Raw genomic sequence first — 72,089 nt, forward strand, 5'->3', positions numbered from 1 at the left:
ACCTGGGATCCAGTGACCATCAAGCAGTATGGTTCAAAATAAAGACAGAGACTGACTCATCGCACACAAAAACAAAGGTGTTAGATTTTAGGAAGGCTGATTTTGTAGATATGGGAAACTCTGTAAGGGATTCTTTGGCAGAGTGGAGGAACTTGGAAGGAGTGCAGCATAAGTGGGAAAAATTAAAAAGTGCAATTCTAAAAACAACAGAACTTTGGGCCTTATTCTGATCGGTACGGATATTCCCGAATTCTTACGGTGCGGGCCGCACGCATCGCTGTGCGGCAGCGTGCGGGCATCGTCCGTAGAAACGCCCACGTGTCCTCCGCATTCGGACGGACTCACTCTGTAAGAACAGGGCGTGTGTACGGACGACATACAAACCGTGCGCGTGCGGGGGAAACGTACAGATTCTTGCACGGTCTTCCTGCACAAGCACGGTCTTACCGCGTGAGAACGTACGGAAAGCTGTCCGTACGCCCCGATGCGGAGTATTTACGCACAATCCAACACTTTTGTACTGAGTACACACAGCGATCACATGACCCACTTAGGCTATTAGGCAACCTCCTGAAAAAGGGATTGTTAGCAATTTCAATCAATTAAATGCTCATCTATACTGACCCACATTCCTACTACATTCATGACACACATTAACCCTTACAGCATGTGACCCTAACATACATCTATGTACACTATTTACATTTAGCTTATTTAAAAGATTTTAAACAAGTTACACATATACTTTTGCATGTTAGAAAAAAACACGGACAACTTTGAACTTTAAATAACTATTTATTAATACAAATATCAAAAAATAAATGTGAAAAAAATTAATTTGGCCCATCTATGAGCCGGTCCATTTCGGCCAAAATCAGCCGCATGTAGGATCTCATTCTTAGAAGGGCCCCACGGCGACCCTCCTCTGCTTGGGCAGGCTCATCTGTGGAGGAAATTCAAATTGAAAAATGAATAATGATATTCATGCATACATTTATCATAGTCAAACCAACATTTTAAACATGCATTGTGACAGGTGTGTGTATATATATATATAGATAGATATATATCTATATATATATATATATATATATATATATATATATATTTATAGATATATATATATAGATATATATCTATATATATATATATCTATATATATATACACACATATCTACCTACATATATGAGACATACACCTATACATACATGCATACATACTACATGGAAAGCCTGATTTTGGCCCTCTACCCTTTACTCTGTCAAACACCTCACAGTCATACTGCTACTTCTCAATCCAAACCCACCCATGACAAAGCTGTGAGAAGCATGTCACGCGCTGCACCAATCACAATTCGGCAAACAAAGTTCAGTGTCTGTTATATGATGGAGCCTGGCAGGGGAGTTACACAACTCTCAGGAATGCTCAGTACATTTGTGCAATCAAGCATGGCTTGGCTGCTGATGGTCTGCTCCAGAAATCATTGTCATAATGCCAGTTAGGGGAAGCTGTAGCAATAACCCACTCCCATGCTCAAAAGCATTACTAAGAACAAATCAACACAAAATTATGGTGCAAAACATACATGCAGACCGCAGGGTGTGGTTAGCTAGAGGAGGGCCCAGGGGCACTGACCACTTGTTACTCCAGTCTAAGCCACGCCTGTCCATACTCCATTTATGCCATACTGAATCTAGTTTACAAAGATCAATCACCAGTAAACTCTACTCACCTATGAGGCTTTCTTCCAGGATACAGATTAACTACACAGGTTCAGTGGCACTTAAAATCGACCTGACAGCCATCCGCACAACCTGTGTCATTAATATGTGTCCAGGATGAAAGGGATGGTTTGCCCACCCTATCTAACCCCTAAGTGTGTCTGTTGCTACCCAGTTTGTTTTATCACTTTATAGTATAGAAAAAAATAATTGAATCACCAGTGCTACCTAGCAAATAGAAGATGACAAAAGGAATAATGAAACTTTATCTATACATACCAATTTGGGGTGCCTGCACCACCTCACAGGCCTCCTCTTTTTCTGTGGCCTCGTCATGTGGCACCTCCGCCTCTTCAGCCACCTCGGCCTCCATTGCCACCACCTCCGCTGCCCACTCCTCCTCCTCCTCCACTTCCTCCCTTTCCTCTTCCTCTCTTTCCTCTTCCTCCACTTCCTCCCTTTCCTCTTCCTCCACTTCCTCCGCGACCCCTTCTTCAATGGCAACCTCCTCGGCCATTACTTCCTCCGCCTCCTCCTGGGCCTGGGAAGCCTCTGAGTTCTCTCGGGCCAGTCTTGCTCGTTCCCGTGCTGTGTTTGTGAAAAAACAAAAAAGTGCCAGTTAGGGGTCATTTGTATTAAGCCTTATGAAGCTACAAATGCAAAGGTTATAAGTACAGATAATTGTACAGGCAAACAGCTCCTTAGTGGCCTTTACAAAACACAGCCTGTAACATGCCAGGTATGCTGTGACATTTGGGCCATTGTAAGCATCACAAGCATTAATCCTCCCCAATAACATATTTTATGACCATTACAGGGTGTCAATCAGGAAGTAGCACTCATATATTGTATGGCATGTTGAACTCATGATCAGGCTGCTGACCTTAGTGGATTAAATAATGTCAGGTAAGCAATCATGTACAAATCCACATTTACTGTTGAAATACTCACATCTAGCAATGCTGGCCCTTATGCTTTGAAGCCTCTCTGGCTCCCTGCGCCGGAGGTCGGACCACCACCGCTCAAGCTGTGCGATGGTCCGCCGCACATGGGTGCGGGCGTATATCCGCCGGCGGGCCACCGCATAGGCAGAACGTTTCTGCATATTTGTAATAAACGGGCCAGCACGGCCCAGCCTGGTCTCCATAACGGAGACCAGTGTCCTCAGTTCGGCTGCAGAGAAGGGTGCTGCTCTGCCATAAGCCGCCATTTTAGGAGTGGCACAAATTTAACAATAATGTGCTGTCATTGGTTGATCAGAGTGATATTTGGTATTAACTTTATTGTTCATTTTTACACTAACAGCGTGTATGCGCCCGAACAGACGGCTAACCCATTGCATCGCACACCCATCCTAAACAGTGTAAAATAAGATGGAAACATATTATATCTAATCTATAACATTCACCAAACATGGGTATAAGCAACAGGTGAAATAGTGTGCATCTCTAGACACTTACACCTAACTCAACAAAACATGTGTACACTTACCTTCTACTGGGTCATACTACAGAGGTGGAATGAAAAGTAGCTAGCATCTAACCTGAATGTGGAGTGCTTTCACATGTGATTTGGATGCTAGCACTGATTACTTGTGGCTAAGTGGTGGACTGGATTGACATATGGAATGGGTAGTGTCAGTTGTACTACATAGCAAACAAGTGCACAGTACAGAAGTACATTCAAATATACATGTCATGTCTGACCTCAGTTGTATTTGGTCATTGGTGTTGGAATCTGCATTTAGCAAAGAAATCAGACTTACTGAGTTTGCCAGGTTTTTTGGAAATATTTTTCCACACCAAGGGGCGGGCCGTATGCACCGCACGGTTGACGCTGGCGTACGGAACGCGGCCGTACGGAACGCAGCTTGCAGCTGATCAACGCCAATTACAGAAATAGTATTTAAAGTGGTCCTAGAAAGGCAAACACTTGTTGCAAACATGCCAGGCTCAGACTCAGAGGAAGAGCAGGTGGTGCAGAATCTGTTGTCCCGCATGGAGGCCAACACCACCTATGTACCCCTCAACCCAGAGGACCAAGCTGGCCCATCAACATCAGGCCAATCAGCAGCTGGGCCATCCTCAGCAGAATCATTGGGAACCCAGCAGGTGGCTTCACAACAGAGTAGCCAGCCCAGCACTTCAGGTACAGCAACCGGTGGCCGTGGCAGTGCCCGTGCCAGTGCCCATGGCCGCAGTGGGGCAACACGGGAACCCACAACACGAAACATGGCATTTGAACCGCGGGAGCTTGACATCCTGGTGACCCGGGCATGTGATTTAATTTAGTGTCCAGCGGTGAAGTTGACACACACAAGGAGATGGAAGATCTGGGAGGAGATAACGGCGGAGATTAATGCAGTGGCTCCACAAGTTCGACAGGCAGAGCATGTTAAGAAGAGGCAAGTACATGTGTGTTACATTAGAGTAGTACAAGTCCAGTAATGTTTACATTCAATATTAGATCTAGTTGGGCAATGGGTGTTCACGTTGCTTGGAGGCACAGACATGTTGGCCATGACATTTAATTGATAGTTATTGGAGGGTGAATGTTTTTGTATCTGCTAAGGGTTGGTATGAAAAATGAATATAATGTAAGGTTGGTGTCAGTAGGCACATGTTGTATTATGTATCATATTGCAATGGATGATACAGCAAACATGAGGAGTTACATGTATTAATATGTACACTTTGATTGCAGGTGGCACGACTTCAAAGGCAACCTCAAGAAGAAATTGACCGACCGGTGGCAACACAGCCAGACCTCTGGGGCTGGCCCCATGCCATCCAAGCTGGAGCTCACCCCCCTGGAAGAGATGGCCCAGTGCTGTATTGCAGTGGAGGAGGTCCGGGGGGTGAGCACTATAGACAGCGAGTCCCCAGCGGAAGTGATGGCTTCTACTCTTGAAGGTAATTATTTGCCAGGCCATAAGTAGATGTTTTAAATGTTGCATGGAATGTGTGGTAATTGGAATTCTCTTGTTCAACAGCATCGCCACCGCTTGGTCAAGATTCTCTTGAGGAGGTTGTGGAGTCTGTGCCACCTGGCCCCAGTAGCAGGCCCGTGCAGCAGCAGCCGGTGGGATTGTCCGCGGCTGAATTGTCCATGTGGGGCCGTGTGCTGGATAGTATTGTGCAGCAGGGAGAGTCGGCATTCGAGCGGGTGCGTAGGGCCGAGGAGGTGCTGCAGGGTTTGACCACCAGCCAGCAGATTATTGCTGAGAGCCTGCAGGCTATGAGTGCCAGCCAGCAAGCTATGGCTGCCAGCCACCAAGCTATTGCTGGTAGCCTGCAGGTGCTGGCTGATCAAGCCCTGCGGCAAAACGACCTCCTCCTCCGCCATAATGAACTTATGGTGGAGCTAGTTACCAGCAATAGGGCCCTAATGTCACCCGCTTCGGGTGCATTACCAACCTCATCACTCCCTGCTGCCAGAGGGGGAAGAAGATCCACCCCCTCACCAGCATGTGCTCCACATGAGCCACCATCAGCCTCTGGCCGTGGACGAGGCACAAGAGCTGCTGCACGTGGCAAGGAGCCTGCCAGGGCCAAACGTGCTCGCAAATGAACTTGTGTCCCCATTAATCTCCACCGTTATGTCTTCCCAAATCTTCCATTGAGCTGTGTGTGTCAGCATCCTGTGTCCAAATCCGTGCCCAGGGTCACCACTTTTGCCCGCGGTTCAAATGTCATGTTTGGTTCCTCTGTTGCCCTGTTTCAGTGTGCTGTACTTGAAGTGTTGGTGCTGTACTTTTGTTGTGAAGCCACCTGATGTGTTCCCAATGATTCTGCTGTGGCTATTTATTCTTTATTATATAATTTTTGTCCTGGTATGGTACCATTTGTTTTGTTATGTATTTTAAATTTTTGCCAAAGTTTCTTTAATAAATGTTATTTTGGCCCCACAAATGTCTGTATTAATTTATACATGCAGAAGTGGCATGTGTATTAGTATTAATATTATTAAGTTGTGTGCATTATTTGCAGTGTAAAAGTGTGTGACAAGTGCAGCATGTAATGTTCCCTTTAAGCTGCAATGCTTCCAATTGTAGCAGTGAGAAGCGTGTAATTAACAAGTCATGGGTAAAGTATGTGATTGTATTGGGTTCAGGTGACATTGGTTGAGGTGCGTCCGTCCTGATTAGGCGTTCCGATTGCATAGCGCATGACCGAGTGGTGTCCGCAAAGCAAGAGTAACCTTTTGGACACCGCACATTTCTTCCCTTTTTGTTCGCGTGCATTCGGCGTGCTGTCCGAATGCACGCCTACCAAAATATGTGTACTCCCCCGTGTCCGCCCATGTTTCCGCCCAGTTTAGCCCACTTTGAAACTACGCCCCTGTGTCATTCCGCATGAAGCCCATAACACACCCCTATTGCCCGAATGTATGTGGTGCACACTTCTGTACGGGATTAGTGAGAACAAGTACGGAGACCATGCGTGGCACATGCGCGTAGCATTCTCCACGCATGTGCAGACGGCTAAAAAACGCCATCCGAAAGAATTCGGAAAAGTACGCACCGATCAGAATAAGGCCCTTTGTGTCAAAAGAGTTAGGAAAAACACAAGAAAAAGGAAGCCATTGTGGTTTGCGAAAGAAGTAGCAAGTACTGTGAAAGCAAAAAAGTTGGCCTTTAAGAAATGTAAGCAGACGCAAAAGAATGAGGACAAAGAGGTGTATCTTGTTAGACAGAAGGAGGCAAAGAAGGCAATCAGATGTGCAAAAGCACAGGCTGAAGAGAAAATGGCCCAGTCAGTGGGTCAAGGGGAGAAAACTCTTTTTAGGTATATAAGTGAAAGGAGAAAAACAAAAAGTGGAATAATAAGACTAAAGACAGAGAGTGGAAGTTTTCTTGAGGGGGACAATGTAATAGCAGTTAATATAAATAATTATTTCTGCTCAGTATTCACTGCTGAAAGAGAGGGGAAGGGGCCACAGTTAAGTTACAAGTATAGTCATAAAACTGAGGGAAAAACAGGTACATTTACAGTGGAGAAAGTCCTCACAGAACTCTCAAAACTGAAAGTGGATAAATCACTGGGGCCAGATGGGATACATCCAAGGATACTAAAAGAGCTTAAAGGGGAGCTGGTAAAACCAATAACATAATTATTCAACCAGTCACTAGCTACTGGAGTAATCCCAGAGGACTGGAAAACAGCAAATCTAGTCCCACTGCACAAAAGTTGAAGCAAGGAAGAAGTAAGCAACTATCGACCAGTGAGCCTTACATCAGTAGTAGGGAAATTGATGGAAACACTCTTAAAACAAAGAGTTGTAGAATATCTCAAAACCAGCAATTTACAGGATCCAAAACAGCATGGGTTTACTGGGGGAAGATCATGTCAAACAAATCTTATTGACTTTTTTGACTGGGAGACTAAAGTAATAGATCAAGGTGGGGCTGTAGATGTAGCTTATCTAGACTTTATTAAGGCTTTTGACACTGTCCCACATCGCAGACTGTTAAATAAACTTGAAAGCTTGGGATTGGATTCTAAGATAGTTGAATGGATAAGAGCAAACTGAGTACAGTCAAAGGAGGGAAAGGTTACAAGTAGAGTACCCCAGGGATCTGTACTTGGACCAGTGTTTTTTAATATCTTTATTGGTGATATTGCAAATGGAATTGAGGGTAAAATATGCCTTTTTGCAGATGACACAAAGGTATGCAACAGGGTAGACACACCAGGAGGGGTAAAACAAATGATTGATGATCTAGGTAGACTAGAGGAATGGTCAAGAGCAGGGAAACTACAGTTTAATGCCAAAAAATGCAAAATCATGCACTTGGGTTGAAAAAATCCAAAGACTCAATATAGTACAGATGGGGCAAGTCCCATATTGGCAGGGGATGGCGGCGGCGATGCCAGCCGCCATCCCCCGCCAGCGCCATATCGATTGCGAGAAGGGGACGCACGTCCCCTTCGGACTGCGCTTCCAGCTGCTCCCCCGGGTCCCCGCCGGCTTGTCGGCGGTAACCCGGGGTCCCCGCCGCCTGCCCGCACCCCCCCTAACCCCCCTAACCCTGTCCGTCACCCTGAGGCGGAGATGGACAGGGTTCCCGTCGCCCTGCCGACGGAGATTGAGACGCACGTGCGCGTGAGATGCACGTGCGTCTCAGTCTAATGGCTGGCGAGGCTGCTGGCGGATCGCCAGCGGGGACGTTCTGCCAATTCGCCAGCCAGGAAGAGGCCTGCCCCATCAGTATAAATGGCACTATGAAGGAAACTACTGAGGAAGAGAGGGATCTAGGTGTCACTATTTCAGGGGACTTAAAGGCAGGGAGGCAATGTAACAAAGCAATGAAGAAGGCAAGTCAGATGCTTGGTTGCATAGGGTATCAGCAGTAGAAAGAAAGAAGTAATAATGCCACTGTATAGGTCATTGGTACGACCTCACCTAGGGCGGGATGCTGGTATAATCGCGGCGAATGTGCATACTTACCGCAAGGTGACCGTCACTACTTCGCGGCGTTTCCGCTCTTCTCATCTCCATATGCTGTAAGAATTCAGTTACCGCAATCTGTTTGCGGTAACTGACCCCTGCGCGATCTCCGTTTTTAGTCTAGTGCGCATGCGCCCGCTGTGTGCATAGCGGACATGCGCACTGGGCACCTTCCTGGACGCTGCTCAGCTAGAAGTGCGCGTCTTGCATAATTGTGTCAGGGCAGCCATTTCACTCGGGGACAAGTAAGTTTCCTATGTATTATGGCGCCCAAATATTTGTGAAACGGGTCATCGTGTGGTATGGGTCACCATGGTTTAAATGTATGTATGTGTACATTTGTTCTATTACCGCTGGCTTCTCCGCCAGCCAAGGGAGGCGAGTTACCAAACAGCTTGTACTAGCGCGGCGGATGTAACAGCATAGGGTGCGCGCGCTTCTCCTGCACAACCCTATGGGGAGAGCAGCGCGCACCGATAACATCAAGAATGCGGAAGTGCTGAGAGAAGCACTGATCCGCCTGAGGATATAACATACAGCGGCGCAGAAAAACACCCGGGGCCGCGGCGGTGAGTCATATAGCATCCCGCCCCTAGAGTATTGTGTTCAGTTCTGGAGGCCATACCTCCATAAGGATATAAATACATTAGAGATTGTACAAAGAAGGGCAACTAAAATGGTGCATGACCTACATCACAAAACGTACCAGGAAAGACTAAAAGATCTTAATATGTATACATTAGAGCAGAGAAGGGAAAGTGGGGACATGATAGAAACTTTCAATTATATCAAGGGTTTTTAACAAGGTACAGGTGGGAGACATTCTTCACAGGAAGAGCAGCAGCAGAACACGAAGACATGCACTGAAACTAGAGGGAGGAAGATTCAGGGGAAATTTGAGGAAGAATTACTTTACAGAAAGAGTAGTAGATAAGTGGAATAGCCTCCCATCAGAGGTGGTAGAGGCAAATACAGTAGTACAATTTAAATATGCTTGGGATAGGCATATTGATATCCTTACAAAAAAAATAGGATCAAATATGGTTTGAGGTAACATGTTTAAAAAAGGGGCAGACTAGATGGACCAAGTGGTTCTTATCTGCCGTCAAATTCTATGATTCTATGTAGGTGTAGAATAATTGATGCATAATGAGGTTCAGTATTTGCATACGAATTGTAAATGGTGGCTGGGAAACTGTAAGTGGCTAGTGTTTACCTTGAATGAATTGCAATGACCACTAATAAAGCTAGCAACGCACACTTCTGTATAGCTACTGGTCGTGTGAATATTATTGGAAGCAGTACAGGATTTTGGACATCCCAAACAGGTACAGTAAATCCTGACTATACTAACAGTATATAGTAATAGTACTGTAACATCAGGTTCTATCTGTTGTAGACTAATTTTATTCTTAAAGGAATCAATCAAATAAATAATTGTATTACAATTTTAGAACATTCTAATATTTTTTTCTAGGATCTTTCTTAAATATGTATACGTGATACACTTATTACCAGGTGATGACGCCTCATATACTGAAACAAGGGCCTGATTCTGGTACACTCGCAAAAGCAAACTCCTTCTTTAATGGACAAAACCATGTGCACTGCAGGTGGGCCAGATGCAACATGTGCAGAGAGAGTTACATTTGGGCAGGGTTTGTACTTCAAAATGAAATCTATATTGCAGTATGAAAATAATGCAGCCAGTATTTACCCTGCACAGAAACAAAATAACTCACCCAAATCTAACTCTCTCTGCACATGTTACATCTGCCCCACCTGCAGTGCACATGCTTTTGTCCATTAAAGGAGATTTCTTTTGCAAACCAACCAGAATAGCTTCTTCTGGTTGAGGTAGTAGAGGTTTTACATTGCACATTACTCATGCTGGGTAAGTAAAACAAGACATTGGAGTAGTCTGGGGTTGCTCCAAGGTACTGTAGGTAGCTTTTAGTTTGGATATATCAAGTAAGGAGCCATTATCATGTGGCTCCTTGCTGGTTAATCGTAGACCCAATTTAGGGTAACGGTGGTGTAGGGTGCGGTGCTCCTGGACTGGATGGGCTGGGTGGCTTTATTGCGGCATGCCCTTACATTCTATTAACACTTTTCCCTCACTAACACTATCTCTATCCTATTTTAATTACATTCATTTATCTCTCTCTTTTTATATAGCTTCGGCTTCCTATCACTAATTATTAACACTTAGTATATCACTGGCATGCCGCACTGGGCTTCCCAGCTTATGATGTTTTTTGGGGTGCCGCACCCTGCACCTAGATATAGCGCTAGGGACCCCCAATATACAGAGAAGCCTTGACGCGGCTTGGGGGCATAGCATACACCTGCACAGGTATATGTAACCAATATCTCTGAATTCTATTATCATGTAGTGTTCTAGATTGGTTACTAGCATTGCTCAGTGTGCTGAGGGAAAAAATGTCTTGTTTTACTTACCCAGTATTTAACCCCTCCCTCATGCACCTGGGAAATGCTACTGAACTAATTGAGCATCTACCACTATCTGTATGGTTGTTGTTAGAGGCAGAAGGGAGCCAATATTAGGAGGAGATGTGGGTCCTGATATGCCACATGGAGTAGTCTGGGGTTGCTCCAAGGTAGGTAGCTCTTAGTTTGGATATATCAAGTAAGGAGCCATTATTATGTGGCTCCTTGCTGGTTAATCGTAGACCCAATTTAGGGTAACGGTGGTGTGGGGTGCGGTGCTCCTGGACTGGATGGGCTGGGTGGCTTTATTGCGGCATGCCCTTACATTCTATTAACACTTTTCCCTCACTAACACTATCTCTATCCTATTTTAATTACATTAATTTATCTCTCTCTTTTTATATAGCTTCGGCTTCCTATGACTAATTATTAACACTTAGTATATCACTGGCATGCCGCACTGGGCTTCCCAGCTTATGATGTTTTTTTGGGGTGCCGCACCCTGCACCTAGATATAGCACTAGGGACCCCCAATATACAGAGAAGCCTTGACGCGGCTTGGGGGCATAGCATACACCTGCGCAGGTATATGTAACCAATATCTCAGAATTCTATTATCATGTAGTGTTCTAGATTGGTTACTAGCATTGCTCAGTGTGCTGAGGGAAAAAATGTCTTGTTTTACTTACCCAGTATTTAACCCCTCCCTCATGCACCTGGGAAATGCTACTGAACTAATTGAGCATCTACCACTATCTGTATGTATGTTGTTAGAGGCAGAAGGGAGCCCATATTAGGAGGAGATGTGGGTCCTGATATGCCACATGGAGTAGTCTGGGGTTGCTCCAAGGTAGGTAGCTCTTAGTTTGGATATATCAAGTAAGGAGCCATTATCATGTGGCTCCTTGCTGGTTAATTGTAGACCCAATTTAGGGTAACGGTGGTGTGGGGTGCGGTGCTCCTGGACTGGATGGGCTGGGTGGCTTTACTGCGGCATGCCCTTACATTCTATTAACACTTTTCCCTCACTAACACTATCTCTATCCTATTTTAATTACATTCATTTATCTCTCTCTTTTTATATAGCTTCGGCTTCCTATCACTAATTATTAACACTTAGTATATCACTGGCATGCCGCACTGGGCTTCCCAGCTTATGATGGTTTTTTGGGGTGCCGCACCCTGCACCTAAATATAGCGCTAGGGACCCCCAATATACAGAGAAGCCTTGACGCGGCTTGGGGGCATAGCATACACCTGCGCAGGTATATGTAACCAATATCTCTGAATTCTATTATCATGTAGTGTTCTAGATTGGTTACTAGCATTGCTCAGTGTGCTGAGGGAAAAAATGTCTTGTTTTACTTACCCAGTATTTAACCCCTCCCTCATGCACCTGGGAAATGCTACTGAACAAATTGAGCATCTACCACTATCTGTATGTACATTACTCATACTACATGAAGTTGTTTTTTGATAATATCAACGGGTACAGCATTAATCAGTTGATCAGTGTTCTCTACCTTTTTATAATGAAAAATCTAGTAGTAGAACTGACCACTCAGTGTCCTCTCAAGGGGCCATAGAATCAGCACAAAGAGAAAAAAAATGAATATTAAACATTACTACACAAAATTGAAATAACGGGGGACATTTACCAAAATGGATTCGTAGAAAAAAGGTGTATTCGTAGGGAGAAATACACCTTTTTTTTACGAATTTGTATTTTCGGGATTTACAATCCCAAAAATACAACAATTCGTAGTCCTAAAGATGGAACATTCGTATTTGTATTTACAAATACGAATGTCTACACCATCGATAGAATACGACAGAAATCACCATTCAAAAGAATGGTGGTTTCTGATTTACTAAGCAGCCGTACTGATAATACGGCTGCTTAGTGGTGTAAAACACCCACGCAAATATGACAGGAAAATAGAACACCATTTTCATGTCGTATTTGCGTTTTAGCCTGCACGGATCAGTCTGAGGATAGAATTCAGTCTGAGGAGAGGCGCCGAATATGAAACATCAGCATCTCTCCTCAGCGCGATGCAGAGACAGCGCAGACAGCGGGGAGCGCCGACAGCATGAAGATTACCTGGATTACGTCGAATCAAGAGAAGACTTCTTTAGCGCAGGAACAGGTGAGTAGGATTTCCTTCCACAGCTCCAACATGGATTTCTTCGGACCCGGACACCGCCATGGACCTGGAGGACGACACGGACCGTCGACATGGACCTGGAGGACGATGCAGACAGCCGACATGGACCTGGAGGACGACACAGGACATCAGGACCAGGGCTACCTACGGGATCAAGAAAGGTAAGTATCAGTATGTATGTAATGTGTGTATTAAACTTTTATTTAAAATGGGTGTCAGTGTGTTTTATTTAACTATTTTTTTTTACTGTGGCACTACAAGACCCAGCGGGCCCTTTAATGCCCAGCAGGCTGGGACTTGTGGTTCTCCAAGTCCCAGCTTGCTGGGGAGGCTTGCTGGCACTTGTAGTGCCACAGTAAAAAACAATAGTTTGTTCTATTTTTTACACAACTATCAGCTCGATGCCCACCGCCCAGGGGCATCGAGGACAGCATCAGGCTTCAGCCTGGTCAGGTAAGTCCTGGAGGGGGGGGACCCCTTTATTGGGGGGGTCCCCACTCCCCCAGGGCCCCTGGCCAGGCTGACTGGTCGGTAGGGTTAATGCTTTGACCGGGGGGACTTGCATAAAAAGTCTACCCCCGGCTGTGGCATTACCCTGCTGGCTGGTTTTGCCTGGGGCTGGTTCTTAAAATACGGGGGACCCCTACTCATTTTGTCCCCCGTATTTTGGGAACCAGCCCCAGAGCAGGAGCCTGGGGCTGGTTGTTAAAAATCAGGGAACCCCTATTTGTCGGGTTCCCTGATTTTTAATTACCGGCTCCAGGCTCTGTCAGCCTGGTGCTGGTTTCGGCTGTGGGGGGGACCCCACGCCGTTTTTTTTTTATTTATTTATTTTTCTATTTTTTTTTACACCTTGCAGCCTGCACGGATCTGACTGATCCGTGCAGACGGCTAGAAATAATTCGTATTAGCAGCCGTATATACGGCCGCTAATACGAATCATTACACCATCGGAGGGTTACAAAGCAGTCGTATCTGACTGCTTTGTAACTGATCCTCCGGAACACGACTTTGCATACGACTTAAACAGTCGTATGCAGTCGTAGGGAAAATACCAATACGAAAAACTAGGTTTTTCATATTGGTAAATTTCCCCCAACAGGTCAAAAAAAAAAAAAAGGGAAAATTTGAAGTGTAAAACAACCCTGAAAAAGAAGTTTAAATGAAGAGCAAAAGAGAAGGATAATATTTTTTTAGATTTAGGAACTGAGAAACCCCCAGAATAGACAAAAAAATACCATGCAAAAAGATAAAAAATACCTGTCAAAGAGAAGTTACTCGAGAGGAGGATAAACAAGAGATTTGAGACACGAAAAGTAGAGAATCAGTCACAAGATAATGAGAACACCTAATATAAGCCAGAAAGGATGACATTTGCACCTCATTCCTCTGCAAACAAATTTGTACAGTATATTGACACAAAAGAATGTGTACATGAACTCTTTATAAAGAAATATTTAATGATGAACCCACTTACAAGAGAAGCAACAATAAACATTTGCAATACAGACATACCACTTTCAAACAACTTCAAGTTCAAGGACCACACATCAAAACATTTAAAAAACTTATAGAAGATGAAATAAAGCAACTACAAGAAAAAAAATAACCCTTAAACTTCAAGAGAAATACACTATTAAAAGATCTCAAAGAAGATAAAACCAGAAGATAAAACCTGCTAACAAGTAGGGAGGACTAGTGATTCTGGAAAGAATAAAATATGAACAAGTAGCAGATTCTGTCCCCTTCCGACGGAGCTTCCAGCTGCTTCCCCGGGGTCCCCATCGGCTTGTCGACGGTAACCAGGGGTCCCCCACACCGGGCGACCGCACCCCCCCTGTAGCCTCCTCGGGTCCCCCCCCCTGCCCCTCGAGCGGGAGGCGGACAGTAATGCGTCCGCCTCGCCGCCCCGTCGCCCGGATACTGTGACACGCGTGCATGGGGGACGCACGCGCGTCACAGTCAGATAGCGGCGCCGTGTTGCTGGCGATCCGCCAGCAGCATGCTGCTGGCAGATCGCCAGCAAGGACAAGGCATGATCCATCTGTACTACAAACTTAAAAGTTACCATCTCCACAACCAAAGAGATGGTAATCTTTCTATATCTAGAAATCTTCAGAATAGATACATTCCAGAGGGATAATGAAGAAGGTGATAAAAACATTATATCAAATTAGGAGTATATCAAGACCAAAGTCAAAAGATGAAGAAGACATTTTTAGAGAAATGCTACAAAGTACCCTTCCTACAAGAACAAATAAAGTAAAGAAGGACACTTGCACATGAAAGAATCCAATATAAACAAAGATATAACCAAACGAACATTTCTCAAAAGTGTTTATTACACAACACAACAGTATCAATCATTAAATAGATAGTATGTTTAATAAACATTGGGACATATTGATTTTGGATGAAGAATTCAAAACCATGAAAACCACCCAAAAGCCACAATTAATATAAGAATTGAAAAACCTTTTATTCCAGTAAAACATGGAAAAAGTTCATCTTAAGGTGCCCATACACGTACCAATTACCTGGTACTTTTTGTGCTAAAATAGCATCACATTGCATGCACAACGCATGCACAACGATGCTATTTTAGCACAAAAAGTACCGGGTAATTGGTACATGTATGGGCACCTTAAGAGATATAACTACTTTATTAACTGTAGAGGATGCAAAGCTAATGAAATGAACAAGACTAAATCCATTATAGAATTTCTGCTGAATAAATCTAAATAAAAAGTATTATATGAAGGGAAAATTAACGTGACATGTTTCGGCAAAACTTGGCTACTGATTGGCTACTGATTGGCTACAAGCTTCAGCGGGCCCTTTAATGCCCTGCATGCTGGAGGTGCAGGCATGCTAGGACTCGTAGTTCCACAACATACCACAATAGTTTATTATCTTATTTACACTTTTCAGCTAGTACCCACCACCCAGGGGCACCAGGGACTGAAGCCCTGGGCTGGGGTAATTCTGGAGGGGGGAACATCTCTTCAATAAACCTGGTGCTAATTTTAGAAATTGCAGGGATCCTTTATCCAGTTTGAGCACTGAATTAATAAAACCAGGACCTGCTCTATGAGCCAGGGGCTGGTTATAGCCGTGAGGGATGACCCCATGCCATTTTTTAAAATAATTTATTTATATTTACTTTTTTTGTTACACAAAAAAAATGGAATTAATATGGCTGCCTACACCATCTGAAAATATGAATCCCTCAAATTGGGCAGATTAGTAAGTCTGCCCTATTTATGAGTCATATTTTCTGGGAAATACATCCGATGCCAGTTGTATTTGTATTTTTTAGTAAATTTTCCCCTATACTGTATATCTCATTGAGGGGCAGATGTATTAAGCCTGGCAAAGAGATAAACTGGAGATAAAGTGGAAGGAGATAATGCACCAGCCAATAAACTCCCAACTGTTATTTTTCTAACACAGCTGATTGGCTGGTGCGTTATCTCTTTCCACTTTATCTCGTTTATCTCTTCCCCAGGCTTAATACATCTGCCCCTTATATTTTTATGCTGCAACTCATATTCCAGAAAACAGTAGCCATCTTATAAACATGTTTTTTCCATTGCAGACTAAGGCCCTCTTTCACTCGCAGATTCAAATTCCTTCTCAAATGGGCAGAACCATGTGCACTGCAGGTGGGGCAGATGTAACATGTGCAGAGAGAATTAGATTTGGGTGACTTATTTTGTTTCTGTGAAAAAATACTGACTGTTTTATTTTTACACTGCAATATAGATCTCACTTGAAGTAAAACCCCAACCAAATCTAATTCTCTCTGCAAAAATTACATTTGCCTCTGCGAGTGAACCAGAATAAGGCCGATATTTTCAGCTGTTGGAAATATCGGCACAGATTAAAAACCCCTAAATATTTACACATTTGCCTCTAGTACCTGAATATAAGAAGCGTCCTAACCAGGGCTACAAGCAACAGAAGTGAATCCTTCCCCTAATCATAGTGTTTCACAAACTCTCTACTGTGGTGGTCCAGGGCACTACAGTGCATACTGACACGTGCCACTGTTGCTCTTCCCCAGGTCAGATTATTTGGACTGGTATCTTTGAAGGCTGTGCCACATGCTTTTTGTATCTTGGATATACACAGTAGGGGTTTACTTACAGTAAGAAGCAGTTAGTGCATCCCAGCATTTCAAATGTGTTGTCATGCGATTAAGGGCAATGTTTTTTGTACAGTAGCTGTATCAGTTCAAAACATGAAACATGAAAAACTGATGTCAACTTTTTGACATGGTGACATTTTAAATGTCAGCATTTTGACTATGTCAGCATAATTAATGTTGGCATTTTTAATGTGTCTGTATTTTGCCTCTGCCAATGGTTATCGATATTTTGACTATTGGCATATTGAATTTTGGTAAATTGGCTGCATTCCCTCTCAACACAGCCCCTAAGGCAAACCTCTACTTATTTGTATGGTCAAAGATGTAAGGAGTGAGTCAGGGTAAGGCGGGTGTGGTATAGGGTTCCAACAGTCGGATCCCAACAGTCATTAGCCCGATGTCGGGATCCCGACTGGCTGGACTCAGACAGCATGACAAGCGCAACAAAGCCCCTTGTGGGCTTGCTACGTTCGCCATGCTTCAAGAACGGTGGCTCGCTACGCTTGCCACCTATTCTATTCTCCCTCTATGGGGGTTGTGGACCCCCATGCGGAAGAATAGCCAGTGGCCGACGGGAACCCGTCTGTCTGTGTTTTAACAGTCGGGATCCCGACGTTGGGTAAATGACTGTCGGGATCCCAACTGTCGGAATCCCGTCCGGCAACTGGTAAGGCATGTATTGTCTTTAATTAGCTATTTCATTTCAGCTAAAGGTTTTTTTGAACAAGTAATATTTTTATATACATACAAAAAGAAGCAGAAGAGAATAAGAAGGCATGGGCAGGATCACTTTGGGCTCTTTAATTTCTTTGCAGAGGATATTCAGAGCTGTAATGATGACTCGTCATGCTTATGGAACAGACATACTACTGAAGCATGAAAGATTTCCACAGGGGGAAGACTTGCTAACCTCCAGGCAGCATGGAAGATGCATAAACAAGCGTGCTACGACTTTTATTAATCAAGAATCTTATCTAGTAACATTCAGTTGAAGCCTTTCTGCACTGACAAAAAAAACAAAAACATTTTCAGTGAACTGAATATAAATTTTACTTCCCACATGACTTATTACACACATTAACCCCTTCCTGACAGAGCCAGTTTTTGCGTTCCTGACAGAGCCCTTTTTTTCAAATCTGACATGTATCACTTAAGTGGGGATAACTTTTTTTTGCTTTTACTTATCCCAGTGATTTTGAGATTGTTTTTTCGTGACACATTGTACTTTAAATTAGTGGTAAATTTGGGTCGATACAGTCTGTGTTTTTTTGTGAAAAATACCAAAATGTCGTAAAAAAATGGAAAATTTAGCAATTTGCAAAATGTTAAATTTTCTGCTTGTGAGACAAATAATCATACCACTCAAAATAGTTAATAACTAACATAGACCATATGTCTACTTTATGTTTCCATCATTATTTCAACTTCCTTTTCATTTTTTTGGACACTAGGAGGCTTACAATATGAATAGCAAATTCTCAAATTTTCAAGAAAATTTCAAACACTGATTTTTTTAGGGACCAGTTCAGTTCTGTTGTGACTTTGAGGGACTTGTATGTGAGATACCATTTCAAAAACTGCACCCCTCACAGTATTCAAAACAGCATTTTGGAAGTTTGTTAACCCTTTAGGTGTTTCACGGGAATTAAAACAAAGTGTAGGTGAAATTTCAAAATTTCATTTTTTTTGCAGATTTGCAATTTTAATACATTTTTTTAAAGGAACACAGTACATTTTACTAGAGAAATGTGACTAAAAATTGATTCCCCCAATTCTTTTGTTTTCATAAATATCCTATATGTGGCCCTAGTGTGCACGTTGACCAAACCACAGGCTTCATAATAGAAGGAGCACCTACTTGATTTTGGAGCCTCCTTTTTATGAGATTATTTTTTAGGCACCATGTAGGTTTCTAGGCACCATAAGATGCTAAAATTTAGGAACCCCCCCACAAGTGACCCCATTTTGCAAACTACACCCCTCAGGGAATTCATCTAGGGGTATAGTGTACATTTCAAACCCCCAGGGGTTTCACCAATTTTGATACAACTGGGCAGTGAAAATGAAAAATTACATTTTTTTACACAAAAATGCAGTTCTGGCTCAAAATTTTTCATTTTCAGAAGGTATGAAGGAGAAAAAGCACCCCAAAATCTGTGCCCCAATTTCTCCCGAGTACGGCAATGCCTCACATGTGACCAAAAAATACCATTTGGGTGCATGGCAGGACTCAGAAAGGAAGGAGTGATATTTGGATTTTGCAGCTCAGATTCTGGTGGAATGTTGGTGGGTGCTATGTCGCATTAGCAAGACCCCCCAAGCACCAATACAGTGGAACCCCCCCACAAGTGACCCCATTTTGCAAACTACACCCCTCAGGGAATTCATCTAGGGATATAGTGTACATTTCAAACCCCCAGGGGTTTCACCAATTTTGATACAACTGGGCTGTGCAAATGAAAAATTACATTTTTTACACAAAAATGCAGTTCTGGCTCAAAATTTTTCATTTTCACAAGGAATGAAGGAGACAAAGCACCCCAAAATCTGTGCCCCAATTTCTCCCGAGTACGGCAATGCCTCACATGTGACCAAAAAATACCATTTGGGTGCATGGCAGGACTCAGAAGGGAAGGAGTGATTTTTGGATTTTGCAGCTCAGATTCTGGTGGAATTTTGGTGGGTGCTATGTCGCATTACCAAGACCCCCCAAGCACCAATACAGTGGAACCCCCCCACAAGTGACCCCATTTTGCAAACTACACCCCTCAGGGAATTCATCTAGGGGTATAGTGTACATTTCAAACCCCCAGGGGTTTCACCAATTTTGATACAACTGGGCAGTGAAAATGAAAAATTACATTTTTTTACACAAAAATGCAGTTCTGGCTCAAAATTTTTCATTTTCAGAAGGTATGAAGGAGAAAAAGCACCCCAAAATCTGTGCCCCAATTTCTCCCGAGTACGGCAATGCCTCATGTGTGACCAAAAAGTGGCAGGACTCAGAAGGGAAGGAGTGATATTTGGATTTTGCAGCACAAATTCTGGTGGAATGTTGGTGGGTGCTATGTCGCATTAGCAAGACCCCCAAAGCACCAATACAGTGGAACCACCCCACAAGTGACCCCATTTTGCAAACTACACCCCTCAGAGAATTCATCTAGGGGTATAGTGTACATTTCAAACCCCCAGGGGTTTCACCAATTTTGATACAACTGGGCAGTGAAAATGAAAAATTACATTTTTTTACACAAAAATGCAGTTCTGGCTCAAAATTTTTTATTTTCAGAAGGTATGAAGGAGAAAAAGCACCCCAAAATCTGTGCCCCAATTTCTCCCGAGTACGGCAATGCCTCACATGTGACCAAAAAATACCAGTTGGGTGCATGGCAGGACTCAGAAGGGAAGGAGTGATTTTTGGATTTTGCGGCTCAGATTCTGGTGGAATGAATGGTGGGTGCTATGTGGCATTAGCAAGACCCCCGAAGCACGGTGAAATTATGAACCTAAAAATCCATAGATGTGTGGTATAATTTAAAACACTCCTTTATACATAGGCCGGGTTTGTCGGGGCAAGTGTCACACTGGAAAATAGTTTGCTTTCTTATTCCCTTTTTATAGCAAACTTTGCACCTTTTTTGTGTCCTGCCCTTTTTTCCAGTGGAGGGGATTTCATCAGGAAAATGCTGCCCTGGTACAATACGGGGGCCAGTACTAGAAGTACTGGGGCCCTCTGCCTGCTGGTTCCCAAATATTAGGCCCTTTATGACTTCCTCTTGAAAGTGCATAAATGTCCCCCTCTGGCCTGTAGAACGGAATAGCACGTAAGCGTTATACAGTGCCATCTGGATGATATACACGGCCAGCTTCTTGTACCAGATTTTTGTTTTCCGCAGGGCACTGTACGGCTTCAGTACCTGATCTGAAAGATCCACTCCGCCCATGTACCTATTGTAATCCAGGATACAATTAGGTTTTGAGGTGTGGGTACTGGTACCTCGTACAGGGACGGAGGTGGTACTGTCTCCGTGAATTGTTGTCAGTATAAGGACATCCCTCTTGTCCTTATATTTGACCAACAACATATTTTCGGTGGATTGTGCCCTGCTTTCACCCCTTCTCATTACTTGGGCAATGTGCGTTTTTGGGAGGCCTCTTTGGTTCTTGCGCACAGTACCGCAAGCTGCTGTACCTCTTGAACCAAGGGCCTTAAACAGGGGGATGCTAGTGTAAAAGTTATCCACATAGAGGTGATAACCTTTATCCAGGAAGGGGTGCACTAAATCCCAGACAATTTTTCCACTAACACCTACGAGGGAGGGGGGGCATTCTGGCGGTTCAATTCTTGAATCCTTCCCTTCATATACCCTAAACCTGTGAGTGTACCCTGAGGTGCTTTCACACAGCTTATACATTTTTATGCCATACCTTGCCCTCTTACTGGGAAGGTACTGGCGGAATTTAACCCTTCCTTTAAAATGTATAAGGGACTCGTCTATGCAAATGAATTTATCTGGGATGTACATCTCTTCAAATTTGGCACTGAAATGATCAATGACCGGCCTGACTTTGAATAGCCGGTCAAAGGTGGGATCATCTCTGGGTGGGCACTGTGCATTATCGTTGTAATGCAAAAATTTAAGGATCGTCTCAAATCGAGCCCGGGGCATGGCCATACGGTAAAATGGGGTGCTGTACAGAACATCTGTACTCCAATATTGCCTAATTTCTGGCTTTTTTACTATGCCCATATGAAACACCAGACCCCAAAACGTCATCATCTCTACTGCATCTACAGGGGTCCACCTAGCAAATGATGACGTGGGGTTTTGAGCAATAAACTGCTGGGCATATAAATTAGTTTGGTCCACCATTAAATTTATAAAATCATTTCTCTGAGACCTGTGGAATCAAATTGGATTCCTGGCATGGCCAAAAACTCAGGAACCTGGGGCTCAAAATTGTCTGGTGGTGGGGTCCATACGAGATCAATTATTGGGGGGGGGGGTCTCAGCTGCTCTACGGGGGCATCTTTGAGGGGGTCCCTCATCACCAGAGGAGGAAGAGAAGCTTAAGACGAATCCTTCAAATTCCCCGCTTGCATCACTGGCTGTGTCAGAGTCAGAGGCAAGCATGGTATATGCCTCCTCCGCTGAATACATTCTTCTGGATGACTGGGATGACATTTGGGATGACATTTGGGATGCCATTTTTATTTTTGTGTTACTGGTAGTGAAATGTTTCAACACGTGTATAGTGTAGGGGGGGTACAAACTTTATTTCAACCCGGGGGGTATGTAGTGTGTAGTGTGTATGTAGTGCAGAAAAAAAAATACTTTATACAAAAAAAAAAAATTGAAGGGGTTAAAAAAAAAAAAATTGAAGGGGTTAAAAAAAAAAAATTGAAGGGGTTAAAAAAAAAAAAAAAAGTTCCTGCGCCAAAAATTGAGCACAGATGTTGGTCAGTAACGTCCGTCACTGAACAGCGCTCAAAGGCAACAGGAATTTGATATAAAAAAAAAAAATAGATCAACCCTGTGCCGAAAAAGCTGATCAGTGATGTACGTCACTGATCAGCGCACAGTGGCCACAGGACACCCACAAAATCACAGTGTGTGTAAAAAAAAAATTAAAAAAAGACCCCACAGCACCCACAAAAAAAAAAAGGTGATCAGTGATGCGACACTGATTACCAGTGAGGGGCAGCAGGTGCACAACCTTTGGTGCAACTGACAGTGCAACTGGCAGCAACTGACAGGTATATATAAAAAAAAAAAAACCTCTGCACCCCCAAAAAGTTGCTGATCACCTCAGATATAGTGATCAGCACAAAAGGCGGGGGCAGCAGACACAAAATTTAGCACTCTCTATCACTCTCTGTCACTATCTCTCTCTATCTCTCTATCTCTCACTATCTATCACTCTATGACACTGCAGCAGCAGCACTGACAGTTATATATATGAAAAATAACCCCTGCACCCCCAAAAAGTTGCTGGGGGTGCACAAAAGGGGGGCAGCAGACACAAAATATAGCAGTCTCTATCACTCTCTGTCACTATCTCTCTCTATCTCTCTATCTCTCTATCTCTCACTATCTATCACTCTATGACACTGCAGCAGCAGCACTGACAGGTATATATATATATAAAAAAAAAACCTGCACCCCCAAAAAGTTGCTGATCAGTTAATTTATACTGATCAGCACAAAAGGGGGGGCAGCAGTCAGTTATATAAAAAATATATAGCACAATCTGTCTATCTCTCTCTCTCTATCTCTCTCTATCTCTCTATCTATAACTATATCACACTGCAGCAGCACAAAATATAGCACTCTCTGACACTATCTCTCTCTATCTCTCTATCTCTCTCTATCTATCTCTCTCTATCTAACGCTATTACACTGCAGCAGCACAAGTTCACAACACAGGAAGTCACAAGTAGTAACAGGATCCAGGAAGCATCCAGCACACTACAAGCAGTGATGAAGCAGTGATCAGGTAAGTATTTTGCTCGGTTCAGGTCAGTATACTGCGGCAGCTAGGCACGGTGACCGCACTGCACGCAATTCCAGACCGGAATGGCGTCTGCAGTGCAGTCACCGTTAGTTTAAATACCCCTCCTTGGCTGTGATTGGTCCGTCGGTCCGACGAACCAATCACGGCCTTTGGGGGCGGGCGGGGTGAGGTGGGGTGACACCAGTGTCACCCTTACACCCCGCGGTGATTGGTGCTGTACTTTACAGCACCAATCACCTCCGATCGCGTGTCACCGGCAAACGTTATTCGCCGGTGACACAGAAAACGCTGTGAATGGCTGTTCACACTGAACAGCCAATCACAGCGATCGCCGACGGGGGGGGGCATCGCAGCCCCCCCTGGGCATGCAGGGACATGTCTGCTGTCAGGGACAGCAGACATGTTGAAACTGTCACCGCGTCTATAGACGCGGTGACAGTTACAAGCCATGACGTACATTTAGTAGTACTTCCCGACCATGACGTAAATGTACGTCAAATGTCGGGAAGGGGTTAAACACTAAGGGGATCTGCAGTTGCTTGCACATTTATTAGTCTGGATAGAGTAGTGATCTTCTAAACCAGAGGCAAAACTCTGGGAGGCAATGGAGTCATCTGCCGCCGGGCTCCTGCTTCAATAGGACACCTCTCCTCCCCTTCTAGTTTAAATCAGTTAACTGAAAACCATCGAGATCACTTTTGTAGATGAGTTCTGAAATATATGTGTTCTCTCTCTCCCCCACTCTCTATCTATATTTAAGAATATGCTCACAGATTCCAAACGTATTGGAGTATATTTAAGAATATATATATATATATATATATATATATATATATATATATATATATTTTGGTACTTGTTTCCTAGCACGGCGCCCATCATATGCCATTGCATACCACTAATTAAGGTATGTGATGGGATGCAATGGGACCTGATTTTCTGGTCCTAAGACCCAAACTATACAATTTTAATATAAAGTTGCATCACATGCCATTACAATGGCATGCGATGCAATTTTTAATTGTACAGGCGATGCGATCAAAACAATGACATACTGTAAGATGAAAATCATGGGCGCCGTGCTAGGAAACAAGTACCTTTTTTTTATTATTATTGTTATTAAAATATTATAAGCCTTTTTATTTCTTATGTATGATAGGTGGCAGCTGAGACTTATTCTCTTAGATAATTTGGGATCTCTCTAATAGATGAGAAAAATGTAATCTGAATATAAAACTGCTGTGGTCAATCAATGTTTCAGTTAAAACCAACTGCCATCCCCCTTCTTTTTTTAAAAGTGTGAATTACTGTATTTATTAATATTTGTTTATTAGTATGTATATACTGTATACACAATGATTCCAGCTTATTCCATACAAATGGGACCATACAGAGTATTGAAATGATACTGATAAAAGAGTTAAGAGTGCCCTACAGGAAGGAATACAATCTGTAGAAAATTACGTGAAAAAACATATTTATCAGGTTGTGAGCATGCAAGTCTCTCTTGGATTCTTCCCCTCCAACTCATTCTCATCAACCCAGTTTTTTCTTCGGGCACGGATTTAGTGGCATAGCAGGGAGCGGGTGTTCGCCTGCTATGCTATTGAAGTGAATGGGAGCTGACATACAAAAGCACAACAAAAGTTGGGAAAATTAAAACTCAATTGAGAATTTGATTAAGAGTCACAGAAATCAGAAATACATTATATATACCAGAAAAAAAATCTAATTTCTATTTTTATCTAAAGCATACAGGCCACAGAGTTCAATTTGTAAAAAGAAAATGCATTGTGAAAAACAGAATTGGGACAACCATCTCTATTGGCGATTCTTGCTAAACAAGCTCTGATACATAATGACGACAAGTGAGTCACAGTCATTGGAACTTTGGCATAGAAGTTTAGGTCACCATCAGTGGCGTTACTATAAATTTTGCTCCCCCCAGCCAAAATATTTTCTGGCGCCCCCTCTCCCCCTGAATCCACGTATGAGCATGCATGCAAGTTGGGAGTGCAGAAGATTTACGCTGGCTGCAGGGAAAGAGGAGAGGACAGCTCTGTACTTACACAGGACGAGATGCTGGCAACAATCAGGAAAGCCAATTGTCTCCCAACAAAATTAACCCTAGAATGTCTGTGTGTGCGTGTACATGTGGTAGGGAATATAGATTGTAAGCTCCACTGGGGCAGGGACTGATGTGAATGCTCAAGCACTGCGGAATATGTGTGCCCTATATAAGAAACTGTTAATAAATGAATAAAAATTAGGTGCAATTTAAAGGACACACATAAGATCCTAAAGTATAAATCTTATATTTGCATTTACTGTATATTTGGGACTATGGAATGTCAATCCCTTAAATAAATAATGCATAGTGCTTTTGTGAACAGTACTTCTCACATTATAGTCTTTTGCTTGTTAATCACACATTGTTATTAACTGAAATAAGTAATGAAGTAAAAATTATTACTTTGCTTTCAACTAACTGTAATGACATTCTACTGTATACAGTGATTGGATGTCCTGATTGTCACAGACACTCACACCAGGAACTGTTAGAGCACATTTGGGATGGAATGGGTCAGGTGGCAGAGGGGCCTGTGTCCCCCCAGGTTGGACTACCATGGCACATTTGCACTTACATGAAGCTGATATCCTAAAGTGTAGCTTTTCATGTTCAAGTCAACGAGAGCTGGCTGAATCAGAGCTGGTTATTGGAACATGTGTAGGTTCTGTACTGCGGGTGGCTGGCTGGCTCTGCTCTCAGCGCAGGCTGCACACAAATCTGATCACACAGCTCAAACTGTAGCCGTCACAGCCCGCACTGAATCTGAAGCGCCAGCGGCAGCTGGAAGTTAGTGCCGCGGTTTCCATCTGTCCCGTCGCACGCAAAATCCCCCCACCCCCCGCCCCGCCATGGCCGAACTTTTTTTTTTTTAAATGGATGGAAAAAGTGTTGTGCGGACGGCAGCGGGCACCATCAACTAGCTTGTGCATCGGTGCACTGCACCGCCAGCGTGATAGGTCTTCCTAAGGAGAGCTGCTGTCCTCACCTAGCCAGCAGGACGGCAGGCAGCTCACCTTAGGAAGATGTATCACGCTGTCAGGCAGCCTTCACAGAGTACACATTGTGCTGCTGCTGTTGTATGATTTTCCTGCAGGGTTTGGTGCCGCGGGCGCTTGTGCCAGGGTCCACTTCGTCAGGTGCACTGTGTACACGATACAGGGATGCTGGGGGCAGAGCTTGTGAAGCAAGCCTTTGATTGTGCAGCAACTTAGCAAGGAGTACGCAGCAGGTACAGTTACAGTATGCTGCTGGTGCCGGGGGTAAAGTGAGTCAGTGCGCCGGGTGGGTGCCGGCGCCCACGCAGCCCCTGCTCCCCCAAGCAGTCGCGGGGGCTGCCTTACACTAGCTACGCCACTGGTCACCATGGGTATGACAGTGATCAAAAACTGCAAAACGGTATGGTCATAGGAATGTCAGTGATTAACACAGAGCTACTGTATGTAATAAAGCAGGGGTCCTCAAACTATTTTGCTCTGGGACCCCATTATACAATAAAAATAATTACAGGACCCCAGCAAGTTACTGCAGAAGGTCATCACATGATATGTGTAGTCAGCAGACAGCACATACATGGCAGCATTGTGGAGGCACAACATGATGCGAGGAGACTAAATAACAGACAATTCAACAGATCTTTCAGACTCCTTGAATCACTGACTGAGATTAGAAAAGTCATCAGCCTGATGGAGTCGCGACCCCATGCTGAGAAGGTCGGGACCCACTTTGGGGTCAGGACCCACAGTTTGAGAACCGCTCTAATAGAGCATCAATTGAACAATGCTTCCACTCCTAAATAATCCAGTGTTTGTGAACAGCAAACCTTACACTAGTGGATAAAGCAGGGTGCATGCTGAAGGATACAGTCGCAGAAAAACACCATCACCAGATGTCAGCTGCCCACTCCCTTAATCCCGAGGGTGCACGCAAATCTACAGTAAGTGACCTGAGAGTCACTTAGATATGCGTGCACATTCCACACCATTCATTTAGATCCATTAGGAGTAGTTGCAAATTATCATAGTATTTTTTTTTTTCATACAAGTATGCACAGTATATTTTCTAGATGTAATGTAGTATGGGCGGGATTCTCTAAACTAAAAATGCTGTAAAAATCCTGTTATCTGGGTTTTTACTGCATTTAGGGATGCTCTAAAGATCCTCCGCCGGCTTACCGCGATGGGGGGCAAAAGCTGGCGATGCCCCATAGAAGCCTATGGGCTTGTACCATGACACACCACCCCAAACAGACCCCCACCACCCCGCACGGACCCCCCCTTACCTGTGTCCGGGCAGCACAGTGCTGTGCTGCCCCGGACCTGTGACTTCCTCCTCCTTGCACTGTAATCCTCTTCCGGGTGCAGAGAGGAGGAGGAGAGCAGCCCGCAGCAGCACATCATCCAGCTCTTAACGCAAGAGCTGTCCTTTGCCATAATTATCGCATATGTTACTGCATCTGCCGTAGCCAGCGATGTGCGGCGACCGTGGGTGCGGATATTAGAGAATCCCACCCTATATGTTTTACTGTTCTTACTGGGTCTACCTTAACTTTAAAATAATTCTTGAAAATGTGACCTTTTCTGTTTCTGGTATGTAAAAAGCAAATATACTGGGCGAGATGTAATAGGGAGCTAAAAAAAAATCTCCATATCGTAATGTCAGATTGCAATAGGGTGCATTTTTTTTTTAGTAACGTGAATACAGTTATGCCAAAGTACATCGTGGCTGCGTTGCGCATAAAGTGCGCCATGCAAATCGCGCCTGGATCGCGCCTGCTCCTTGCGCTATAGTCCCGTTATAGATCGCGTTATAACGTAACGTAATCTTGTAAATGTAACCTGCACTTACACTCATTGACCACCAGATGTCACTTTTCCCAAACAGTACAGCGCATGCGTAAAAATCTCTTCTACAAAACAGTGGCCGCCACTACTTTTCACTACGGATTTTGTCCTTACTTTATGGACAGAGTGTTTGTATTTACTCGCAGAAGCAGCTACGTACGGTCATTTATGTAATTGGTACAGAAGCCATGCTAACCTTTGCTATTGCTGGATGACTACTTAAAACATTATTTGAGGACCTACAGTATCATACTTTACACTACGGATTTTGTCCTTACTTTACGGACAGAGTTATTTTATTTTATTCGCAGCCGCAGTGACGTACTGGATGGTCATGAACTGTATGTGATTGGTACAGAAGCCATGCTAACCATCTGCCAGCAGTAAAATCACAGGCAAAAGTGGCCTAGCGGGTAGAGGCACGGCTTCACTACAGTACAGTATCTCAGTATCAGTAGTTCGATCCTCAGTTGGTTACAATATATTTTTATTTTTTAAACGTTCTTTTTTTTTTTTAAACCAATACAGGTACTGTAGTTACAGTAGTTGGTGCTTATCAAATTCTTTCGGACTTTTCCACAAACAAAAATTCACAATGGCAGGCCTCCATGTACAGTACACGATAGTTAATACCCATACATACTGCGCTACAGAGAACGGTTTTTTTCGCAAAATAGATTTAGCTTTTCAGGTAAAACTCCTTGCCTTGAGGACCGTGTTTCGGGATTAAATTCGCTAACCATTGCTAACCAGCCACTTTTCACTACGGATTTTGTCCTTACTTTACGGACAGAGTGTTAGTACAGTATTTATTCGCAGAAGCAGCTACGTACGGTCATTTATGTAATTGGTACAGAAGCCATGCTAACCTTTGCTATTGCTGGATGACTACTTAAAACATTATTTGAGGACCTACAGTATCATACTTTACACTACGGATTTTGTCCTTACTTTACGGACAGAGTTATTTTATTTTATTCGCAGCCGCAGTGACGTACTGGATGGTCATGAACTGTATGTGATTGGTGCAGAAGCCATGCTAACCATCTGCCAGCAGTAAAATCACAGGCAATAGTGGCCTAGCGGGTAGAGGCACGGCTTCACTATCTCAGTATCAGGAGTTCGATCCTCAGTTGGTTACATTATATTTTTATTTTTTAAACGTTCTTTTTTTTTTTTAAACCAATACAGGTACTGTAGTTACAGTAGTTGGTGCTTATCAAATTCTTTCGGACTTTTCCACATGCAAAAATTCACAATGGCAGGCATCCATGTACACGATAGTTAATACCCATACTGTACATACTGCGCTACAGAGAACGTTTTTTTTCCGCAACAATAGATTTCTCCAAACTCAGACACAGACCGACACCTCAGACAATAAGATGTTGATTGCAGTCATATGTTAATTTGTCATATGTTAATATGTGGTTCCCCAAGTCCCAGCCTGCGGGGGAGGTCTGCTGGCACTTGCAGTTCTCCTGTATTAAGCAATGTTAGGAATGTCAATTTAACCCTATCAGGCCGGCGTCCAATGGCCAGGGACGCCGGTGACAGCCCCGGGCTTCAGCCCTGGACGGGTGAAGGCTGGGGGGGGGACCCCTTTATTGGGGGGGGTCCCCACTCCTCCAGGTACCCCGTCCAAGGCTGACCAGCCACGGTGCTCATGGTGTGGCCGGGGGACCTTGTGTAAAAAGTGTCCCCCGGCTGTGGCATGACACTGCGGGCTGTTGGAGCCCGGTGCTGGTTTCAAAATACGGGGGACCCCAGATTTTTGGTCCCTCGTATTTTTGGAACCAGGACCGGTCCAAGAGTCCCGGGCTGGTTTCAGAAATATGGGGGACCCCTACGCTTTTTGTCCCCCGTATTTTTGGAACCAGGTCCGGCTCAATGAGCCCGGGGCTGGTTATGTACAGAAGGAGGGACCTCACGCCAATTTTTTTTTTTTTTCAATCACAAAATCGCACATTTCAAAAAAATTGCAACTTTTCATGACTAAAAAATCGCAATTCTCATCCCGAAAATCGCCCTACTGTACATCGCACTTTCTCGCACTTTTCATGCCGGAATACACACCTCATTAAATATTCTAGTTCTGGAAAAAAATGCGATTTTAAAAAACGGCGATAAAGGGCGATTTGAGCAAAAATCGCATTTTCGGAAAAACGGTAAACACAATAAATCTCGCCCCATAAACGTACTTTTTTCCATTTCATTGCCTGTCCTTTGCTCTCTGTCCCAAACACGCTTGATTTTGCTCATAGTAGAGTGGCATGTGGTGGATAAGGGGAGAAGAAAAAAGAATAGCGTTAGTACTGAATGGTCACAAGGGTTTCGGGGGGGGGGGGAGACATGTTGGCAGGGGAAGGGGATGGGAGAGAGGGAGAGAGATAATGTACAGTAAGATCATAAACGTACTTTTTTTTCCATTTCATTGCCTGTCCTTTGTTCTCTGTCCCAAACACGCTTGATTTTGCTCATGGTAGAGTGGCATGTGGTGGATAAGGGGAGAAGAAAAAAGAATAGCGTTAGTACTGAATGGTCACAAGGATTTCGGGGGGGGGGGAGACACATGTTGGCAGGGGAAGGGGATGGGAGAGAGGGAGAGAGATACAGTAATGTACAGTAAGATCATAAACGTACTTTTTTTCCATTTCATTGCCAGTCCTTTGTTCTCTGTCCCAAACTCGCTTGATTTTGCTCATGGTAGAGTGGCATGTGGTGGATAAGGGGAGAAGAAAAAAGAATAGTGTTAGTACTGAATGGTCACAAGGGTTTCGGGGGGGGGGGGGGGGAGACATGTTGGCAGGGGAAGGGGATGAGAGAGAGGGAGAGAGATACAGTAATGTAAACACGCTTGATTTTGCTCATGGTAGAGTAGAAAAAATAATAGCGAGGGAGAGATACAGTACACATGACAATCTGTAAGAGTGTTGTACAGTAAGATCATAAACTTACTTTTTTCAGGCCAGTGGTTCTTCCTTGTTCTCTGACCCAAGCAAACTGCAATGTGTAGTACATGTCAAGTAAACATTGAAGGGAGGGAAATACAGTAAGTTGTGAGGTGGACAGCGAGTAAAAGGAGAGGTACTGTACTGTACAGTACAGTATACTGTACTGTAAGAGACTGCTGCGAGGGGTTCATTTTTACAGGTACAGTACTTTATACTGTATTATACAGTACTGGAGAATCTACATAGCAGTTGCATGCCCATTTCGCTCAATGACGACAGGCAAGACGGTGTCCAGATGGTTTATGTACTTAATACACTGGACACGTGTCAGTTTTTTTTCCCAAAAAGTCCTGATCCCATCCAAAAGTTCTTGTTTATTTTTCGGTTTCACTTCATTCCTGATGAACTTCTTCATTTGTGCCCAGACCATTTCAATTGGGTTCATGTCCGGTGACCTAAAGTATACGTAGTACAGTACATACAAAAGTTAAGTACTACTGTATTAACATACTGTACAGTACAGTAGTAATAAAATCACGACTGTACAATAAGTAGTGTACTGTAGTTCAGTAAATGCTGTTCGAATGTGGTGTGCGTTGCCAAATTATTCCTCTCTCTTCCATGTATTTTGCAGAAGCAGAATGTTTTGGGTCATTATCTTGGAATACTCTGTGTCCAGATGGATAGTATTTTCTGATAAATGGCACCAAAACACGATCGACTATTTGTTCTTGGAAGAAGATCTTATCCATAATCCCTACAGAGATACAGTAAGATGCCATTAACATGTACACATTTCAGGGTTCTGAGTTGTTTAAAACTACAGTACAGTACATGTACAGTACAGTACCTTCAAAAACTAACATAGGTCCAGCACCCCTGCGAGATATACCTCCCTATACGTGGACTTTTAATGGAAACTTTGCTCGTGGTTTCAATGAGATAAAGGTAGGTTTGCGGAAGGACATTCTTGAGAACCTCTCCATAGAAACAGAAGTTTCATCTGTGAAAAGTACATCATTAAATTTTTCGGCACTGTCAATCCACTGTTGAGCTTGTATCACTCTCTTTTCTTTATTGACATCTCTTATCATGGGATGCAGCCTAGAGGTACAGTAAGTAAAGAAAAATTAGGACCATTGAGGCATTAAATGCTTATGACTTGCAGTATACAGTATTGTAAAATTAAAGTTGATGTACTGTACAGTACAGTATTTAACATTACCTTGTGCGACAATATCTCCATCCCATTGTTCTTCGCATCCGTTTCACACTGGAAACTGAAACGTCCATATCATAGTCCGAATGAAGAATGTTTTTTTATTTTTCCAGCAGTACGCTCATCATCACCACAAGTTAATTTTTCTACAATCTTTTGGACTTTCCTATAGTATAACACAGACAAAAATGATTGTACAGCATACAGTACAGCAGGCATGTCCAAACTGTGGACCTCCAGCTGTTGTGAAACTACACATCCAGGCATGCCTTGCCACACTGTAATTGTACTTTACAGTACAGTATCTTTCTCTAATAGCAAATCGATGGCACAGCATGATGGCAATTGTACAGTAGTTTCACAACGGCTGGAGGGCCACAGCTTGAAGCCGCCTGGTACAGTACAGTATACAGTAGTAATGTACAGTAATTATAGAATCTGCTAATACTGTATAGAGTACTGTACTTACAATGTGCAGTGAGAAGGAGTTCTGTATCTGGGGCGCATCCTCATAGAAGCATGATTGCACACAGTCTGTAAATGAACTTCAGTACCACTTTCTTTCAGCCAAGCCTGGATCTCTCGTGTTGTCTTGTTATCTTGCTTCATCTTGACGATGATCTGGCTCATTTCTTTGGTGATTTTTGGCGGCATGTTTAATCTCAGGAACTGTGGAGACAAGATACAGTAATGTACCGTAAATACTGACCAGTAATGGAAATTTTGGTACTTCGGCAACAAGTCGACTGGCTGTCAGCCGGGCAGGCAGGAGTGAAGTTGGGGCCGGACGTGCTGCCGGTAGGGTTGCCTTCCCTTAATTAGTGGTATGCAATGCGATGGGCGCCGTGATAATAGACAAGTACCAAATACAGTACAGTACAGTCTCCAGGATTAAAGGGATGAGGTGGCAACCCTAGCGGCCGGTAATGTGTGGCTCATAACAACACAGAGCAGGGGGAAGGAGCAGGGGCAGGAGACGGGGAGGCGCAGAGGCGGTCCGCAAGTTGAAAGCACGCGCGGTGTACACACACACACAGCGATGATGGATGAAAAATTATCCATCATCGCTGGCATGCTGGTCAAATCAGCAGACGGGAGACTTTGCTAGTGTTGTGTCTCCCATTGGTGGCCTACACTATACACACTTGGAGATTTACTGTAGATCGGAAAATTGGCAAAAAGTAGCATGATTAAAAAAAAATGGGGTACTTGTGTATTATCAAGGCTCCCCCGATTTCCATCGCATGGCATTGTACAACCAAAAATCGCATCGCATGTGATATGAAGCGATAGGACCGATTTTTTATTGTACAGGCAACCAGATGAGTACCCTGATGGGTAATGACTATTTTAAATGCACCACCATTGTTAACGAGACCCCATTATCAACACCAACCCGAAGCGTGGCGAGCGCAGCCAGCCCGCGAGGGGCGGCGGTACGCGTCCTCTGACCTTTTTATACCCCCACTACACACGTCGGCGTGGAGCTTGGAGTTGATTTTACAGTACAGTATATAGAGCGCAGCGAGCCACCGAACCTGAAGCGTGACGAGCGCAGCAAGACCCGTGAGGGGACGCGAAATACTTGTGAAGTAATGCGCGTGCCCTCGCGGGGCTCGCTGCGCACGCCACGCTACAGTATATACTGTACAGTAAGATCAACTTCACGCCGACGTGGATAGTGTGGGTATGAAAAGGTCAGAGGATGCGTACTGCCGCCCCTCGTACTTACAATACGAACACCCACAGCTAGGGGATTTTGTACACAGCTAGGGTATTTTTTTACACAAATACAGTATGACTGAGTGCAAAATAGCGAAAAAATACGTTATTTACAGTATTACACCAATTGTATTACGGAGAGAACTAGTATTTAGCAGCCTAAAGTAGCCCACCCTAATAGAGTACTGTCATCACTAGTCGGGGATCTGCGGCCCATACACACCAGGCAATTTTAACACATTGTACAATATTCCACATGGCGCTATCTCTACTGCACTGTGCAGCAATGTCGATTCCCAACATGGCTGAAAATCACGATATCACATGTGCTCCTATTACTGACTGAGCCTGCGAAACAGTCCGTAAACATGAGAAAAACACTGGTCCCCTCGTTTGAGGAAAAAATACGTTATTTACGGTATTACACCAATGGTATTACGGAGAGAACTAGTACAGTATTTAGCAGCCTAAAGTAGCCCACCCTAATAGAGTACTGTCATCGCTAGTCCGGGATCTGCGGCCCATACACACCAGGCAATTTTAACACATTGTACAATATTCTCAATGGCGCTATCTCTACTGCACTGCACTGAACGTGTAAGGCATCAAAAATCACGATATCACTACTCGATACTGTATACAGTAAGTCTGCGAAACAGACTCTAGTATTTACGGACAGTGGGGCAGATGTATTAAGCTTTAACAAGAGGTAAATCCAAGGGTGATAAGGAGAGATAAACATCCAGCCAATCACCTCCTAACTGCCATGTTACAGGCTGTGTTTGAAAAAAGTCAGAAAGGAGATGATTGGCTGGACGTTTATCTCTCCTTATCACCCTTGGATTGAATCGCTTGTTAAGGCTTAATACATCTGCCCCAATACTCATAGCGGCAGCCTGCAGTATCTGAATACAGTATACACAGCAGGCGATTGTATACAGTATTCTGCACCGGGTGCATTTAAACAGTAGGAAAAGAAGGGAAACAGCTTCATTCAGGGAAGGGTGGGAACCGAGCGCTTCCGCGCAGGGACCAATTTGTAGTGCTGCTTACTGTATACTGTAATGCAGCAATCAGTCAAATGTACAAATGACTGTACTACTGTATAGTGTACTTACTGCTCCAGCGAGAAGATACAGTAATGTTCTTGCGGAAGGAAGGCAGTATGATGGTAAAACTTGTTAGAAACACGAACGCAGCAACAACTTGACTTTGGATTCAGCAGAATAAATAGTCCAGGTGTACAGGTACAATCTCGTGCTTGTATACAGGCAAGAGATGAAGAGACGATCCGTAGCAATTCTACACGGTTTATATGCAGAAAAACAAACTGGATACAGTAGTTTGACAATTTTAGTATCTGTAGCTGAATTTATGCTGGCAGAGACAAAGGAAATCCTTCATGAAGCTGATAGGTGCATTTGAATTATGTACAATTACCAGCGAAACAAAAAGGCAGACTGCAATTAACATATGACTGCAATCAACATCTTATTGTCTGAGGTGTCGGTCTGTGTCTGAGTTTGGAGAAATCTATTGTTGCGGAAAAAAAACGTTCTCTGTAGCGCAGTACAGTATGTACAGTATGGGTATTAACTATCGTGTACATGGATGCCTGCCATTGTGAATTTTTGTTTGTGGAAAAGTCCGAAAGAATTTGATAAGCACCAACTACTGTAACTACAGTACCTGTATTGGTTTTAAAAAAAAAAGAACGTTTAAAAAGTAAAAATATATTTTAACCAACTGAGGATCGAACTCCTGATACTGACATAGTGCAACTGTGCCTCTACCCGTTAGGCCACTGTTGCCTCTGAATATAGTGATAGCAGATGGTTAGCATGGCTTCTGCACCAATCACATACAGTTCATGACCATACAGTACGTCACTGCGGCTGCGAATAAAATAAAATACCTCTGTCCGTAAAGTAAGGACAAAATCCGTAGTGTAAAGTATGATACTGTAGGTCCTCAAATAATGTTTTAAGTAGTCATCCAGCAATAGCAAAGGTTAACATGGCTTCTGTACCAATTACATAAATGACCGTACGTAGCTGCTTCTGCGAATAAATACTGTACAAACACACACTCTGTCCGTAAAGTAAGGACAAGATCCGTAGTGAAAAGTGGCTGGTAAGCAAAGGTTAGCGAATTTTATACCGAAACACGGTCCTCAAGGCAAGGAGTTTTACCTGAAAAGCTAAATCTATTTTGCGAAAAAAAACGTTCTCTGTAGCGCAGTACTGTATGGGTATTAACTATCGTGTACTGTACATGGAGGCCTGCCATTGTGAATTTTTGTTTGTGGAAAAGTCCGAAAGAATTTGATAAGCACCAACTACTGTAACTACAGTACCTGTATTGGTTTAAAAAAAAAAAGAACGTTTAAAAAGTAAAAATATATTTTAACCAACTGAAGATCGAACTCCTGATACTGACATAGTGCAACTGTGCCTCTACCCGTTAGGCCACTGTTGCCTCTGAATATAGTGATAGCAGATGGTTAGCATGGCTTCTGCACCAATCACATACAGTTCATGACCATCCAGTACGTCACTGCGGCTGCGAATAAAATAAAATAACTCTGTCCGTAAAGTAAGGACAAAATCCGTAGTGTAAAGTATGATACTGTAGGTCCTCCAATAATGTTTTACAGTAAGTAGTCATCTAGCAATAGCAAAGGTTAGCATGGCTTCTGTACCAAATACATACTGTAAATGACCGTACGTAGCTGCTTCTGCGAATAAATACTGTACTACTGTCCGTAAAGTAAGGACAAAATCCGTAGTGAAAAGTGGCTGGTTAGCAATGGTTAGTGAATTTAATCCCAAAACACGGTCCTCAAGGCAAGGAATTTTACCTGAAAAGCTAAATCTATTTTGCGAAAAAAAAAAAACGTTCTCTGTAGCGCAGTATGTACAGTATGGGTATTAACTATCGTGTACATGGAGGCCTGCCATTGTGAATTTTTGTTTGTGGAAAAGTCCGAAAGAATTTGATAAGCACCAACTACTGTAACTACAGTACCTGTATTGGTTTAAAAAAAAAAAGAACGTTTAAAAAAAAAAAATATATGGTACTCTTTACTTAGAAGGGCGCCCATCTCGGCCATCTTGGGCATTGAATGCACTAAAAAATCAGGTGCGATGCGACAGACGAGATGCCCGAGATTTCCCATAGGGAACAATGTTAAATGTCTCAATTGACCCGATTTTCCTGTTCAATGCCTCAATTGACCCAATTTTTCCATAGGAAACAATGTTAAATGGGCCACAGAGGCCAAATAGGCACCCTGAAGTGAATAATGGCCACCCGAATTGTTAACACCACCCCACGATCAACGTCAACCCGAAGCGTGGCGAGCGCTGCGAGCCCGCGAGGGGCGGCGGTACGCGTCCTATGACCTTTTCATACCCCCACTATCTACGTCGGCGTGGAGTTGAGAATAGAAAGTGTGGCGAGCGCAGCGAGCCACCGAGCCCGAAGCGTGGCGAGCGCAGCGAGCCCCGCGAGGGGACGCGGATACCTTCACAGGTATCCGCGTCCCCTCGCGGGCTTCACAGCTGTCTGCGTACCCTCGCGGGGTTCGCTGCGCTCGCCACGCTTCGGGCTCGGTGGCTCGCTGCGCTCGCCACACTTTCTATTCTCAACTCCACGCCGACGTGGATAGTGGGGGTATGAAAAGGTCGTAGGACGCGTACCGCTGCGCTCGCCACGCATCGGGTTGACGTTGATCATGGGGTGGCGTTAACAATTCGGGTGGCCATTATACACTTCAGGGTGCCTATTTGGCCTCTGTGGCCCATTTAACATTGTTTCCTATGGAAAAATCGGGTCAATTGAGGCATTGAACAGGAAAATTGGGTCAATTGAGACATTTAACATTGTTCCCTATGGGAAATCTCGGGCATCTCGTCGGTTGATCGCACCCGATTTTTTAGTGCATTCAATGCCCGAGATGCCCGAGATTTTTTACTAACGATGGCCACGATCAAAATCGTGGGCGCCCTTCTAAGTAAAGAGTACCAAATATATTGTAACCAACTGAGGATCGAACTACTGATACTGACATGGTGAAGTTGTGCCTCTACCCTCTAGGCCACTGTTGCCTGTGATTAACTGTGCTCCCTTGGTGTATGATATACTGTACAGCAACGTCCAATACAAGACATGCCCCATAAAGTATAGTACTGAACGTACTGTATGACATGCTCCGTATGATACTGTAGGTCTTCAAATAATGTTTGAAGTACTGTAGTCATCCAGCAATAGCAAAGGTTACAATGGCTTCTGCACCAATTACTGTACATAAATTACCGTACGTCACTGCGGCTGCGAATAAAATAAAATAACTATGTCCGTAAAGTAAGGACAAAATCCGTAGTGTAAAGTATGATACTGTAGGTCCTCAAATAATGTTTTAAGTAGTCATCCAGCAATAGCAAAGGTTAGCATGGCTTCTGTACCAATTACATAAATGACCGTACGTAGCTGCTTCTGCGAATAAATACAAAACACTCTGTCCGTAATGTAAGGACAAAATCCGTAGTGAAAAGTGGTTAGCAAAAATCCGTAGCGTAAAGTCTTAACGTGGAGCATTAGTCACCCAGTGGTTAAACTATGTATTGCATGGCGTGGTATGTAACGCAGGACATAACGCGATCTGCAACTCGCGAGTCAGAGCCCTCAAAAGCGCGTTGTAAACCACGATGTACCTGGCCATAACTGTACGTGTGCGATTTTTTTGTAATGAAAGTGTGCAGATTGCTGTTACATTGTAAAAAAAACGGCATTGGGTCTCCCCCCCCGACTATAACCAGTTCCGGGCTCATTGAGACAGCCCTGGTTCCTCAAATACGGGGGACAAAAAAACTGCGGGTCCCCCCGTATTTTGGCACCAGCAACAGCCATCGATGTCATACCACAACTGGGGGACACTTTTTATGCAAGGTCCACAGACTGAAGCCTGTGGCTGTCCCTGCCACAAATTATTAAAAAAGACATTGGTCCCAGAAGGCCTTCCCTGCATGCTGGCGGGGCATTAATGGGCCTGCTGGTTATTATAGTTTTACTGTGAAAAACAATGTAAAAAAGAGGCACCCACACATAGAACAGTAAAAGTTTAATATACACACACACAATCCGTCACTTCACATGCTCACCCTACCACTTTCCCACAAGGTAGTGACTCCTGTCCTGTATGGAGTCCCTGTGATGTAAGTCACAGGTAATCCCAGTGACCTTAATCATGGGCACTCCACTCAGCCCGCCACCCACGGCACAGTGGTGGCAGGGACAGCCCCATGCTTCAGCCCTGGAAGGGCTGGGAGGAGGGAACACCTTTATTGGGGAGATACCCACTCCCCAGGTACCCCGTCCAGGGCTGACCAGCCAGGCTGATCATGGTTCAGCCGGGGGAACTTGCATAAAAAGTATACTCCGGCTGTGGCATGACACTGCTGGCTGTTGGAGCCCGGTGCTCATTCCAAAATATAGGGGACCCCCAGTTTTTGGAACCAGTACCAGTCTAAGAGACACGTGCTGGTTTCTTAAATAAGGGGGATCCCCACTATTTTTTTCCTCTATATTTGTGGAATAAGGGTGAGCCCAGGGCTGGTTATGTTCAGAGAGGGGACCCCACAATGTTTTATTGACAGAATGGGCAACCTATCAGATGCTATCTATTATCTTCTAGAAGGTGCTAAATAAAAAAGAAGTAGATTCTGTAGATCACACATGAAATAGAACTCCCATCTTAGTAAATTTCCCCGTTGACTCAACAATAACATATATTCTTTCAATGTAAGTGGCTCCGATCTTATTATTATCATTCTTAAATTCAAAATGGTGCCAGTGCATGGTCACATGACTGTTGACTGTCTTGTCTTGGATAAGCCAAGGTACTTTATGAATCACATGGCCTTAACAGCCGCCAGAAGTTCTACCAGACAGGCTCTACATGCGGCTGTTCACTTTGCACTGTAGTTACAGACATCTTTGGCCTGACTCAGGTTTACTTCACTCGCTGCTCGCAGGGTGATTGACAACCTGCGGGCATTTGGGGGCATGCCGCCGGCATTTTATGGGCATGCCGCCGGCATTTTATGGGCATCCCTCAGAAAGCCTTCCCTGTCCATTTGGTGGGAGGGTCAATAACATATTCAAAGGTCTCCTTCTCCCCACAGCCTTCACAGCACTAAGCGAGACCTGCGTGCATTTCTGCATACGCTCATAGCCCAGCGAGCAGGTGTCTGGATCAGGCCCCTTGTGTAAGAGATGTGTGCACAGCTCAGTCTAATTTTCACAAACATTGTCCATTCATGCATTTGTGTGAAGGTGAGTAATCACATCAGACAAAAAGGAACATGAACTAGTATATATAAACAAATGAGCATATCAAAATGCCCAGCAACAGAATTAACAGGTAACGCAAAAAATCTGCCATACAAGACCATAATCCCTTCTCTGCCCCTCTCCCCAGTTTTTAGTAGGGCGGCAATGATTGCATTTTATGCCCCTGCGTTCACCAATAAAAATCCTTCTGCCTCTAAGGTAGCTTTAAGGTCATGGTTTTGCTGTGGTGCTTTTTATTTGTGCCACAGGCTCCTACATTTAACTGAAACCTCATATGTCTTGGTCTCTAGAGTTTACAAAGCAATGGTTAGCGTCTTGGACACAGGGGAGTGTATTGAATTGATGAATTCTTTATACACTATTTATTTTCACCATTATATTCCCCAAGTAACCTTCATTATATGTGAAATGAGACTGGTAAATTTGAAATCACATCTGCAATAGTCTTGACAATCCTATCAATGGACAATTCAGTATGAGCAGACATTATTGACACAAGACATGACCCTAGGGGACTTGCTTGAAGGAGGAAATGTAAAGCGCATTTATAATTTAGACTTACTTTTCTATCAAGAAACCTTTTCAGTTGGTCTAGAGAAGTTGCTTAGCAACCTCTATTGCAGGAAAACATCATCCATGCAGCAACATAAATATGAAAATGACAGAGACTGTGTAACTGGAAACAAAACCAGACCTTGAATAGGAAAAGCATCAATGTGCATACAAATGCACTGCAGTAATAAGATGTAGCTATGGAGTGCAAGCAACAAATAGAGCAAGGTTATAATTTCCATGTGACAACAGTAAACTATGGAAAATATCCTTATGCTTGAAAGGATACTAGCAATAAGCTCATTATTCATCTGCTGATTCCACTGTTACATATGACCCATGTATGTGTTTTTTCCCAATTTACAAAAATTCAGATGAGAGTGCATAGATGAAGTGTTATGTCAAATTCCTTCCAATGATGGAAGGCGGTGCTGCCATATGTTGTGTATAATTCCAGGTGTGCCCCATGTGTACCGGATAACTCCAGGAGTGCTGCCATGTGTCACATATAATTCCAGGGATTCTGCCATATGTCATATATAATTCCAGGGGTGCTGCTATGTGTTGTGAATAGTTCCAGGGGTGCCTCATGTGCATAGGCGAATCTAGGGGGTGGTCCGGGGGTGCACAGGAGAACCCATTAGACCGCCGGCTGCACATAATTAAAAGCATTGACAGCCGGGCAGAGAGAGCTGTGTGCTGCCCGACTGTGTATGTTGAAGGGGTGCACTCTGTACCTAGATGTCTCCCAGAGCAGCAGTAGGCTGTAGCAGATGCAGCGCAGCCCGCAGGCTGATTTGTCCTACTGCGCCTCCGTCCCCTGGTGGTGTAGGCGGTCCCTGTTCCCCGCGCACACAGTGGGCGAGATTCAGCAAGCTGAAAATGCTGTATAAACCCAGTTTTCGGGGTTTTTACCGCATTTTCATATGCAGCAAAGCCCCATTGCTGGGGCTTCGCTGCGGGGGGTTACGCCAGTTCCTATTTGGCGTAACCCCATGGAAGCCTATGGGCTTCCTTTCGCGTCCCCGCCGCCCCGCGCGCCCCCCGCCGATCCGCGCCGCACCCCCCTTACCTGTGTCCGGGCAGCCTCCTGCTGTGCTGCCCGGACCAGTGATTTCCTCCTGCCTGCACCACTTCTGAGTGCAGGGAGGAGGAACCAGAGCCCTTACAGCCGTGTAAGGGTTCCAGCAGGGAGGGGGGGACCCGGTGCACATCGCCGGGCATCGCTTTTGCGTTATTAATCGCATATGTTAGTGCATATGCGATTATTAACTATGCGAATGCCGGCGATGTGCACCGGGTATTATTGCTGAATCTCGCCCAATGTCAATTATGCGCGCCTGTGATGTATAGTGCAGCGCAAAACCTCTGGGATCACAGACAGACTCAGTCCCTGTTCCCAGCGCACACAGGGGTAGATTTATTAAACGTCGATCAGGGGAATATGCGCTATCCCCGTGCGTTATAGCAGGGGATAGCGCTTCCCCTGATCTATCACACCCGCCGAGCGTTTACTCTAACGCCAGCGGTGTGGAGCAGGAGGCATAGCGCAGGGGCGATGTTTTGCACTGCGCCCCTGCCTCCTGCCAGATTTATAAACGGTCAGCATCGCTGACCGTTCCGCCGCCTGCAGCTGTCGACTTCGCCAGCTGCAGACGGCGATGCCTATACCTAACAACAGGGACAGCGCTGTCCCTGCTGCTGGGGCTGAGCTGCGCTGGGATCTCGCGAGACTAGCGAGATCCCGCGCATGCGCAGTCAGCCGGCCGGGGGGGAAGGAGACGGCGCATCAGTATTAACTGATGCGCTGTCTCCAGGAGGGACATCGCCGGAGGGGGGAGTTAGCGCTCCCCCACTCCGGCGGCAAGATCTTAGTAGATCTTGTCGGTGTCCCCTCCTGCTTCGCCTCGCTAATGAGGCGAAGCAGGAACTGTTATAGCGGCGCGATAGGCGCCGCTATAATAAATCTACCCCACAGTGTCAATTATGCGTGCCTGTGCTGTATAGTGCAGCGCAAAGCCTCTGGGATCACAGACAGACCCTGGAGATCCTATGTGTCCCACACCCTAACGGTAGGATCCTCTGTGCTTGGCTCAAGGTTACTTCTGAGCTGCATTGTTCATAGGCAATATAAGACACACTGGCACCAAAAATTATGAGCTTCCCATTCATCACCTGTATTTCCCTGGCTTATTTGTTTAATGAAATGCATACAAGCTCTTTCTTCTAAAGAGACAGAATGCTAAGCTCACACTTGTCCCTGCTTCATATGGGAAGCCCGCGCACCCAGTATAGAGTGTGTCCCACGTTGTGAAGAGATGGGATGGCGCCACAGTCCGCAGCGCGTCCTGACCTCAGGCAGCTATCCCTGCCAGGAGCTGCCCAGTTAATCACCACCTCACAGCTATTGGCTCGTGGTCCAGCATAGAAGAGCCGCTGACAGGACGGGCTGACAGCACACGGCTGTAGCCAGGAGGTGAGCGGTGCAGGTTGGCATTAAAGAGGCAGCGCACCCGACCTGTACCTCTGGGTACACCCACACGGAGGGACTGCTCTTGGCGGCACCTGGCCCAGCATAAGCCAGGTGCGGCAGTACATAGGCAGCAAGGGGACATGGGAATCGGCCACACCACCAGCAGGACATACTTGGCCCTGACGACCCAGGAGAAGTGGGCAGCGACCAAGGTACGGTCCAATCCCATTTGGCAACGAGCATGAAGCCCCCTGGCATTGAGCTTGAAGCCCCTGGTATCAAGCAAGAACCCCCTAGCAATGAGCATGTAGGTAAGTGAGAAATATGTAATGGGCATTATGGTTTTTTATATAGTATGGAATGGGCATCATGATGTGTGGCACAATGTGTAATGGGCATTATGAAATTGTATGTAAATGGCATTATGGCGTGTGGCTTTATGTGTAATGGATATTATGGAGTTTGCTAAAATGTGTAATGAGCATTACGGTGTGTGGTCTAATGTGTAATACCCCTCCCCATTACACATTGTGCCACACATCATGATGCCCATTCCATACTATATAAAAAACCATAATGCCCATTACATATTTGACACATGTATGTTGGTCACTGGGATGCTCTGTGTATTGTATGGTAGCCACTGGCATGCTTCATGTATTGTATGGTGGACACAGGACACTGTAGCTCCCTCTGTGCATTGCATGGAGGTTACTGTGGTGCTGTATGGCGAACACTGGAAAGCGTGTGTACTACATGATGGTCAAAAGTACAGTATGCTCTTTGTACAGTACAGCCAACATGGAGATGGTTTCTGAAATGTATGGGAGTCACTGATTTTGTGTTGTGGTGCATGGTAAATAAATATAAATATTATGATGAAATTAGTACGATTGATGCTAATATTTACGACCTTGCAAGATTTTACAATTGTGCTGATTCAGAAGTGGCCGTTAATGAACAGCTTCAGGGGGTGACTTAAGCATAAATGCAGCATCAAATCAACTCCATAAACACCAGAGTAACCCGGAGGATACTAACGAAAATGCCTGGTGAAATCAGCAGCTGGAGCCAGTAACTCAGTAACAGTGCAGACGCTCCCAATTTCTTGAACACTATTCTGTCTACTCCTCAGCAGCATGTCACTTTTTTGGGACACTGTCAGCAACAGTGCAGGACTCCAGCTCTTGTCCAAGTTCAAGTTTGAAGTGTGAGATTTTAAGCTCATATGAAGTATATGTGAAAAAATAAGCATGAATATGACCGTACATTTTTTTCTTGACTGGAATTACAGTAACTCTACAGGTTAATTATCCCTTATCCAAATATACCTTATCCAAATATACCTTATCCAAATTATTCCAAAAACCATAGTCTCAAAAATGTACTTTTATTTTTTATTTTTTGCTAAAAACCTACTGGGGACATCTGTAACTGGCACTGCTGGGGAAATAACATGTAACTGGCACTAAATATGTAAAAGGACATACAGATGGAGCCGGGCTCCCTCTTGCTGGTGAATTGCCAGAACGTCACCGCTGGCGATCCGCCAGCAGCCCGGCGTCCATCTCAGTTTCCGGGAGGTGGGGCAATGAGAACCCTGTCCGTTTCTGCTTCAGGGAGACGGACAGGGTTAGGGGGGGTGTGGGGAGGCGGTGGGGACCCCGGGTGACCGCCTACAAGCCGGCAGGGACCCGGGGGAAGCCGTCGGAAGGGGATGCGCGCACATCTCATGCGCACGCGCCCCTTTTCGCAGATACAGATGGAGGGTGGCGGGGGATGGCGGCAGGCGTCTCCATCACCATCCCCTAAAAAGAAGAGACCCACTCCATCTGTAATTGATTGGCATTCAGTGTCTGAGATTGTACACAAACTTTGTTTCATGTTTTGAAATCTTGTTTCATGCACAAATAAAATATATGTGTGTGTATTTCATGGGTTTGATGTGTTTGTACAACATAAATGCAAGATACCTCAAAATACCTCATTCAAATATAAAAATATTCCAAAATACGGAATAATCCATTATCCAAAATTCTTCTGGTCGCGAGAATTTTGGATAAGGGTTACTCAACCTGCAGTATCATCAGTTTATGATATTTGTTTATAATGTTCCATCAATTCATGATTTTGTGTTTTGTGTTAAAGATATGGTTGACTTATGTTTATCAATAATTAATGTTATATTTGTTTTTCAAAAGGCACAACGGGGGAACCTTTCCCAATAAAATCAAGTTGACCTCAACACTATAATTTCCCTCTAGATGTGCTATTGAACCTTAGTAATGTATTTTTACATTATATGTACTTTGCTGTGTGAATTCAGGTGATGTGTTAAATGCTGCTATTTATGCATGAAATGCTCCAGTTTCTGAAGATTGATGGAAGAAAATTACACGTAAAAGTAATATATATGTAAACACAGGCTTTTCTCCGACATATCTACATGAGGAATGCAAAAGCGAAGAAGTTTAAAACATTCTGGGGCTGATCCCGCATGTATATTGCAGTCACCCAAAAGGAAAATCTATTTTGTGTATATACTGAATCTAACCCATCTTAAGATATCTGCAACTCGGCATAGTATGAGAAACACACAATAAACTATTATAATTTTGCTGCTGAGGATTTCATACAAAGCTCTGTGCTATAACTATTTTTACACTTTTTCACTTAAGTAACACAAGATGCTGATAAAACACCTTCCTCTCCTAAAAAAAGTGTCAGGTCGCATAGCCTGGTCTGGAAGCAGTATGTGGCCCCCCAAATATCCACAATGATCACAAGCCTGTGATAGGCTGAGCTGATGACGAAAGGATACCTACAGTGTTCAATCACCCTGTCAAAATATAATTTAGCTCTAACCTGTTCATATTCAGAGAATTGGACTACAAAATATCTATTGCCATGTCAGTTCTGTTAAATGCAAATCAGCTTCATTCTGATTGGTCAGAAAGCCACCATGGCAGTGAACACCCTTTATACAATGTACAGCAGTTCATTCATTTATAAAACATATGACTAGACTACATTGTATCAATATAGTTAATTGAGGAAACATGTCATGTTGTGTAATGTACTGTAGCATTTTGACTCGTTGGGTACATTTGCTAAAGATATTTTGCTGGAAATCCTCTTGAAAACAACCATTGTAGGTAAACAACCATTGTAGGTCATCCCTGCAAAAGCTAAGGATTGATTCAATGTTATACAGTTATAGCTGCTGCTATCCCTCCTTTTCTGAACTTGGGCCCTGATGCTAATTGACTCGGTAAGCTGCGAAGCTCGCAGCTTACCGATTTCTTTGTAACGCCACCGTGGCTAATGCATGCCCCTCCCCCCGCCACCATTTCCCCTTGAAACCATGCAAGGGGATGTGTCATGAAGACCAGTGGCGTAACTAGATACATGTGGGCCCCATAGCAAAATTTTGTAAGGACCCCTAATTATCATCTCATACTGAAAAACGTATACAGCACATGATACTTTGACAGGCTAAGTGGGCCCCTCTGAGCTCTGGGCCCCATAGCAGCTGCACCCCCTGCACCTATGGTAGTTACGCAATTGATGAAGACATATCCCCTTGCATGTGCCCACAGCCAGAAAAAAAAATCTCCAGGGCATGCAAATATAAATCAGTGGAGACCCCGCCCCCCAGCACACCTCATCCCACCTGCAATCCCATGGGAACGCCCATTGTTTTCATGGGTACACCCCTAAAAAGCTGGGAGTTCCCAAGGGCGACACCCGACTCTGTCGTCCCACACCCCCAGTCCTCATCGCTCCGTACAAGCAGCACAGCAGTTATTCAAGTTATCGAATCAATTTTCCTTAGGACTCTGCACATGCGCATACATCATTATGCACACAAAAAATAAATCGGAATGACTACCTTGGTATGGTTAAACTATGCGCTACACATTAGCTTACTTTACTGAAAATGCACTCTACATGTCCCTCTTTATTGGCCCTCAATGATGCAGTGCACAGTATGCTGACCGGGTCTGGGTCAGCACAGTTATTATAACACACTGCTTCTAACCCTTCACCTGGGCAAAGTGCTCCAATTACAGTACAAGGGTGAGCAGGTTCAGATTTCTGGAATAAGAATACTGCTCAGAATGCGGCAAAACGTCTGGAGTGTCGCATGGTAACTGTGACTTTAAGAACTGTAGATGCTGAAGACTTGCTTTCTGTGGATGCGGAAGACTTGATAACTGTGGACACTGAAGACTTTGGTAACTGTGAACACAGAAAGACTTTGGGTAGCTTTGGCTTTAAGGGCTGCCAGCATTGGGATAACCTCCAGAAGCAAAACAGACAACCACGATGATAACAGTGACTGGGCAGCAGGCATTGCAATGGACAAGTTGACTGCGACCAGACCGGCGTAGCGAGAATAATCTGAGAGGCTATGGACTGAAGCACTTAACACAGGTATGCTGAAGACTTGATAACTGTGAACACGGAAAGACTTTGGAAACTGTGGCTTTGAGAATTGTGGATGCTGAAGACTTGACAACTGTGGACACCGAAAGACCTTGGTAATTGTGGCTTTAAGAACTGTGGATGCTGAAGACTTGATAACTGTGGACATGGAAAGACTTTGGTAACTGTGACTTCAAGAACTGTGGATGCTGAAGACTTGTTTTTTGTGGATGTTGAAGACTTGATAACTGTGGACACTGGAAGACTTTGGTAACTGAGACTTTAAGAACAGTGGATGCGGAAGACTTGATAACTGGGGACACTGAAGACTTGATATCTGTGAACACAGAAAGACTTTGGGTAGCTTTGGTTTTAAGGGCTGCCAGCATCGGGATAACCTCCAGAAGCAAAACAGACAACTTCAACGATAACAGTGACTGGACAGCAGGCATTGCAATGCACAAGTGACTGCGACCGGACCGGCGTAGCGAGAATAATCTGAGTGGCTATGGACTGAAACACTTAACACAGGTATGCTGAAGACTTGATAACTGTGAACACGGAAAGACTTTGGTAACTGTGGCTTTAAGAACTGTGGATGCTGAAGACTTGACAACTGTGGACACCGAAAGACCTTGGTAATTGTGGCTTTAAGAACTGTGGATGCTGAAGACTTGATAACTGTGGACAGGAAAGACTTTGGTAACTGTGGCTGTAAGAACTGTGGATGCTGAAGACTTGATAACTGTGGACACTGGAAGACTTTGGTAACTGAGACTTTAAGAACGGAGGATGCGGAAGACTTGATAACTGTGGACACTGAAGACTTGATAGCTGTGAACACAGGGGTAATCAAAGCGGCTAAAAAATTATATGAAGAGCGCATAGCCACTGAAAGCAAAACCAACCCAAGAAGTTTTTTAAATACATAAATAGTAAGCGTATAATTAAGGAAAACATAGGCCCACTAACTGATATCAGTGGAAAAAGTGTTACAGAAGATAAGGGAAAAGCAAAACTGTTAAATTAGTTCTTCTCATCAGTATTTACTAAAGGAGAGCAGACAGTGGAAAGTACATCTACAACAAATAAGCCAGATCTCATTGTTGATATCACGCCCAAGGAAATAACACTGAAGCTCAGCAAAATCAAAACAAATAAATACCTGGGGCCAGATGGAATTCACCCGAGGGTACTAATGGAATTAAGGGAGGAACTAGCTACCCCCTGCATTAAATCTTTAGCAATTCACTTTCGTCAGGTAAAGTACCAAAAGATTGGAGAATAGCAGAGCTAGTGCCGATATTAAAATAAGGCAACAAGAAGGATCCTGCTAATTACAGACCTGTGAGTTTAACATCAATTGTGAGTAAACTCTTTGAAGGCTTTTTAAGGGATACTATCCAGGAATATTTAAACCGTCACTGTCTTCTCAGTACTAACCAGCATGGGTTCGTGAAAAATCGTTCATGCCAAACTAATCTACTAGGGTACTATGAGGAGGTTTGTAAAAATAGTTATAATGGAAACACTGTAGATGTGATTTTCCTATATTTTGCTAAGGCCTTTGATACTGTCCCACACAAGAGGTTGATAAACAAAATGGAGGACCTAGGATTGGGTGAAAATATCTGCAGATGGGTTGGGAACTGGCTATGTAATATAGAACAAAGAGTGGTGGTTAATAGTGCCGTATCAGATACAATACCAGTACTAAGTGGAGTGCCTCAGGGTTCGGTTTTAGGGCTCTATTTATTTAACATTTTTATAAACGATATTGGGATGGGGTTACTCAGCAATGTATCCATCTTTGCAGGCGATACAAAACTAAGCAAAGTTATTAAAACATCAGAAGATGTCACACTGCTTTGAAAGGATCTTGCAAAACTAGAGGAATGGGCTAAAAAGTGGAAGATGAAGTTCAACGTGGATAAATGTAAAATTATGGGGCATGGAAACTAGGGACTCAAGGGTAATCATGCCACTGTATAAAGCATTGTTAAGACTGCACCTCGAATACAGTGTACAATTCTGGGCCCCGCACTATAAAAAGGACATCATTGAATTAGAAAAAATCCAGAGATGAGCAACAAAGCTTATTAGGGGAATGGAGAACTTAAGCTACGAGGAGAGATTAAGCAAATTGGGACTATTTACATTAGAAAAGAGACGCTTAAGGGGGGACATGCTCAGCATGTACAAATACATCAGGGGCCAATATAAGGAACTGTCAAACACCCTTTTATCTACAAGAAAGGAGTCTAGGACGCGAGGGCATGAGTATAGATTAAATGAAAGATTTTGTTCAGCTAGAAGAAAAAATTTCTTTACAGTCAGAGCAGTCAAACTTTGGAACTCTCTTCCTGGAGAGGTGGTGTCGGCAGACACATTAAATACGTTCAAAATAAGGTTGGACAAGCACTTATTGGTTAAAAACATCCATGGGTACATATGAGAAATATAATCTGTCAATCTTTTATAAACATCCTAGGTTGAACTAGATTGACGCAAGTCTTTTTTCAGCCTTACCTACTATGTAACTATGTAACACAGAAATACTTTGGGTAGCTGTGGCTTTAAGGGCTGCCAGCTTCGGGATAACCTCCAGAAGCAAACAGACAACTACAACGATAACAGTGACTGGACAGCAGGCATTGCAAGGCACAAGTGACTGCGACTGGACTGGCGTAGCGAGAATAATCTCAGAGGCTATGGACTAAAGCACTTAACACAGGTAAGCAACAAGAAGTACTGGCAATGAGGCTGAGCACCTGATTCATTTTAAGAGAGAGGACTGAACCATTAGCACAGGAACTCAGGAGATTTGGTCTGATCTGGTCTCCAACATGGCGCCCCCCTGTACAGAGGACAGCTTCTGAAACCACTCAGCCACAGGGCCGGTGCAAGGCATCTAGGCGCCCTAGGCAAACCTACAGGATACCACCCCCCTCTATAGAGGGAGGAAGCGACACCTTGTAAAATAAAAATTACTGCCACCATCCTATAGGAGATGCCCCCCATAGAGGGAGGAAGCGCCAGTGCGCCACCTTGTAAAATAATGACTGCCACGCCACCATCCAGATGACTGGCAGATGATCAGATCAGACTATGACACTGAGTAGCTGGGTGGGTAGGAGGGGGGAGGGGGCGGGCGGGCGGCGATGGCTCCTCCTCCCGCTGGAGATTTGCAGGCCTGTGTCGGTGTCTAAGCGCACGGGCACCAGGTGGGGGGGCAGTGGATTTACGCTGTCTTGTCAGCGGGGGCAGGGGCTGCCGCCGCCCGCCGCCGAAGTTTCCCGCTGGCTCAGCTGCTGTAGGCCTGATGACCCGCCGGGAGACTGACTGACTACTGTCTGTCAGCGCAGCCATGATGTACACGGGCGGGCTCCGGCGGGGGCGGAGGGGGGGGACGGGGGTTCGAATAATTACTCACAAAGTCACAAGCTGCACACTTGTTGCTGTGTGTGGAGTCTGCAGCCGGCAGCGTCGCCTTCTTCTAGTTCCTCCTCTCTCCTCTGCGGACTGCGGTAGCGACGTGCGTAGTAGCTTCCTCCTGCTGCTGGCCAGGCCAGCTCACTACCGCCCTCCAGTGGCCGGCGCCCTAGGCAAATGACTAACCTTGCCTAGTGGTGGCGCCGGCCCTGCTCAGCCACATTCTGCACAAGCTGTGCGCCGCCGAACCTAAGACTCAGCCTGTCGCCTCCTCCTGAGAAGCTGTCTGGTCAGCCCCGTCCTGCGATGCCACCTGCCACCATGTGCATCCCGCTTGATGCTCCTTCCTCTGGAGGTATGCCTCCGATATGTGACATGCAAAATGTTTATTTTGAGTAAACATGGTACCTGTACAGCCAGTCATTACAAAATCAGCTAGCATAGCATCAATATTCCCTATTTGAGTATGGGGTACAAAAACAATAAAATTAGAATAGTGTTTTGGGGGAAAAAAACTGTTTACAGTTATTCCCCCATCAGCACCTGCAGCCAGCTGCCCCCTCTGGCAGACCATGTATGATTCTGTTTTCACTAGCCCTCCACCAGCCGCATAATGTGCCTGATTCAGAATTGTACGCTATGTCAATGTTTTCACAATAGACTGAATAGTGGTAAGCTGTAAATGCGCCACCATTCATTTGCAAGCGATTGGCAGAAAGGGACTCTTTTGTGAGAAGTAACGAGGAGTGGCAGCAAAAATGAATGAAAGACTTAAGGGAGTGTATCAGCTGCCATCTGCAGTTTTGTATGCAGAATTCACATCTCTGGTGTCTCAGTTGCAAGGGCCATCCCAAGTGACTATAGACGTGTCTCTATACATATCTTAGCTGTTTATTTAACATATTTTGGCACACATCCTATAAGTCATAAATCACATCTGCGGGAGCATTAGTTTGCTACTATGAATCAGGTCCTCCATAGAAGCATATACAGAATCCGATGGCGATGCACAGAGGTGAAGAAATGCATCATATCAGATTGTATTTTGGCTCACCAACCAGCAGCCAGCTGGCACCCGAAATCACGGACAGGCACTACAGCACGCGACCACCCGGTAATATTGGCAAGTGGGGGGAGAACATGCCTGTTAGTTTATGAGCAACAGTGAAGCTTTGTAGGGCAATTCTATGCCGATGGATTGTGTCAAGAGCTGAGAAGTCCGCTCATGCTCTCAGAGTGGTAACTATATTTTGCCATTTGCTTTGTTTGATATGCCACTTGGCTACTATTAACACCAAGGGGGTATTCAATCCTGTTTCACAACTGTTGGGATGTCCCGACAGTCATGACCCTGGTCCATTCTCAGTCTGCTCGACTGATATTCTACAGGCAGGATTAAATGTTCCACCTGCTGAACAACGAAAAGGAGGCACGGCCGCGAGAAACGGGTTTGGATAGTCGAGGTATTGCCGTGACCTTGACAATCCACGGCCGTTCTCTGCAAAACGGGCCGGACTGCTTTTAAAGTCGGGTCTGTTCTGCCGAGATGCCTGTTCAATGCTGACAGCCAATTGGTTATATCTGAGACGGTCTTCCGAGAGATTAATCATACTAACCTGCTAAATATGCAACTGACACAGACAGTGTGTTAATATAGTGTACTAAAATGACAAATGACCATTCGTTCCTTTTAAAACATAGAGGTGTGCTTAACTGAAATCTGCTGTGTAAGAATAAAGCAGCCAGTATATTTCTTATAAACAGAAACAAAATAACTCACCCAAATCTAACTCTATCTGCACACGTTACATCTGCCCCACCTGCAGTGCAGCATGGTTTTGTACATCTGCAAATATTGCAGCCTTGCATACAGTTCTGAATCAGGCCCTAAGGCTAATACATTTACATGTACCCAGGGGCAGATCCAGGATAAAATGACAGGGGGGGGGGGGGGGGGGGCACCATGATAAAAGAGGGTTTAGGTGAGGGAGGGGCAGTGTTATTGGTGCCAGTATACATCTTAAGAGAGCGGCAGAGAGAGGGTGGGAATGGGATTAAAAATAGGCCCTGGCATGTAAAGTATGCAGGACCACCATGGTGACAAAAGTGAAAAATTTAAATGTGCGTGCACTGAAGGCGCACTCCGGAAAAGGGGTTGTGGCCACTCAACAGGGGGCGTGTCCTTGAGTGTAGTGTACAACACCATATACAACTTCTACACGTTATGCAACAAAATACTAGACCCCATTATACTTGCCCCTTACACATGATGCCAAATAGAATGAGCCAACATTCAAATAATGCCACACGGATTGAGCCAAAATTCACATAATGCCACATGGATTGAGCTAAATTCATAAAATCCCATACGGATTGAGCCAATATTCACATAATGCCACACGGATTGAGCCAATATTCACATAATGCCACACGGATTGAGACAAAATTCACATAATGCCACATGGATTGAGCTAAATTCATAAAATCCCATACGGATTGAGCCAATATTCACATAATGCCACACGGATTGAGCCAATATTCACATAATGCCACACGGATTGAGACAAAATTCACATAATGCCAAATGGACTTTGTCAAAATTCACATAATGCCACACGGATTGAGCTAAATTCATAAAATGCCACATGGATTGTGTCAAAATTCACATAATGCCACACGGATTGAGCCAATATTCACATAATGCCACACGGATTGAGACAAAATTCACATAATGCCAAATGGACTTTGTCAAAATTCACATAATGCCACACGGATTGAGCTAAATTCATAAAATGCCACACGGATTGAGCCAAAATTCACATAATGCCACATGGATTGAGCTAAATTCATAAAATGCCATACGGATTGAGCCAATATTCACACAATGCCATACGGATTGAGCCAATATTCACATAATGCCACACGGATTGAGACAAAATTCACATAATGCCACACGGATTGAGACAAAATTCACATAATGCCACACGAATTGAGCCAAAATTCACATAATACCACACGGATTGAGCCAGAATTCACATAATGCCACACAGATTAAGCCAAAATTCACAATACGCTTCATAAACAGGGACATTGTCCACCAAAGGCGCGCATTAAACATTTACACCATAATGTCCATTACACGTTAAGTTACACACCATTATGTCCATTATGTATTAATGCCAAACACCATAATGCCTATTAAAAATTATGCTACATAAGTGCTGCTTATCTACATGCTCATTGCCAAGGGTTCCATGGTCATTGCCAGAGGTTCCATGCTTGTTGCCATGTGGGATTACATGCTCATTGCCATGGGGGGATATATGCTCGCAGTAAATAGGGGACAGCCGCCGCCAGGCAGAAGTGATAGCCACTGACAGCGGCAGAGCCTGGCTGTATTCAGAGCACTGCTGGTCCCGGCTATTTGAAATAATACCCCTTTCACACCAGATAATGCATTCCCAGGTTGGCTCCTTTTACACCAGCCTAGTCCCTGCATTTTCTGGTGTGAGGGGGAGAGAAAACTATCCCCCCCCCCCCCCAACCAGTTATCTCATTTAACCGGCTATATCTTCGGAACCAACTGACCCATTTACATGTGACAAGTATAATATTGAAGAACTTTTGAGTGGGCTTTGAATGATTTTGGTCCCGTGAAACTGGAACGTTTGGTTCCAGAGTAATCTGCCCTCAAAGAACATGAGCAGCCATGAAATTACATTTCAAAAATAAAAAAAATGGTTTACATGCAATATCTCTGGAACCGATTGACCGATATGGACCAGCCTGGTATCATATTGAAGGCCCAGCGATTTGAAATTGAATGAAACCACAAGCTTCTGTGATGCCAGGGTGGGAACTGGCAGTCGTCGGAAACGGGCGGGGGTCGGAATTGACGGGAACCATATCATCCTATAGGGAAAAAAACGTTGCAGCTTTGCCAGGGGATATCTCCGGTTTCCGGGGGGCTAGAGACATGCGGCTAGGCTCGTTGGAAAGCCCTGGTCCTCAGCTACAACATGAAATGACAGGGGGGCACGTGCCCGGGTGCCCCCCCCCCTGAATCCGCCACTGCATGTACCTTTCCCTAGTGCTGTCTTTTTTGTTTTGTTTTATACAGTGTATCTGTTTTGATGTCTGACTTATTTATGAGATCTTACCTTCAATATATATGCCTATGTTTACCTGCCCTTTGCCATCTCTCTAAATGGCAGAAGTCACAGTATAAGATGCACATGAATCTGCATAAGGATGTGGGCATATGACATTTTTTAGGCACATGTAGGTTTCACTCTGCATCTTTTATGCAATGTTGACCTCAACTTCTTCCCAGCGCTGTGAATGAGAATTTAAAATGACTGAATGAATTATAGAACATTGAAATATGCTATATCATACTGAAAGTTGTTAGATTGTTACTCTAAGGCCCTTATTCTGATTGAGTCGGACGGCTGCGTGTTCGGTCAGACGACCGATGTATTGTGTTTGCGCATGTGCAGAGGCGTTTCTGCGGATGTGCGAACGCCTCGCATGTCCGAACACAGCATGAATTCCGTGCAGAAAAGGATCGTATGGACCCATCCGAGCAGGGGGTGGAGAGGGGCGTGAAGGGCTGTTTGGACTCATTACCATATGCGTACGCCCAGCATTTCATGGGCGTTCCCATGAAAACACTGGGCATAAGTATGGTAATCCGGCCGTGACGCACGTGTGGGGGGGGCAGGAAAATCACATCTACAGCATTTCCATTATCAAGGTTTTTGCTAACCTCTTCATAGAACCCTAGTAGATTAGTTTGGCATAAACGATTTTTCACAAACCCATGTTGGTTAATACTGAGTAGACGGTGATGATCTAAATATTCCTGGATACCATCCCTTAAAAATCCTTCAAATAGTTTACCCACAATTGATGTTAAACTAACGGGTCTGTAATTAGCGGGATCTTCCTTTTTTCCTTTTTTGAATATTGGCACTACCTCTGCTATTCTCCAATCTTTTGGTACTATACCTGACGATAGTGACTTGCTAAAGATATAATGTAGGGGGGTAGCTAGTTCATCCCTTAATTCCATTAATACCCTCGGATGAATCCCATCTGGCCCTGGTGATTTATTTGTTTTGAGTTTGCTTAGCCTCAGTATTATTTCCTGCGACGTGAAATCCACAATGAGATCTGGCTTATTTGTCCCTTTTGTGGTAAATGTTCGTTCCACAGTCTGCTCTCCCTTAGTAAATACTGATGAGAAGAACTCATTTAACAGTTTTGCTTTTCCCTTGTCCTCAGTAACACTTTTTCCACTAGTATCAGTTAGTGGGCCTATGTTTTCCTTAATTAAACGTTTACTATTTACTATACATATATATATATATATATATATACACACACACAGATGGGGCCGGGCTCTTCTTTGCTGGCGAATCGCCAGAACGTCACCGCTGGCGATCCGCCAGCAGCCGGCTCGCCATCTGACTGAGACGCGCGTGCGTCTCATGCGCACGCGCGTCTCAGTTTCCGTCGACGGGGCGACGGGAACCCTGTCCGTCTCCGCTTCAGGGAGACGGACAGGGTTAGGGGGGGGGGTGCGGGGAGGCGGTGGGGACCCCGGGTGACCGCCGACAAGCCGGCGGTCACCCGGGGAAAGCGCCGTCAGAAGGGGACGCTGTACAGATGGGGGATGGTGGCTGGCGTCGCCATCGCCATCCCCTGCAATGATGTGACCTGCCCCATCTGTATATATAGATATATTTGCAAAAGAAAGGAGAGTTAGTGCAGAATAAGCTTATGTTTTTAATCACATACATACATTGAAGTTAAAAGCAAACAGCTTGCCAGTGTTTGAAATGAACGTTCACGAGAGCACCAGGCCAGCAGGAGAGAGCGGGAACGCATTCGCAGTATGTAAGAAGCTACTACTTATGCACTGGTCCCGTGCAGGGGTCGGCCCTCTGGGATTCACTTGCGGCAGCAGGGAGCGCAGCAGTGGCGGCATCATGGCAGCCCCCCTCCTCCGCAGAGGTTAGAGCCACCTCTGAGTATATGTCGAGTCTATACGCATACAGTATGTCTTTCTTCATAAATGGATTCATCTTATTCTTTGAGATGCTCCAGATTATAATGGCTAGGTGGCTGTTAGGAGCTTGACTTTAGTAGCTGCAGCATTATAACTAACCCTGCTGCTGTTTTCTAACACTACAGGGCCAGCATGCTCTATTAGCCATGGGTATGGCTAATAGAGCACACGTGCTGCACATAAAGGCCAAGGGCATGCTGGATTGGTTTCAGTAGTGCATCGGAAAGAAACGCTGGCCCAAGGTTTTGCGAAGAGCTCTAGTATTGAATAACTTATGGCTGCTGACTGACACAATAAAATGAAAATACACAGCATGGAGTCCCACTGTCATAATGTCAAGCAGTGCTGGCAATTGCTGCTACCAATGCAGGCTATTACTGGAATCAATTTGGGATGAGATAAACAATTTAAGAACCCAGAAAAATGTACTTTATAGTATGTCTTTTTTCTACATTAAATTGCCAGTCATCATCATCAGACATAGCCTATATTATGATACATACTGTATAACTCAGCAGATACATGTAATTGCATTTTTGTTAGTGAAAACATTTTGTGTGTGAATTTCGGACATGTTTTCAAAACAGGTTGGGTATGTAGAAACATAGAAACATAGAAACATAGAATTTGACGGCAGATAAGAACCATTTGGCCCATCTAGTCTGCCCCTTTTTTACCCTTCAGGTAAACTCAACCCTTTTTAATCCTTATTTCTTTGTAAGGATATTCATATGCCTATCCCAAGCATGTTTAAATTGTTCTACTGTCTTAGCCTCTACCACCTCTGATGGGAGGCTATTCCACTTATCCACTACCCTTTCTGTGAAGTAATTCTTTCTAACATTTCCCCTGAACCTACCTCCCTCCAGTTTCAGTGCATGTCCTCGTGTTTTATTACTTGTTTTCCTTTGAAGAAAATTTCCCACCTGTACTATGTTAAAACCCTTGATATATTTGAAGATTTCTATCATGTCCCCCCTTTCCCTTCTCTGCTCCAAACTATACATGTTAAGATCTTTTAGTCTATCCAGGTAAGTTTTGTGATGTAGGCCATGCACCATTTTAGTTGCCCTTCTTTGTACACTCTCCAATGTATTTATATCCTTCTGAAGATATGGTCTCCAGAACTGGACACAGTATTCCAGATGAGGTCGTACCAATGACCTATAAAGTGGCATTATTACGTCTTTTTTTCTGCTACTGATTCCTCTCCCTATGCAACCAAGCATCTGACTAGCCTTCCTCATTGCTTTGTTACATTGCCTCCCTGCCTTTAAGTCACTTGAAATAGTGACTCCTAGATCTATGTAAGTCAGGGTTGCCGACTTTTCAGCTGCCCTCTCCGGGAGAGGGCAGCCAGCTCAATCAAGTAGGGAGAGGGCCCGGCAGGCGTGACACAAAAGGGGGTGGATCCGTGGGCATGACTAACCTAATTAGATTGCAAGCGGTACTCACCGCTGCCGCTCCAGCCGCTCCCACTCTCCTCTCCCTGCTGCCAGTCTCTGCGATTGCTGTCCTCTAAGAGGACAGCAACGCCGGGCGCTGCTGGCACCTGCCCCCGGCACTTTGCGCATGCGCAGTCTAATTTTTCAGCAAGAAGGCTGTAAAACCGGGAGGATCCCGGGACCTTCCGGGGGGACCGGGAGAAAGAGGCAAAACGCTTGAGACTCCCGCTAAAAGCGGGAGGGTAGGCAACTATGATGTAAGTTTGACATGCAAAATGTTGACAACTAGAATGGGTCCAGTGAGAAGTCGAATCTGTGATGCTAACATGTTAATAGTGTGGTTTAAATAATTTTAATCATCTTACTGTAGCTTTACAACTTGTTGGTAAAGCATATGTGTGATGTTGTAAAACCCACATTGTTTATGTTATTAAATCACATATCAGGTTGTGACACATCATAGGTCCCCTGTTCTCTTTACAGTAATAGTAATAATAATAACAATAATAATAATTTTATTTATATAGCGCTCTTTCTCCAATAGGACTCAAGGTGCTTAACCGATAGATGGCCAGAAGCTTCAAAAGTGATACAATAGAGAGTGATAAACAGCCAGCCAATCAGCTCTTACCTGCCATGTCAAAGACTGTGTCTGAAAAATGTCATGCAGGAGCTGATTGGTTCGTTTATCACTTTCTATTTTATCACTTTTGAAGCATAGTGCATCTGGCCCAGAATTAATTTAATACAGTACATGAACAATGAAGTACAGAAAAGCTTTTCATAAACAATACTTAAGGGATTGAAGGAAATGCTTGAATAAACAGGAAAGTCTTGAGTCTGTTATTGAAGGATTCTAGAGTGGAGGCCGCAACTGTGCAAGGAAGTGAGTTCAATAGAGTCGGAGCCTCATGACTAAAAGCTTGACCTCCAGATGAATTACGGGAGATTCTAGGTACTGCTAAAAGACCTTCATCTACAGATGGCAGTAATCAGGTGGGATAGTATGGAATCAGGGGCTGCTTCAGTTACCTTGGGCCTAGGTCATGTAGGTCTTTGAAACTCAGTAAGTTGACCTTGAAAATGATTCACCATTTTCTGGGCAGCCAGTGAATAATGTAGAAAATGGGAGTTATGTGGCTAGAATGGGGCTGGTTAACAGCCTGCCAGCTGTTTTTTTGTACCAGCTGTAATCGGTGCAATTCGTTTGCTGGGAGACCAAGGTAGAGGGCATTGCAGTAATCCAAATGAGATGATACAAATGCATGTATAACTTTTGGCAGATCTGCAGAGGGGATTAAGTGTTTTATTCTGGCTATGTTCCTCAGATTAAAGACTGAGGATTTGATTGTGGTTTAGATCTGATGTTTAAGTGTCAAGCCACCATCCAGTACCACACCAAGATTCTGCACATGATCAGAGTTATGTAATTCTGTTCCCACAAGTGTCAGTCCAGTCGGGTGGTTATGGTGCAGTCTTGTCCTGTGATGTTGAGGCCCTATAATAAGAACCTCTGTTTTATAAGGATTCAGTCTCAGCCAACTGGCACTCATCCTGCAGCTCAGCTAGAAATTTTGCAGGCGCTCAAGCAGAAGTACAGATGGAGCCGGGGTTATCTTTGCAGGGGATGGTGGCAGAATCGCCAGCCGCCATCCCCCGCCAGCTGCCATATGCTCTGCGAAAGGGGACGCGCGCACACGAGATGCACGCGCGTCCACTTCCGACGGCGCTTTCCCCCGGGTCCCCGCTGGCTTGCCGGCGGTCACCCGGGGTCCCCACCGCCTCCCCGCACCCCCCCACCGCCTCCCCTAACCCTGTCCGTCTCCCTGAAGCGGAGACGGACAGGGTTCCCGTCGCCCCGCCGCCCGGAAACTGAGACGCGCGTGAGACGCACGCACGTCTCAGTCAGTTGGACGCCGGGCTGCTAGCGGATCGCCAGCGGAGACAGTCTGGCGATTCGCCAGCAAGAGGGAGCCCGGCTCCATCTGTACATGATCCACAGTGTTGAATGCTGCAGAGAGATCCCGAAGAGTCACCTCTGTCTCTTGCCATCAGAAGATTGCTTAGCACATATTCCAGGGCTGTTTCAATGCTAAGTCTTCACCTGAATCATGATTGAAATGGATCATACTGTCAGGCAGGTTTCCAGTTGATTCTCAGCCACTTTTTCAACAACTTTTCCTAGAAAAGGAAGGTTTAATACTGGTCTGTAGTTGGTCATGCAGTTTGGATCTAAATGAGGTTTTTTAAGAAGAAATCTAACAATCACTTCCTATAGGGAGTACATTCCTGTCTGCAAAGCGCATTTTAGGTTTTTTTTTTTGCAAAAATGGGGCCAATTATATCCATACACCCTATTAGGAGCTTGGTTGGGGCAGAATCCAGATCTCAGGAAGTGGGATGCAAAATAGAGGCAATTTTAACCGTGGGATAAAAGCCCATGTAAGTTGGGATTCTGAATGTTGGGCTCTTGAGAGTTGAGATTCTGATGTCGGAGAAATGACTGTCGGAATACCGAATGGCGGTGAGTCATCCAGTCCCTGTTATTTAATAGCAGGACAATATTTCTGGATTGAACAAAACTGTAGGGCTTTTTCAACTATTCAACTATTTTATTCCCCTATTCTGCCAATAATGAAGTCAAATATTTATATGCTCTTATACTTAATAGAGGAGTCTATTGAAAGAGGACCTTTATTCTGCCTTGAATTGAGCATAATCTATTGTTAGCTCATCAGCAGGCTATGTTCTAGTCAAAAGGTGACTGCTCTGACTTTCTCACCACAGGTGATAGCTAATTACCCAACAATTAAAACAATTCTCTTTATTTTAATGAGGCAGCGCATAGATGTAATGTGTAACTAAAACTACACTGCTCTATGGGAGATGATTCCACAGGAAGATGAATGGAGCTATTTGCTACTTCTGTAAAATTGATGAGTTCCAACGGAAGAGTTCAAACAGACTAGAACAGGTTTGGTTTTCACAATGATTAAATATTTACTTGAATTATTTTTTAAGCACACAAATGGAATTTTTATTGAAAGAGAAAATACAAATAAAAGAAAAATAGAAAAGTGCATATATATTTTAAAATGAAATAGTATCCTGGCAATACCATGATGCTGCTTCACATCAGTGGGCAAGCACCGTCTAGAATGATTCAAGTGTTTACAGCACAACATCCTTATCTCGCCAAGTAAACCTCTACAGATTTATAATTCAATAAATAAAAAAAATTCTTCCCAACATCTGCTCTGAATCGGGGTGCTTCTGTAATTAGTTTTCATACTCCTTTTGTCCAGCCATCTGTGCAAGTTTGATAACAGTAACTCAACTTGACATTATCTATATAGTGCACGATTTTTTTGTACTTCAATAAATCCCCTCTCTCCTCTGTCTTTGCCCATGTGTTACGTAGATTATAAGTTTTTGCAGCTAATCCTTATACCTTAAATTATAATTCTTTTGGACAACTGTTTTTTAACCTTTCTGGTTAGTTAGCTTTTTATAATAGACATAGTTATAGTGAGCAAATGGATGTAATTCAATTCTTTTTTTTTTTGTAATCATAAGGCTTCAAAATGTTAAAAAACAATATAACATATAAAAAACGAATTGTACTAAGGTACAGTGACCGTACCCAAATATCTATTAAAAAAATGTGACTCACCACACCATGCAAAGCAAAAAACAGCTTAATAAAAATAACAGAAATGTAGTAACAAGTATTCAAAAATATTCAAGTAAGTATTCAAAATTCAAAACATTAAAAGTACCTGTGTTTGAAGACAGGTGGTGTTATTGAGGAAAGTTGATATTACTGTTGTGTACTACCATTTTTCAAACAACGCCATACCAAATTTCAAATTGATTCATAGGTTAGGTTTTTTTCCAACACGACAAAGCACCAGCTCCCTCATCCGGAATTGTTGCGGCTAAATTGCATGAATTGTACTATAAATTGTTGACACATCCACCGTACTTCCCGACATCTTTGACTCTGTGACTTACGTGGGTCGCAGGAAAAAAATTCAGCTCAAACGAGGAGGTTATCATTGAGACAGAAACCTACGTGAGTTTAACAAATCATATTTTTTTGAGGGTGAAAATTTTTCATCTTCATACACAGTTACTTATAGATCCACCCTCTTATTGATCCACCCAATTACTAATTGATCCACCCTGTACACCCTGTACATGGCTTCTACACTGCTTATGTTGGACATCCTTGTGGTCCGTGACATACATCCAGGTCTTGGGTCGGCGGCTGCTGGTGTGCGTACCCCGCTGGGCTGATTATCCTGCGACGAGTGGTGATTCCATCCGTACCTCCCTGCCATTCTGGCGTTGTGACTGTCTTTGGCAAGCTTTTACTTCTTAACCCAATGTATGTCAGCTTATTATAAATAAAGTGTTATTATATACATCTTGCTGACTGTGCGCTTTGTCTGTTCTTTTCCTCTCACACACACACACACACACACACACACATATACACAAGGGTGGATCAAAGCTATTTTGCACTCTGGATAAAGGGTCAATTTTCGGGGTGCCCTACTGGCATAGTAGATAGCCAACATAATTCTTTGCATAAGCAAAACGAGTCGTCTCTCCAGGGATTTAGAAAGATAATTATATTCCAGTACACAAGTACATTATTTATTTAGCACCCTCTAGAAGGTACTACAGTAGACAGAATCTGATTGGTTGCCCATAACAACATCACATGTGAAGTAGATACACATATTAGTAAATTTCCCCCTTTATGTGGCAGCATTATGACATTGATAATGGCATAATCTTTACATGATTGGTTATCAGCTGCGGCATTGCTTTGCCTAATATGTATATTGTTTTCTTTGCTCTATCAACATAAGAATCTTTAAAAAAAAAAAAGAATTGTAAATACTGTTCACCTTTCACACCAGAATGAATCTGCTGTCAAACGCTGCATACAGTGTTTTGACAGTGGACTCACTGAAGCATGACCTTGCCATTGCTTGAATAGTTATTGATTGTAACTGTATACATGCAAACATGTACTGTACTTGTCACAAGAGACAATGGGCCAGATGCACTAAGCTTCAAAAGTGATAAAATAGAGAGTGATAAACAGCCAGCCAATCAATGCCTGCCTCACATTTTTCAAACACAGTCTGTGACATGGCAGGTAGGAGCTGATTGGTTGACTGTTTATCACTCTCCATTTAATCACCTTTGAAGCTTAGTGCATCTGGCCCTCAATGTTTATATACAATACAGTAACTTTTTATTACTATATTACAATTTGATTTCTCAGTTCCTCTTTAATACTGAACATTTGCAAAGTAGGAAGGGTTAATAATAGTGTAAAAGAGTGCAAGAGCTAGAAATTATATTTTATACTACCCTACTACAGTATTTAGGGCAGTACTAATTCCAGGATATTATCCTGGCTTTCTAGTGTACACAGAAGATGAGATCCGGGAGTGTTGGAGACACACATGTTAAATTCCGCAGCATTGTCCACACTAGCGATGTCCTCCATTGTCCTGTATGTATGGACAATGGAGTATGATGCTGATGTCAGTGACATAGGGGGAACGCACTGGGCGATTTGAACGGATTTAAGTTCCGAACCAATTGTTCAAAATATGTCTAGTGCAGCGGTTCTCAAACTGTGGTTCCTGACCACAAAGTGGGTCCTGACCCCTCAGCATGGGGTCACGACTCTATGTTGCTGATCATCAGGCTAATGTGTCTGTGGAGAGGGGACAGGGTATAACTCATTAAGTAAACACCCACTGCTTCCCTCTTCCATCCCCTTGTCAGCATTTTCCATCCCCCAATTACCCACTGCCTCTCTGTCACAAAAGCGGTCACTTCACTTCACTGACCACACATGTGGTGGACATTCAGTAGTAACTTGCTGGGGTCCTGTAATAATTTTTATTGTCTGACGGGTTTCCAGAGCAAAAAAGTTTGAGCACCCCTGGTCTAGTGTGTACCCAGCATAACAGCAATTTTTTTTTTTTTTTATTATCTTGTTATCGGTAATGGGTTTGGAGAACAGTTGTGCATCATAATTGTTACACACATGTTAGTAAAGGAGCTTGATAAATGTCACAATTAACAGTCCCCTTACTCAGTTGCATAAAAATGTCATTTAACCATGCTTACTGCCTCCACTGGATCTGCAGCTATTACTGCCTACATGTGCTTCCACAATGCTGGAGTTTCCATACAAACCCAGTAGTAGTTCAGTCTGCATCAGCTGAAAGACCTAGACCCAATTGCTACACACTCTGTTGTCATCTGACTGGCATGGCCTATCACCATCCAGCCAGAAGTATAATGCCAGTCCTCCAGCAATGAGGAATGGCCAGTGTTTTGTTGTCCATCTTACCTACTGTACTGCTGAGCAAAGTCACAAACATCTAAATACCACAGGAATGAACTGGTGGCAATACAGTAGCTTGAGCATCCAAAAAGTTGGGAATTATGAAAATATACATAATTTTAAGAATGGGGTTTATGTTTTTATATGTAAATGCTTTCTGTAGGAGATTGTTACCCATTTACCCAGATTAAAGGGCACTTTAAATTTGTATACAGGTTGAGTAGCCCTTATCCTAAATGCTCGGGACTAGAAGAATTTTGGATAATGGATTATTCCGAATTTCAATGATGTATCTTGAGGTATCTTGCATTTATGTTGTACAAACACATCAAACACATGAAATACACAACAAATATATTTTATTTGTGCATAAAACAATGTTTCAAAACATGAAACAAAGCTTGTGTACTATCTCAGGTACTGAATTTGAATGCTAAGCAATCGTTTTCTTGCACATATTTAGTGCCAGCTACATATCATGTCCCCAGTAGTGCCAGTTACAGATGTCTCCACAGCGGTGTAGCTAGGTGTCATGGTGCACGGAGCAAGGGCATATTTGCCCCCCCCCCCCCCCGGTAATGAATTGAGGGAGTGGCTAACATGTGTTGGCATGTTACATTTGAAAAGAAAAAAACTTAAAAACCACTGTAACGGAATCCGCTGCGCTATATAATACACTGTAACGGAATCTGCTTCCCTATATAAGACACTGTAACGGAATCTGCTGCGCTATATAAGACACTGTAACGGAGTCTGCTGCGCTATATAAGACACTGTAACGGAATCTGCTGCGCTATATAAGACGCTGTAATGGAATCTGCTGCGCTATATAAGACGCTTTAACGGAATCTGCTGCACTATATAAGACACTGTAACGGAATCTGCTGCGCTATATTAGACACTGTAACGGAATCTGCTGCGCTATATAAGATGCTGAAAATAAATAAATATATATATATATATATACACATAAAGATATATACAGCACAGCACTCTAAATCACCCCCCCCCCCACACTCCTCCCCGGGCCCCACCAATCCCCCAAACCCCAAGTTTATAACATCATCAATTAGCTGTATTAAAAAAAAAAAAAATCCACCTTCACCTTGAATAAGGATAAATGATTGCAGCAGGTCCAGGGCGGCACGGGCGGCAGCAGAACACCTTCTCCTCCTCCAGGCTACAGCCAGCGCTTGGGATGGCTGATGACGCACTGCTGTAGCCAGGGAGGAGGGTAGCATGGGCAGGTGACGGGACCCTGGGAGGAGTCTGGAGTTCTGGAATCTGCTGCGCTGATCGGAAGCCGTCACGAGCAGCAGCAGCAGCAACTTAGAGAGCAGTGAGTTACCTGCCCGGCCTCACCGTCCGTGATGTTTGGACCGGGTGAGCAGGGCAGGCGCCGGGCAGGGCAGCCGGTAGCGCACGTTGCCCGCTGCCCGTTAGTACTATTGATCTAGTGCACGGATCGATTGCGGAGGGGAGGCGGGCCGGCGGTGCCATTCTACCAATCGGCGCCCGGAGCGTGAGCTCCAGTGGCTCCGCCCTCCCTACGCCTCTGTGTCTCCAGTAGTGCCAGGTACAGATGTCCCCAGTAGTGGTTTTGGCAAGAATTTTTTTTTTCACTTTCTGGAATGTATGGTTTTTGGAATCATTTGGATAATGGATATTGGGATAAGCCTGTATTACAACATATTAGAGAGTACTTAGTAGAAACTAATACATTGCAAGGTGTACTTAATAGGCATTTAGCATCACATTAGGGTACATGTCAAATAAAGGGTGAGAAATGCTGCAAACATCGTTAACCCCCGGAGTTTCATTTACATGTGTGAGAAAGCTGCAGCTAGGTAATCACGTGCAAAAACCTTTTAATATCATTCTCGCAATGGCAAGTTGCCATCCATTCAGTAGCAAGAGGGTCGTTAATGTCACTTTTCAATGCACTTTATTTTAGTTGTGCAGAATGACTATTATCTGACTTACAGTGGCTTTGCAGAGATATCTTCTTGAAAGGTATTGATTTTTTTGGAATCAAACAACATCATAGCCTCTTTTTGCTCATCGGACATTGATTGAATTTCTACAGAAGATTTTTTCCCAAGTAAAATTTCTAAAAATGTGATATGTTTTACTAAATCTATGTGAGGTGCATACAGTGAATGAATGAAGCTACTGCTTTTCAAAGCTGAGTATTTTATCCCAATATGCATTTAAAGTGTGGTCGCAGTGTGAACCCCTAATTGCAGTGTAGTTAATACCCCTTTCACAGTGCATTGCTGGGTCGGAGCCGGGATCAAGATCTTATAACCCGGGTTGAATTGATAGGTTATGAGGTTTGGTGCTTTTGTACCACACCATTAACCGGGCTGACCTGATAACAACCTGGCAATAACCTTGGTTTAAGGTGCAGGGTAAAATGGGTATAAGTGACCAATTGCAAATACCACTGTAGAGGTGCCAGGACTGAGCTGACGAGAATGCTCTTCCTGCTGAATAGGTAGAAGCAAAGTGATAGCAATCATGATAGATTATGGTACACTTACCTGCCCTTTGCACTATGCATCCATAAGAAAAAACGGTACTTTTTTCCTAGCACGGCGCCCGTTGCAGGTCATCGTATAACTTAACTTAAGGTATGCGATGGACGCGACCGATGTGATTTCAGGGCTATTTTTAGCCTTTTTCCCGACAATTAAAAAATCGCATCCGTCGCATGCCTTAAGTTAAGCCATGTGATGCGACCGATGCGATTTTACATAGGGAACAATGTTAAATGGGCCAATGGACCCGATTTTTCATTGTATACCCACCCGTATGGGTATTTTACATGTGAAATGGCCCCCTCATTGTTAACGCCACCCATGATGAACGCCGAAGCGTGGCGAGCGCAGCGAGCACGCAAGGGGCGGCGGTACGCGTCCTCTGCCCTTTTCATACCCCCACTATCCACGTCGGTGTGGAGTTGATTTTATATTACATTACTTCACAGCTATTATGCGTCCCCTTCATGGGGATTGCTGCGCTCGCCACGCTTCGGGCTTGGTGGTTAGCTGCGCTCGCCACACGATATAAAATCAACTCCACGCCGACGTGGATAGTGGGGGTATGAAAAGGTCGGAGGACGCGTACAGCCGCCCCTCGCCACGCTTCGGGTTGGCGTTCATCGTGGGGTGTCGTTAACAATGGGGCAGGGGGGGCATTTGACCCATCAGGGTGGGTATACAATGACAATTGGGGTCTGGGGGGCATTTAACATTGGGCCCAATGTAAAATCGGGTCTCAGTGACCATTTTACATTGGTTCCGATGTAAAAATCGCATCGATCGCGTCGATCGCATCACATGCAATTTGGTTGCATGCGATGCGATCGACGCGATTTTTTTGGACCCGATGGATACAATCAAAATCACAGGCGCCGTTCTAGGAAACAAGTACCGAAAAGGCTTTTGTCTGTTTCTCACAATATTGGGAGATTGCTTTGCATTGATAGAAGCAGTCAAGCGACAATTATTTTTGTGTTTTGGAGACACCAGAAAGAAAGCAACTTTATCATTGGGTAGGATGCTGTTTGTATAAGGGCCATCAAATGTTGGCAGCATTGCTGCTATCACAATATCCCTTACAATGGCATGTGATGATAGTGACAAGTCTAGTTCTAGGCCAGTTTAGGATGACTTTTATTTCCAGAGTGGGGAAAATCATTCCCCTTCTCTCCTCTTCAGCCCCATGCAAGAGGATGTGTTCTCGTACATGTCCCCTTGCATTCTAGCAAGAGGATGCGGGTGGCGCTGGCGGTGGGGGGGATTGGCAGGGCAGCGTTGACCTGTTCGCTAGGCTGCGATTGTACGCAGCCCAGCTACAGGTCTGAATCAGGCCCCTTATGGAAACTTGGAAACTTGGTATTGTCCTAGATAGTGGCTTGACACTTGAACATCAGGTACCAACCACAAACAAATCCTCATTCTTTCATCTGGGGATAATAGTCAGACTCAAGCACTTAAATCCCTCAGTAGATCTGCTTAAAGTTATATATTTATCTGTCTCATCTTGTTTAGGCTACTACAATGCCCCTTTACTTTGGTGTCCGAGCAACAGAATTGCAACACTTACAAATGGTCTGCATCTAATTTCTGCACGGATCACTAGCTCCCATTCACTATTACAGGACTTTCATCGGGCTGCTCCCACCCTATGGAATGCCCTTCCACGCACAATAAGACTCTCCACTAACTTCCAAACTTGCAAGCGCTCCCCTGAAAACGTAAAATTTTAAGTACCACACGCATAACTTTCTTAGACACTTATGTATTTTATAGCTTCCCTTCTGGACTTGCAACTTGGTGGGACTGCTATGCTATTACTGGTGCCTCTCCTTGTGTTTCCCTCCTATGTCCATATAGATTGTAAGCTTGCAGCAGGGCCCTCTTACCTCCAAGGAACTATAAATAAATAAATACAAAATAAATAATGGTACAAAATGCAACTGCCAGGCTGTTAAACAATCATCTCCGTTCCAGCCAGAAGACACCCATTTATTCTTTACTCCCTTTCCGAATTTGTACTGGTTTTGCTCTATAGATGTTGGAGCAGGCATTCCCAACCACGGTCCTCAAGGCACACCAGTGCAGGTTTTAGTGATATCCAGGCTTCAGCACAGATAGTTTAATCAGAATCACTCAGGTACTAATTAAATCACCTGTGCTCAAGCCTGGATATCACTAAAACCTTTGGGCAGTACAGATGGTGTAATGGTTAGCATTACTGCCTCACAGCACTGAGTTCATGGTTTTGATTTGGGCGGAGTTTGTATATTCTAGCCGTTCTTGTGTGAGTTTCCTCCGGGTACTCCGGTTTCCTCCAATGAACCAAAAATATACTGGTAGATTAATTGGCTCCAAAAAATAACCCTAGAATGTCTGTGTGTGTGTGTGTGCGTGTCAATGTGGTATGGAATATAGATTGTAAGCTCCCCTGGGGCAGGGACTGATGTCAATGTTCAAATATTCTCTGTAAAGCGCTGCGGAATCTGTGTGCGCTATATAAATAACTGGTAATAAATAAATAAATAATAAAAGCTGCACTGGTGTGTCTTGAGGACCGTAGATGGGAATGCCAGTGTTGGAGGCATGCATACCTCCCAACTTTCCTGATGAAGGAGTAGGGACAGACTGTGCGTGCCATAGGAGCCAAAAAAATAGGGGGCATGGCTTCCCGTCAAGTGGCCTAAAAATTGCTTAATTTTTGAGAGGCCATGCCCCATTTACGCCGCTGTGGGGGCCTGAACAGCGGCTCTGTAAGCTGCTGGCCAGCCCCCAGCCTCTCTGCTGCGGGAATAGACGTCCAGCATCCATTCACCGGATTGCAGGGGTGACTCCCAACTACCCCCCCCCCCCCCCGCTGCGGGACACTCCCTGCCCCGGGAGGGAAGCAGGAACGTCCCAAAAATTGTGACGTTCCCGCAGTATAGGAGGTATAGGTATGTGAATAGTATGTAATTATAAAACATATGTGTCCAAAAACCAGTTGAGCAACAGAAAGTGTGCAATTTACTACCCAGGTTGAATTGTGTGTACAGTAGTTCTGAATGATCTATTGTGTAATACATCAAGAAGATCAATAGTTTTTTCAACATGATTTGTAAAATACAGTACTTTGACACAGATACTGTAGATGTTGGAGTTCCTCTTAGGTATATTAAATTGCATAAGTATACTTTTATGCTAAAAATAAATGAAGACTTTTCAGTGTCAAAGGAATTAGTCATATTAATCGCGTAGAACACACTGTATATGAATTACAAGAGAATGAGCTATATTAAAGATACCTTTCAAAAATCATTCTCAGGCCAAACTGTTAAATATTTGAAGCAAGTGGACTGTGTATAAAGTAGAGGAAGTGAACTGTGGATAATCAAATGACTTTTGGTTTGTTAAACACTTTCATCAGCTGGAGAGATACAAATCTACACAAAGGTTTGCTCATTCCTTCAGCACATAGCCGTGTGCAATGAAATCATTTGCCAAGCTGAAAATGATCAAGTTACAGGAACAGGTGATTGAATTCTTACCTAAGCTCATGACTAGCTTTTCCAGATATACTTTTCACTGCCTAGCTTTTTTTTACTCATTGGTGTAGAAAACATAATACAAAGTTGAAATCATACCGAGTAAATCACATAACAGTATACAGATGGTATCTCAAGAGTGATCTGAGATCATTTTCAATTCATTTGAGATGCCAACCCCTATTGAAATTGGTCCCAACGACCATCAGACTGTGGGAATCTATTTTGCCTGACTCACATGCATTAGTATTTGGAAGTTTGTCTGTTCTATATTTTGTACAATAATTTATGGGATTTGCAGCCTTTCAGTGCAATTGGAGGTACACCAACCCCTCAAAATTAACAAATTGCAAAGGTAAATGCACTTGATTGGGCACAATCCCATAAAAAATGTTCAGATTTACACAGGGCATACAGTACTGTACATATGATGCCTTTTGCAAGAGTGGAGCAAACACTTTTAGGTAAAAGATGGTTTTCTCACCCTACTGGTAAACTTTGGTGCGTTTATACTCAAAAAGCAAAAGTGGTCCGAGCCAAGATTGCAGTAGCTTGAAAGGTCCGTCCACAAAGTGCTTGTGCATCCAAAGAAGTCTGTCCAAAAAACATGTTTCGCGGACTGT

The 72,089-nt window shown here is 44.0% G+C and overlaps 1 protein-coding gene across 1 annotated transcript; it reads right to left on the bottom strand.

Moving 5' to 3' along the window:
* Positions 1-833: 833 nt before the first annotated feature.
* LOC146058413 (uncharacterized) lies at positions 834-32,615 on the bottom strand. The gene is made up of 5 exons (XM_083170696.1): positions 32,548-32,615; positions 32,225-32,426; positions 14,307-14,382; positions 2,002-2,310; positions 834-943 (listed from the first exon to the last, which is right to left on the bottom strand). Exons 1-5 carry the CDS (start codon positions 32,613-32,615, stop codon positions 834-836), a joined length of 765 nt encoding a protein of 254 aa, XP_083026822.1.
* Between the last annotated feature and the right edge of the window lie 39,474 nt (positions 32,616-72,089).

The sequence above is a fragment of the Crinia signifera genome, chromosome 2 (genome assembly GCF_055691185.1).
Source record: "Crinia signifera chromosome 2, ASM5569118v1, whole genome shotgun sequence".
Classification (NCBI taxonomy): domain Eukaryota; kingdom Metazoa; phylum Chordata; class Amphibia; order Anura; family Myobatrachidae; genus Crinia; species Crinia signifera.

Coding starts and splice junctions, on each gene's coding strand:
- LOC146058413 (XM_083170696.1), bottom strand. CDS start 32,615: ATGGACGTTTCAGTTTCCAGTGTGAAACGGATGCGAAGAACAATGGGA. Junction 32,427..32,547: donor TGGAGATATTGTCGCACAAG/GTAATGTTAAAT, acceptor CTGTACCTCTAG/GCTGCATCCCATGATAAGAG. Junction 14,383..32,224: donor AGTTTCCATTAAAAGTCCAC/GTATAGGGAGGT, acceptor TTTTTCTTGTAG/TTGCTTTATTTCATCTTCTA.